The sequence below is a fragment of the Macaca thibetana genome, chromosome 6, assembly GCF_024542745.1.
Source record: "Macaca thibetana thibetana isolate TM-01 chromosome 6, ASM2454274v1, whole genome shotgun sequence".
Lineage (NCBI taxonomy): Eukaryota > Metazoa > Chordata > Mammalia > Primates > Cercopithecidae > Macaca > Macaca thibetana.
In genome coordinates, this window is record NC_065583.1 from 136,993,902 (window position 1) to 137,064,427 (window position 70,526).

Below are 70,526 nucleotides of genomic sequence, written 5' to 3' on the forward strand. Positions count from 1 at the left end.
AGGCCTGCCTTACAAGAGATCCTGAAGGAAGCACTAAACATGGAAAGGAACAACCGGTACCAGCCATTGCAAAAACATGCCAAAATGTAAAGACCATCGAGGCAAGGAAGAAACTGCATCAACTAACGAGCAAAATAACCAGTTAATATCATAATGGCAGGATCAAGTTCACACATAACAATATTAACCTTAAATGTAAATGGACTAAATGCTCCAATTAAAAGACACAGACTGGCAAACTGGATAAAGAGTCAAGACCCATCAGTCTGCTGTATTCAGGAGACCCATCTCACATGCAGAGACATACATAGGCTCAAAATAAAGGGATGGAGGAAGATTTACCAAGCAAATGGAGAACAAAAAAAAGCGGGGGTTGCAATACTAGTCTCTGATAAAACAGACTTTAAACCATCAAAGTTCAAAAGAGACAAAGAAGGCCATTACATAATGGTAAAGGGATCAATTCAACAGGAAGAGCTAACTATCCTAAATATATATGCACCCAATACAGGAGCACCCAGATTCATAAAGCAAGTCCTTAGAGACTTACAAAGAGACTTAGACTCCCATACAATAATAATGGGAGACTTCAACACTCCATTGTCAACATTAGACAGATCAACGAGACAGAAATTTAACAAGGATATCCAGGAATTGAACTCATCTCTGCAGCAAGCAGACCTAATAGACATCTATAGAACGCTCCACCCCAAATCAACAGAATATACATTCTTCTCAGCACCACATCGTACTTACTCCAAAATTGACCACGTAATTGGAAGTAAAGCACTCCTCAGCAAATGTACAAGAACAGAAATTATAACAAACTGTCTCTCAGACCACAGTGCAATCGAACTAGAACTCAGGACTAAGAAACTCAATCAAAACCGCTCAACTACATGGAAACTGAACAACCTGCTCCTAAATGACTACTGGGTACATAACGAAATGAAGGCAGAAATAAAGATGTTCTTTGAAACCAATGAGAACAAAGATACAACATACCAGAATCTCTGGGACACATTTAAAGCAGTGTGTAGAGGGAAATTTATAGCACTAAATGCCCACAAGAGAAAGCAGGAAAGATCTAAAATTGACACTCTAACATCGCAATTAAAAGAACTAGAGAAGCAAGAGCAAACACATTAGAAAGCTAGCAGAAGGCAAGAAATAACTAAGATCAGAGCAGAACTGAAGGAGATAGAAACACAAAAAACCCTCCAAAAAAATCAATGAATCCAGGAGTTGGTTTTTTGAAAATATCAACAAAATTGACAGACCACTAGCAAGACTAATAAAGAAGAAAAGAGAGAAGAATCAAATCAACACAATTAAAAATGATAAAGGGGATATCACCACCAACCCCACAGAAATACAAACTACCATCAGAGAATACTATAAACACCTCTATGCAAATAAACTGGAAAATCTAGAAGAAATGGATAATTTCCTGGACACTTACACTCTTCCAAGACTAAACCAGGAAGAAGTTGAATCCCTGAATAGACCAATAGCAGGCTCTGAAATTGAGGCAATAATTAATAGCCTACCAACCAAAAAAAGTGCAGGACCAGATGGATTCACAGCTGAATTCTACCAGAGGTACAAGGAGGAGTTGGTACCATTCCTTCTGAAACTATTCCAATCAATAGAAAAAGAGGGAATCCTCCCTAACTCATTTTATGAGGCCAACATCATCCTGATACCAAAGCCTGGCAGAGACACAACAAAAAAAGAGAATTTTAGACCAATATCCCTGATGAACATCGATGCAAATATCCTCAATAAAGTACTGGCAAACCGGATTCAGCAACACATCAAAAAGCTTATCCACCATGATCAAGTGGGATTCATCCCTGGGATGCAAGGCTGGTTCAACATTTGCAAATCAATAAACATAATCCAGCATATAAACAGAACCAAAGACAAGAACCACATGATTATCTCAATAGATGCAGAAAAGGCTTTTGACAAAATTCAACAGCCCTTCATGCTAAAAACGCTCAATAAATTCGGTATTGATGGAACGTACCTCAAAATAATAAGAGCTATCTATGACAAACCCACAGCCAATATCATACTGAATGGGCAAAAACTGGAAAAATTTCTTTTGAAAACTGGCACAAGACAGGGATGCCCTCTCTCACCACTCCTATTCAACATAGTGTTGGAAGTTCTGGCTAGGGCAATTAGGCAAGAGAAAGAAATCAAGGGTATTCAGTTAGGAAAAGAAGAAGTCAAACTGTCCCTGTTTGCAGATGACATGATTGTATATTTAGAAAACCCCATTGTCTCAGCCCAAAATCTCCTTAAGCTGATAAGCAACTTCAGCAAAGTCTCAGGATACAAAATTAATGTGCAAAAATCACAAGCATTCTTATACACCAGTAACAGACAAACAGAGAGCCAAATCAGGAATGAACTTCCATTCACAATTGCTTCAAAGAGAATAAAATACCTAGGAATCCAACTTATAAGGGATGTAAAGGACCTCTTCAAGGAGAACTACAAACCACTGCTCAGTGAAATAAAAGAGGACACAAAAAAATGGAAGAACATACCATGCTCATGGATAGGAAGAATCAATATCGTGAAAATGGCCATACTGCCCAAGGTAATTTATAGATTCAATGCCATCCCCATCAAGCTACCAACGAGTTTCTTCACAGAATTGGAAAAAACTGCTTTAAAGTTCATATGGAACCAAAAAAGAGCCCGCATCTCCAAGACAATCCTAAGTCAAAAGAACAAAGCTGGAGGCATCACGCTACCTGACTTCAAACTATACTACAAGGCTACAGTAACCAAAACAGCATGGTACTGGTACCAAAACAGAGATATAGACCAATGGAACAGAACAGAGTCCTCAGAAATAATACCACACATCTACAGCCATCTGATCTTTGACAAACCTGAGAGAAACAAGAAATGGGGAAAGGATTCCCTATTTAATAAATGGTGCTGGGAAAATTGGCTAGCCGTAAGTAGAAAGCTGAAACTGGATCCTTTCCTTACTCCTTATACGAAAATTAATTCAAGATGGATTAGAGACTTAAATGTTAGACCTAATACCATAAAAACCCTAGAGGAAAACCTAGGTAGTACCATTCAGGACATAGGCATGGGCAAAGACTTCATGTCTAAAACACCAAAAGCAACAGCAGCAAAAGCCAAAATTGACAAATGGGATCTCATTAAACTAAAGAGCTTCTGCACAGCAAAAGAAACTACCATCAGAGTGAACAGGCAACCTACAGAATGGGAGAAAATTTTTGCAATCTACTCATCTGACAAAGGGCTAATATCCAGAACCTACAAAGAACTCAAACAAATTTACAAGAAAAAAACCAACAACCCCATCAAAAAGTGGGCAAAGGATATGAACAGACATTTCTCAAAAGAAGACATTCATACAGCCAACAGACACATGAAAAAATGCTCATCGTCACTGGCCATCAGAGAAATGCAAATCAAAACCACAATGAGATACCATCTCACACCAGTTAGAATGGCGATCGTTAAAAAGTCAGGAAACAACAGGTGCTGGAGAGGATGTGGAGAAATAGGAACGCTTTTACACTGTTGGTGGGATTGTAAACTAGTTCAACCATTATGGAAAACAGTATGGCGATTCCTCAAGGATCTAGAACTAGAAGTACCATATGACCCAGCCATCCCATTACTGGGTATATACCCAAAGGATTATAAATTATGCTGCTATAAAGACACATGGACACGTATGTTTATTGCGGCACTATTCACAATAGCAAAGTCTTGGAATCAACCCAAATGTCCATCAGTGACAGATTGGATTAAGAAAATGTGGCACATATACACCATGGAATACTATGCAGCCATAAAAAAGGATGAGTTTGTGTCCTTTGTAGGGACATGGATGCAGCTGGAAACCATCATTCTTAGCAAACTATCACAAGAACAGAAAACCAAACACCGCATGTTCTCACTCATAGGTGGGAACTGAACAATGAGATCACTTGGACTCAGGAAGGGGAACATCACACACCGGGGCCTATCATGGGGAGGGGGGAGGGGGGAGGGGGGAGGGATTGCATTGGGAGTTATACCTGATGTAAATGATGAGTTAATGGGTGCAGCACACTAACAAGGCACAAGTATACATATGTAACAAACCTGCACGTTATGCACATGTACCCTACAACTTAAAGTATAATAATAATAAATTAATTAAAAAAAAAAAAAGAAAAACTCCCTATTAGGTACTATGTTCACTACCTGGTGTAATATACCCATGTAAAAATCCTGCATATGTACCCCCTGTATCTAAAATAAAGGTTGAAATTTAAAAAAATAAATAAATAAATAAATAAATAATAAATACTTAATCTAAATGGGTCCAGGTGCTGGGGTGATTATCTTTATCTTGTCTCCTGCTAAATCACAGAGGTTTCAGGAGTTCTTTCAGACACCCAATAAACTTGACTGTGAAAGCCTGGCAGGGTTCTTCAGACCCACAATAAAACTTGTTTAACCCTAATTGGGTCCTGTTAAGAATTTCGTCATTATTTTGTCATGCTTTAAGGCCCAGAAAAGGTCTAGACAAAACCCTTGATGGGCTTTAATTACATCCCAGCCTTTGTATAAGGGCACTAGCTTTTACCCCTTAGTCAGGACTGAAACAGTTGTTAGTGAGGCCTGGCCTGCCACAGTAACTCATGCCAAAGTTAACATCGATGTTCAAAGTCCAAAGTCTCATCTGAGAAAAGGGAAAGTCCTTCCACCCATGAGCCTGTAAAATCAAAAGCAAGTAGTTACTTCCAAGATACAATGGAAGTACAGGCAGGCAGTGACTAAATACTCGCATCCCAAAAGAAAGAAATCAGCCAAAATTGAAGTGTTGTTAGCCCCATACAAGTCCAAAACTCAGCAGAGCAGTCATTAAATCTCAAATCCCCAAAATAATCTTCTTTGACTTCACATCACATACCCAGGGCAAACTGGGGCAAGGGGGTGGGCTCACAAAGTCTTGGGAAGATCCACCCCTGTGACTTTATAAAATTCAACACCAAAGGTTGCTCTCATGGGCTGGCATTGAGTGCCTACAGCTTTTCCAGGGCAGAGTGCAAGTTGCCAATGGATCTACCATTCTGGGGTCTGGAGGATGGTGGCCCTCTTCTCACAGCTCGGCCAGGCAGTACCCCAGTGGGGACTCTGTGTGGAGGCTCCAATTGCACATTTCTCCTCTACACTACCCTAATAGTGGTTCTCAATGAGGGTTCCATCCCTCCAGCAGCTTCTGCCTGACTCTGCAGGTTTTTCTATACATTCTCTGAAATTTATACAGAGGCTCCTAATTCTCAGCTCTTGCACTATACACACCCACAGTCTTAACATCAGGTGGAAGCTGCCAAAGTTTATGACTTGCACCCTCTGAAGCAATGGCTTGAGCTGTACCTGGGCACCTTTTAGCCACAACTGGAGTTGGAGCAGCTAGAATGTAGGAAGCAGTGTCCCAAGGCTGTGTAAGGTGGTGAGGACCTGGACCTGGTCCATGAACCATTTTTCCCTCCTAGGCCTTCATCACCTGATGGGAGGAAATGCCACAAAGGTCTCTGACATGGCTTTAAAGCCTTTTTCTCATTGTTTTGGTTATGAGCATTTACTTTTTTAATTATGCAAATTTGTGCAGCCTGCTTGAATTTCTCCCCTGAAAATGGGCTTCTCATCTCTACAACATGACCAGTCTGAGAATTTTCCACACGTTTATGCTCTGCTTCCCTTTTAAATATAAGTTCCAATTTCAGGTAATTTATTTGCTCACACACATAAGCATAGGATGTTACAAGCCACCAGGCTACCTCTGGAATACTTTACTGCTTAGAAACTTTTTTAACCAGATACCTTAAACCATCACTGTCAAGTTCAAAGTTCCAGTTTTCTTGGAAAGGAACTCAATGCCTCCAAGTTCTCTGCTAATGCATAATAAAAGCTACCTTTGTCCAGCTCCCAATAAGTTTCTCATTTCTATCAAGACCTCCTCAGCCTGGCCTTCACTGTTTATATCACAATTAGCATTTGGTCACAACCATTCAACAAGTCTCTAGGAAGTTCCAAACTTTCCCTTGTCTTCCTATATTCTACTGAGTCCTCCACAATCTTCCCAACCTCTGCTTATTACCCAGCTCCAAAATAGCTTCCACATTTTTAGATATCTTTAGAGCAATGACCCACTCCTCAGTACCAATTTTTTTAACACAGAGTCACGCTTTGTCACCCAGGCTGGAGTGCAGTAGCATAGCTTGACTAACTTCAACCTCTGCCTCCCAGGTTCAAGTGATTCTCGTGCCTCAGCCATCTAAGTATCTGGGATTGCAGGTGTGCACTACTATGCACAGCTAATTTTTATATTTTTAGTAGAGACAAGGTTTCACTATGTTGGCCAGGCTGGTCTTGAACGTTCAACCTCAAGTGATACACCTACCTAGGCCTCCTAAAGTGTTAGGATTATAGGCATGGGCCACGAGGCCCCATCAAAAATTTTTTATATTAGAAAATTCTCATACTGCTATTAAGAAATATCTGAGACTGGGTAATTTTTAAAAGAGGTTTAATTGACTCACAGTTCTGCAGGCTGTACAGGAAGCATAGTTGTTTCTGCTTCTGAGGAAGCCTTAGGAAACTTACAATCACTATGGAAGATGAAGGGGAATCAGCCAATAATTACATGGGCAGAAAAAAAGGAAGGCAGGGGGAGGTGCCACACACTTTTAAACTACCAGATTTATTGAGAAGTTACTGACTATTGCAACACAGTACCCAGGTGAAAATCTCCTCTCATGATTCAGTCACCTCACACCAGATCCCACCTCCAACATTGGATTTACAATATGACATGAGATATGCATGGGGACAAGGTCCAAATTATATCATTCCACCCTTTGACTCCTCTAAATCTCATGTCCTTCTCACATGGCAAAATACAATTGTGTCTTCCCAACAGTCCTCCAAAGTCATAACTCATTTCAACATTAACACCAAATTTCAATGTCCAAAGTCTCATTTGAAACAAGACAGTCTCTTTCACCTATAAGCCGGTAAAATCAAAATCAAGTTTGTTACTCTCAAGACAATGGGATTACAAGGATTGGGTAAATACTCATCTTCCAAAACGGAAAAATCAGCCAAAACAAAAGCATTAATTGTGCCAAGAAAGTCTGAAACCCAACACTGCAGTAGTTAAATCTTAAAGCTCCAAAATAATCTCCTTTCACTTTATATCACATGTCCATGGCATAGTTGTGCAAGGGATGGGCTCCCAATGCCTTGAACAGCTCCAAAGCTGTGGTTTTGTGGGGTTCATCCCCCAAGGCTGCTCTCCTGGGCTGTCATTGAGTCCCTACAGCTTTTACAGGGGCAGGGTGCAAGATGCCAGTGGACCTACCATTCTAGGATCTGGAGGATGGTGGCCTTCCTCCCACAGCTCCACTAGGCAGTGCTTCCATTTCACAGTTCCCCTCAGCACTGCCTTAGTAGAGGTTCCTTGAGAGGGCTTCATCTTTACAACAAACTTCTGCCTGGATATCCAGACTTTTCCATACATCCTCTGAAATTTAAGCAGAGGCTTCCAAACCTCAACTCTTGCACTCTGTGCACCCAGTCTTAACATTTTGTGGAAAGTGCCAAAGCTTATTACTTGCACTCTCAGAAGCAGTGGTTTGAGCTGTACCTGGACACCTTTTAGTCACGGCTGAAGCTGGAGCAGCTGGGACAGAGGAGGCAGTGTTTGATGCTGCACAGGATGGTGAGGCCCTGGACCTCGCCAAAGAAACCATTCTTCCCTTCTAGGCCTCCTTGCCTGTGATGGCAGGGGCTTCCATGAAGTTCTGAGAAATGTCTTCAAGTCCTTTTCCCCACTGTTTTGACTACCGGCATTTTCCTCCTTTTTAATTACACATATTTCAGCAGCCTCCTTGAATTCCTTCCCTGAAAATCTTCTCTTCTCTGCGACATAGCTAAGCTGCATATTTTCCAAATTTTCACACAGCTTCCCTTCTAAACATAAGTTCCTTATAATTACCTTATAATATAAAGTTTATACTTTAAATTACCTTATAAGGTAACTTCTTTGCTCACACACGAACATAGGTTGTTATAAGCAGCCAGGCTATCTCTGGAACACTTTGCTGCTTAGATTTCTTCCACCACATACCTGAAGTCATCACTCTCAACTTCAAAGTTTCACAGTTTCCTAGACAAAGGGCTCAACACCTCCAAGTTATTTGCTAATGCATAACAAAAGTTACCTTTGGTCCAGTTCCCAGTAAGTTACTCATTTCTATCTGAGACCTCCTCAGCCAGTCCTTCACTGTCCCTATCACTATTAGCATTTTGGTCACAACCATTTAACAAGTCTCTAGGAATTTCCAAGCATTCCCTCATTTTTCTTTCTTTTTCTGAGTCTTCCACACTCTTTCAATCACTGCCCATTACCCAGTTCCAAAGTCATCTTTACCTTTTCAGGTACTTTTATAGCAATGTCACACTTCTCAGTACCAATTTTCTATATAAGTTCATTCTTACAATGCTATAAAGAAATACCTGAGGCCAGGAGGGCTGGCTAATTTCTGTAATCCCAGCACTTTGAGAGGCCAAGGCAGGTGGATCACTTGAGGTCAGGCGTTTGTAACCAGCCTGGGCAACATGGTGAAACCCTGTCTCTACTAAAAATACAAAAATTACCCAGGCGTGGTGGTGCATGCCTGTAATCTCAGCTACTGGGGAGGCTGAGGCAGGAGGATTGCTTGAATCCAGGAGGCAGAGATTGCAGTAAGCTGAGATCACACCACTGCACTGCAGCCTGGGTGACAGAGAGAGACTCTGTCTAAAAAAAAAAAAAAAAAAAAAAAAAAAAAAACCTGAGGCTGGATAATTTATAAAGAAAAAAGATATTCAATTGAGTCATGTTTCTGCAGGTTGTACAGGATGCATAGTGACTTCTGATTCTGGAGAGGCCACAGGAAACTTAACAATTATGGTGGAATTTGAAGGGGAAATAGGTAAGTCTTACGTGGTCAGAGTAGGAGAAAGGGTGAGGAATGTACCACACACTTTTAAACAACCAGATCTCATGAGAACTCACTCACTATTGTGAAACAGTATCTATCCAAGGGAAAATCTGTCCCCATGATCCAATCATCTCCAACTAGGTCCCACCTTCAACATTGGAAATTACAATTTGACATGAGATATGGGGCAGGGACATAGATCCAAACCAAATTAGTTATATTAGATAATAATTCTCTATAATTGCCATTGAAGTATATAGAACATATAGTTTCATTACTGTATTTGCATTTGAACATGATAAAATTTTACTTACAGTTTTAAACCTTCAAAAATATTGAATAAGGTTATTGTGAGGAAAAAAGATATTTAGTCAATTCCTTTCTTAAAGAACCAATTTTCATAATTTTTGTAATTTCTTAGTTTTCATATTTCCAGTACATCTTGGGATCTGTTAATGGAGTCATTTTCCACAAGTTTAATATTCCATTATACATTTGATAAAAAACAAAATATCAGCATAAGCAGTATATTCTAAATTTGTAAATTTTTGATAGATGTGAAGAATAGGCGACATGAAACTACATACATGGTTGATTGAATTTTTTTAATTGTGGAAAAAGAGTCACTGTTTCATTCATGTTCCCTGCCATAGGAGTGAATAATGTAATATAAGGTTTGGCTGTGTCCACACCTAAATCTCATCTTCAATTGTAATCCCCATTATCCACACCTGGTGGGAGGTAATTAAATCATGTGGGCAATTTCTCCCATGCTGTTATCCTGACAGTGAGTGAGTTCTCATGATATCTGATGGTTTTATAAGCATCTGGCATTTTCCCTATTGGCAGTCATTCTCTCACTGATGCTCTGTGAAGAGCTGGCTTCTGGCTTCTGCCATGATTGTAAGTTTCCTGAGGCCTCCCCAGCCTCCTGGAAATAAATTAAAACTCTTTCATTTATAAATTACCTATTCTCAGGTATTTCTTCATAGCAGTATGAGAACAAAATAAGTGATAGGCAGATATAGATATCTAATGATATACAGAATTCTATAGCAAATAATCTGAAACTTGTGTGTGTATTTTTACGGTAACAGTTTTTATAGTTGTGATTTTTTTTTCATATTTCTAATAGGAAGAAGTATAAAAATGGCTCTGGAGATTACCATTCCCTGGTGCCCACATCCTGTATTACACCCTCTGATATGGTTTGAATCTGCACCCTGCACAAATCTCATTCAAATGGTAATTCCTAGTGTTGGAGGTGGGGCCTGGTGGAAGGTGACTGGGTCATGGGAGCAATTTCTTGTGATTTACCACATTCCCCCTTGGTGCTGTATAGTGATAGTGAGTTCTCATGAGATCTGGTTATTCAAAAGTGTGTAGCTCCTCCCCACTCTCTCTTGCTCCTGATCTCACAGTGTGAAACGCCTTGCTCCCCTTTGCCTTGTACAAAGTGATTGTAAGTTTCCTGAGGCATCCCCAGAAGCTAAGAAGATGACAGAATCATGCTTTCTGTACAGCCTGCAGAACCATGAGCAAATTAAACCTCTTTTCTTTATAAATTACCCAGTCTCAGGAATTTCTTTATAGCAATGCAAAAACAGACTAATACAGAAAATTGGTCCCAAGGAGTAGGGCATTACAACTGAAATGTGGAAGTAATTTTGAGCCTGGGTAACAGTCAGAGGTTGAAAAATTGTGGAGGGCTTAGAAATAGATAGGAAGACAAGGGAACATTTGGGACTTGATATGGTTTGTCTCTGTGTCCCCACTTAAATCTCATTTTGATTTCTAATCCCCACATTTCAAGAGAGGGACCTGTAATCCCCACATGTCAAGGGAGGGAGGTATCCACATGACGTTGGATCTGCAGGTGCACAGAAGACAAAAATTGAGGTTAGGGAACCTCCACCTAGATTTCAGAAGATGTATGAAAACACCTGAATGTCCAGGCAGAAGCCTACTGCAGGGGTGGTTCCCTCATGGACAACCTCTGCTAGGGAAGTGCAGAAGGGAAATGTGGGCTGGAGCCCTCAAACAGCAGTCCCACAGGGGCACTGCTTAGTGGAGCTGTAAGAAGAGGGCCAGCATCCTCCAGACCCCAGTACTATAGATCAACCAACAGCTTGCACTGTACATGTGGAAAAACTCTAGACACTCATCACCAGCCCAAGAAAGCAGCCAGGAGGGAGGCTTTACCCTGCAAAGCTACAGGTGCATAGCTGCCCAGGACTGTGAGAGCCCTCCTCTTGTGTCAGCATGACCAGGATGTGAGACAGGGAGTCAAAGATTATTTAGAAGTTTTGAGATTTAATGATTGCCTTTCTGGGTTTTGAACTTGCATGGGGCCTGTAGCTCCTATGTTTTGGCCAATTTCTCCCATTTGGTATAAAAGTATTTATCCAATGCCTATACTCCCATTGTATCTTGGAAGTAACTAACTTGCTTTTGATTTTACAGGTTCATAGGTGGAAGGAACTTGCCTTGTCTCAGATGAGACTTTGCAGTTTGACTTCTGAGTTAATGCTGGAATGAGTTAAGACTTTGGGGAACTGTTGGGAAGGCAGGCTTGGTTTTGAAATGTATAAAGAACATGAGATTTGGGAGAGGCCAGGGCAGAATAATACAGTTTTGCTCTTTGGCCCAAATCAAATCTCATCTCAAATTGTAATCCCCATGTGTCAAGAGGAACTTGTAATTCCCATGTGTCAAGGGAGGGAGGTAATTGGATCATGGGGGCAGTTCCCCCATCCTGTTCTCATGATAGTGAATGAGTTCTCATGAGATCTGATGGTTTTATAAGCATCCAGTATTTCTCCTGCTTGCATTGCTCTCTTCTGCCATCAAGTGAAGAAGATCCTTGCTTCTTGTTAACCTTCCACCATCATAGTAAGTTTCCTGAGGCCTACCCAGCCATGTAGAACTGTGAGTTGATTAGATGTCTTTCCTTTATAAACTACCCAGTCTCAGGTATTTCTTTCTTTATTTTTTTTCTTTTCTTTTTTTTTTTTTTTTTTTTTTTTTTTTGAGACAGAGTCTCCCTCTGTCACCCAGGCTGGAGTGCAGTGGCATGATGTCGGATCACTGCAACCTCCACTCCCCAGTTCAAGTGATTCCTTTGCCTCAGCCTCTCAAGTAGCTGGGATTACAGGCATCCATCACCATTCACAGTTAATTTTTGATTTTTTTTTAGTAGAGATAGGGTTTCACCATGTTGGCCAAGCTGGTCTTGAACTTCTAACTTCAGGTTATCCACCCACCTCGGCCTCCCAAATTACAGGCATGAGCCACCATGCCCAGACCAGGTATTTCTTTACAGCAGTGAGAAATGGACTGATACAGGACTTCCTAGAGACTTGTTAAATTATTGTGACCAAAATTCAGGTAGTGATATGAACAATGAAGTCCAGGCTGAGGAGCTCTCAGATCAAAATGAGGAACTTATTGAAAAATGGAGTAAAGTTTACTTTTACTATGCTTTAGCAAAGAGCCTGGCTACATTGTGCCCCTGCTTTAGGGATCTGTGGAACTTTGAACTTGAGAGTGATGATTTAGTGTTACAGGCAGAAGAAATTTCTAAGGAACAAAGAACTCAGGATGTGACCTGGCTGCTTCTAGCAACCTATGTTCATATGCATGAGCAGATAAATTACCTAAAACTGGAACTTGTATTTAAAAGGGAAGCAGAGTATAAAAGTTTGAAAAATTTGCAGCCTGGCCATGTGGGAAAGAAGAAAAGCCCATTTTCTGGGGAGAAATTCAAGCAGACTACACAAGTTTACATAACTAAAATGAAGGCAAGTGCTCATACCAAGACAATGAGGAAAGGCCTCTAAGGCATTTCAGAGACATTTGCAGCAGTCCCTCACATCACAGACCCAGACTCCTAAGAGGACTAAATGATTTTGTGGGCCAGGCCCAGGGCCCCACTGCCCTGTGAAGCCTTGGGATTATTGGGATGCTGGTACCTGCATCCCAGCTGCTCCAGCTCCAGCTATGGCTAAAACAGGCCCAAGTACAGCTCAAGCCACTGCTTCAGAGCATGCAAGCATAATCTTTGGCAACTTCCATGTGGTGTTAAGCTTGCAGGTGTGCAGAGTGCAACAGTTGCTACTTAGGAGCTTCTGTGTAAATTTCAGAGAATGTATGGAAAAGCCCAGATGTCCAGGCAGAAGCCTGCTGAAAGGGTGGAGCTCTCATGGGAGGGAGTAGTGTAAACCACTACTAGGGTAAAGCAGAGGATAAATGTGGGATTGTATTTCCCACACAGAGTCCCCACTGGGGCACTGCATTGTGGAGCTGTGAGAAGAGGACCACTGTCCTCCAGGCCCCAGAATGGTAGATCGACCAGCATCTGGCACCCTGTACCTGGAAATGCCACAGGCCCTCAACACCAGCCTGTGAGAGTAGTCTTGTGGGCTGAATGCTGCAATGTCACATCCCTGGAGTGGCCCAAATCTTTGGGATCCTCTGGATGTATGATGTGGGGTTAAAGGATATTATTTTGGAACATTAAGATGTAATGACTGCCCTGCTGGGTTTCAGATTTTCATGGGGCCTGTAGCCCCTTTTTTTTTTGCAGATTTCTTCCGCGGGGGATAGGAGTATTTACCTAATGCCTATACCCCCATTGTATCTTGAAAGTAACTAAGGTTTTTTATTTTGCAGGGTCATAGGCAGAAGGGACTAGCCTTGTCTCAGATGAGACTTTGGACTTCAGTTAATGCTAGAATGAGTTAAGACTTTGGGGGACCATGAGGAAGTCAGGATTGTATTTTGCAGTGTGAGAAGGACATGATATTTGAAGGCACCAGGGATGGAGCGATATGGTTTGGATCTGTGATCTCTCCTAAATCTCATATTGAATTGTATTTTCTAATGTTGGAGGCCTAGTGGAAGATTATTGGATCATGGGGGTGGTTTGTCATGGTTTAACCCCATCTCTTTTGGTGCTATCATTGTGACAGTGAGTTCTCACGAGATCTGGTTGTTTAAAAGTGCGTAACACCTCCCCAGTCTCTCTCCTGCTCCTGCTTCCACTATATGAAGATGCCTTGCTTCCCCCTTGGCTTCTGCCATTATTGTAAGTTTCCTCAGACTTCCCCATAATTTATGCAGATGCCAGAATCTTGGTTCCCATATGTCCTGAAGAACTGTGAACCATTATCAATTGAACCTCTTTTCTTTATAAATTATTTAGTCTCAAATACTTCTGTGTAGTAATGTAGGAGTGGGCTTATACAGCCTTCACCTAAATGTAAGTAGAATCTGTGAATATAATGGGACATTACTCCTGTTATTATGTCACTTTATATGTCAAAAGAATTTTTCATATGAAATTAAGGTCATTAATCAGTTGAGTTTAAGTTAATAACAAGGGAGATTATCTTGGGTATGCCTGAACTAATCAGTTGAGTCCTTAATATAGATTGAAAGCAGCAGTAGACACTCTCCTGCTGGCTTTGAGGCAGCACCCTACCATGTTGTAGAGTGGACCATGTGGATGGAAACAGCTATCATCCTCTAGAGAGCTGAAGGCCTCGGTCCTACAACAGCAAATAACTAAGTTCTGCCAACAATCTAAGGGAGCTTGGAACTGAACATTTCCCTAATTAAACCTTTAAATAAGGATACAGCTGACCAAAATCTTGATTTCACCTGGTGAGATCCTGAACAGATGACCTAACTGAACCATTTCCAGACTCTAGACCCACATAAACTGAAATCTGAGTTTATAAACATGAGATAATAAATTTGCATTGCTTTAAGTTCCTAAGTTAGTGATAATTTATCACACAGAAGGAGAAAACTAGTACAGTCTTCTTTTGTTTTACCCATGAAGCCTCACTTAGAGCCTTAAGAAAGTATTAAAAGTTTTAGTTAAAACTCAAATAAGTAGATTCCTCCTTTCATTCACAACAGAGTACTTATTATAACCAGATTGTCCTTCCTACCATCGCTGCCTACAAAACTAGTCAGGTACCTAGGAGACAATTGTTTTCAAATGTCGGACAGCAAGTGGTGCAGAACTGTGATGCCTGAAAGGAGGGGAATACTTGAGGAGAGCCTCCCAATGGCTCTTATTTTCTCCCTGGAGGTTCTTTTTGAACTGCTGGGCAGAGAGGAGGAACCCAGGCAGGGTACAGCGAACTTGCAGAACTGGGAAATCAGATATCAAAGTCCAGGACTGCTGGGCAGAATACCAGTGAGAAAACTGCCATGCATGCATAAATATGTATGCAGGTCTCCTTAAAGTGTAAACCAAATCATGGATTGCAAAAGTGCAGGGTGGGATTTTTATCAAAAACAAATTATAAGCATAGTCAAAATATTCTATAGTTAATTTTTGACAGTTGTGAAGCTTAGGAGACATATGAGTCTGTACATGTATTGCTAATTGAAGTTTTCAAATTGTGGGGAAAGAGTCACAATTTCATTCATGTTCCCTGTCATAGTGAATAATATCGTTATCCAGTAAGAGACAGATATAGATATCTGTCTATATCTATAAAATATAGATATCTGTCTATATCTATAAACTCTATAGCAAATAATCTGAAACTTGTGTGTATGAATATTTCTACAATAACTGCCCTGGAAGATTTGAAATTCTATGAACCTCAGTGCTAAAAACAGGGAAGTTCCAATGAGCCACAGTGAAGAGACCTCACTCAACAGCCCAGTCACGTGATATCTGTCTGTTCTGAGGTTGGTGATACTGTTGAACTGGTTACATTCATTAAGTCCATTTATTGGTAGTTATTATTTTCCCTTTCATAATTACTGAGTGAAGTGATATTTTGAAATTATGAAATATCATCAAATTTGTATCCACTACCATTAGCATCCATGAATGATTCTTGCAAAGTTAGCTGTTAGGATGATGGTTGCAAAATGGTGATTTTTCTAAACCCATTATTCCTTCAATATTTATTAGATTAGCATTCAGCTGTAAGGAAGAACTTTCCCTTATCCCTTATCTATCTGTCTGTCAATTCATCTATTTACCTATCTATTTCATATCAGTAGCAAATCATGGATATTAAATTCACTGAATGAGGTATAATATATTACTATCATTTTTTTTTTCTTTCAATAGGTTTATGGGTGAACAGGTGTTGTTTGGTTACATCAATAGATTCTTTAGTGGTGATTTCCGAGATTTTGGTGGACTCATCACCCAAGCGATGTACACTGTACCCAATGTGTGAGCTTTTATTCCTCATATCCTTCCCAACCTTTCCCGAGTCCCCAAATTTCATTGTATCATTCTTATGCTTTTGTGTCCTTATAGCTGAGTTCCCACTTATGAGTGAGAACATACAATATTTGGTTTTCCATTCTTGAGTTACTTCACTTTGAATAATGGTCTCCAATTCCATCCAGGTTGCTGCAAATGCCATTATTTTGTTCCTTGTTATGGCTGAATAGTATTCTGCGGTGTGTATATATGTATCACATTTTCTTTATATACTTGTCAATTGATGGACATTTGGGCTGGTTTCATATTTTTGCAATTGTGAATTGTGCTGCTGTAAACATGTATGTGCAAGTATCTTTTTTGTATAATAACTTTTTCCTCGGGGTTCATACCCAGGAGAGGGATTGATTGCTGGATCAACTGTTAGATCCACTTTTAGTTCTTTAAGGAATCTCCACACTTTTTCCATGGTGGTTGTACTAGTTTATATTCCCACCAACAGTGTAAAAGTGTTCCCTTTTTGACTGGGTGTGGTGGCTCATGCCTGTAATCCCAGCACTTTGGGAGGGCTGAGGAGATCAGACCACGAGGTCAGGAGATCGAGACCATCCTAGACAACATGGTGAAACCCCGTCTCTACTAAAAATACAAAAATTAGCCGAGCATGTGACTGTAGTCCCAGCTACTCATGAGGCTGAGACAGGAGAATCGCTTGAACCCAGGAGGTGGAAGTGGCAGTGAGCCGAGATCGCGCCACTGCACTCCAACCTGGTGACAGAGAAAAAAAAAAAAAAAGAAGTGTTCCCTTTCACCACATCTATCACATTCATGCCAACATCTTTTATTTATTTATTTATTTATCTATTTACTTACTTTGAGATGGTGTCTTGCTCTGTCTCCCAGGCTGGAGTGCAGTGGTGCAATCTCAGCTCACTGCAACCTCTGCCTCCCAGGTTCAAGCGAGTCTCCTGCCTCAGCCTCCCAGGGAGCTGGGATTTCAGGCATGTACTACCATGCCCAGCTAATTTTTGTATTTTTAGTAGAAACAGGGTTTTGCAATGTTGGCCAGGCTGGTCTCGAACTCCTGACCTCAGGCAATCTGCCTGCCTTGGCCTCCAAAGTGCTGGGGTTACAGGAGTGAGCTACCATGCCTGGCCTTTTTTTTTTTTTTTTTTTTTTGATGATGGCCATTCTTGCAGAAGTGAGGTGGTATCACATTATGGTTTTGATTTACATTTCCCTGATCATTAGTGATATTGAGCATTTTTCCATGTTTATTGGCCATTTGTATTTCTTCTTTTGAGAATTTTCTATTTGTGTCCTTAGCCCACTTTGATGGTATTATTTGGTTTTTTTCTTGTTAATTCATTTGAGTTCCTTGTAGATTCTGGATATTAGCCCTTTGTCAGATGTATAGATTGCAAAGATTTTCTCCCACTCTGTGGGTTGTCTGTTTAATCTGATGATTGTTTCTTTTGCTGTGCAAAAGGTTTTTTGTTTAATTAGGTCCCATCTATTAATCTTTGCCTTTGTTGCATCTGCTTTTGGGTTCTTGGTCATGAAGTCTTTGCCTAAGCCAATGTCCAGGGGTTTTTCCAACATTATCTTCTAGAATTTTTATGGTTTCATGTCTTGATTTAAGTCCTTGATCCATCTTGAGTTGATTTTTGTATAAGGTAAGAGATAAGGATCCAGTTTCATTCTTCTTCCTGTGGCTTGCCAATTATCCCAGCACCAGTTGTTGAATAGGGCATCTTTTCCCCACATTTTGTTTTTCATTGTTTTGTTGACTACCAGTTGACTGTAAGTATTTGGATTCTGAGTTCTCTATTGTGTTCCATTGGTCTATATGTCTATTTTTACACCAGTGTCATGTTGTTTTGGGGACTGTGACCTTATAGTATAGTTTAAAGTCAGGTAATGTAATATCTCCAGATTTCTTCTTTTTGCTTAGTCGTGCTTTGGCTATGTGGGTTCTTTTTTGATTCCATATACATTTTAGAATTTTTTTTCTAGTTTGTGAAAAATGCTGGTGGTATTTTGATGGAAATTGCATTGAATTTGCAGATGGTTTTTGGCAGAATGGTCATTTTCACAATGATTCTACTCATCCATGAGCATGAAATGTGTTTCCATTTTTTTGTGTCATCTATGATTTCTTTCAGCAGTGTTGTCTGGTTTTCCTTGTAGAGGACTTTCACCTGCTTGGTTGAATATATTCCTAAGTACTTTTTTTTTTTTTTTTTGCAACTGTTAGAAAATGGATTGAGTTATTGATTTTATTCTCGGCTTGTTTGATATTGATATATAGCAGGGCTACTGATTTGTGTACTTGAATTTTGTATCCCGAAACTTTGCTGAATTCATTTACCAGTTCTAGGAGCTTTTTGGATGAGTCTTTAGGGTTTTCTACATATACGATTATGTCATCAGTAAATATGGACAATTTGACTTCCTTTTTACTGATTTGGATGCCCTTTATTTCTTTCTCTTGTCTCATTGCTCTGGCTAGGACTTCCAGTAATATGTTGCATAGAAGTGGTGAAAGTGAGCATCCTTGTCTTACTCCAGTACTCAGGGGGAATGCTTTCAATTTTTCCCTGTTTATTATAATGTCAAATGTGGGTTTGTCATAGATGGTTTTTATCAGCTTAAAGTATGTCCCTTCTATGCTGATTTTGCTGAGGGTTTAATCATAAAGAAGGCTGGATTTTGTCAAATGCTTTTTCTGCATCTACTGAGATGATCATGTGATTTTTGCTCTGTTTATGTAATGTATCACATTTATTGACTTGCAGATGTTAAACCATCCCTGCATCCCTGGTATGAATCCTACTTGATGATGGTGGATTATCTTTTTGATATGCTGTTATATTCAGTTAGCTAGTGTTTTGTTGAGGACTTTTGCCTCTCTATGTTCATCAGAGATACTGATATGTAGTTTTCTTTGCTATGTTCTGTCCTTTGGTATTAGGGTAATACCAGCTTCACAGAATGATTTAGGAAGGATTCCCTCTTTCTCTATCTTTTGGAATAGTGTCTATAAGATTGGTACCAATCCTTTGAATGTCTGATAAAATTCAGCTGTGAATCTGTCTGGTCCTGGCTTTTTTTCTTTTTTTTCTTTTTTTTTTTTTTTTTTGGTAATTTCTTAATCACCATTTCAATTTTACTGAGTGTTACTGGTATGTTCAGAATTGCTATATTTTTCTGGTTCACTCTAGGAGGGTTATATATTTTTAGAAACTTACCCACCTCCTCTAGGTTTTGTACTTTATGTGTGTAAAGCTGTTCATAGTAGCCTTGAATGATCTTTTGTATTTCTGTGGTATCTATTGTAATATCTGTTGTTTAGTGTTTGGGTGATCAGATCCAACACAAAGTCCTGGGGGTGACAAAGTCCGGCGGAGTCAAAGGATTGAGGAAAGACAGTTTGAGACAGAAATGTGGGCACTAGGGGGCCATCACAATCATGGATACAGAGAAGGCCCTGAGTTCTGGGAGCCCACGCTATTTATTGGTAATCCAACAAAGAAACAGGTGGTGAGAATGGGGGTCAAAAGGGCAGGAGCATGAGCTACATCTGTGACAGTTTAGCATTTATAAAGAACATGTTCTGCTACTTGAGATAATGTGAATACAATCGATCTAGGAGCCTAGGAGGGCTAGAAGCAAGGAGCCAGCAAGTCTAGACACATTCCAGAGGACATTATGTCAGACATGCATGCCCTGCCTCAGTTTTCTTTCCAACACTCAGCTTTTTCCCAACAGTTTTGTTTCTATTGAGCTTATTTGGTTATTTGCTCATCTTTTCTTGGTTAATCTTGCTAATGGTCTATCAATTGTATTTATCTTTTCAAAGAACCAGTTTTTTGCTTTATTTATCTTTTGTTTTTTTTTTTGTTTTGTTTTGTTTCAATTTCATTTAGTTCTGCTCTGATCTTGTTATTTTTCTTCTGCTGGGTTTGGGTTTGGTTTGTTTTTGTTTCTCTAGCTGCATGAGGTGTGACCTTAGGTTATCTATTTGTGCTTTTTCAGACTTTTTGAGGTAGGCATTTAATGCTATGAACTTTCCTCTTAATGCTTCCATTTAATGCTATGAACTTTCCACTGCCTTTGCTGTATCCCAAAGATTGTGATAGGTTGTGTCACTATTATCATTCAGTTCAAATAATTTTTTAACTTACATCTTGATTTCATTGTTGACCCAATGATCACTCAGAAGCAGGTTATTTAATTTCCATGTTTTTGCATGGTTTTGAGGGTTCCTTTTGGAGTGGACTTCCAGTTTTCTTCACTGTGGTCTGAGAGAGTACATGCTGTAATTTCAATTTTTTTAAATGTGTTGACTTGTTTTGTGGCCTATCAAATGGTCTGTCTTAGAGAATATTCCATGTGCTGATGAATATAATGTATATTCTGCAGTTGTTGGGTAGAACATTCTGTAAATATCTGTTAAGTTTATTTGTTCTAGGGTATACTTTAAGTCCATTGTTTCTTTGTTGACTTTCTGTCTTGATGACCTGTCTAATGCTGATTCAGTGGAGTATTGAAGTCCTCCACTATTATTTTGTTGCCATATATCTTATTTCTGTGATCTAATAGTAATTGTTTTATAAATTTGGGAGCGCCAGTGTTAGATGCATATATATTTAGGATTGTGATATTTTCCTTTCGGACTAGTCCTTTTATGATTATATAATGTGCCTATTTGTCTTTTTTTAACTGCTGTTGTTTTAAAGTCTGTTTTGTCTTATATAAGTATAGCTACTCCTGCTCACTTTTGGTGTCCATTTACATAGAATATCTTTTTCTACTCCTTCACCTTAAGTTTCTGTGAATCTTTATGTGTCAGGTGAGTTTCTTGAATCCAGCAGATATTTGGTTAGAGAATTCTTATCCATTCTGCCATTCTGTGTCTTTTGAATGAAGCATTTAGGCCACTTGCATTCAATGTTAGTATTGAGATGTGAGATACTATTCTGTTCATCACATTATTTGTTGCCTGTATGCCTTGGCTTCTTTTTATCATTGTGTTGTTTAAGAAGATTCTATTTTGGTATATTTCAAAGATTTGTTTCAATATTTAGAGCTTCTTTTAGAATACAAGGAACATAACCCCTTGAGACTTCTATGGCCCTGCCCACCACCGGATTCCTCCTATTTTACCACAGCTGATGTTCTCTTGAAAGTACCACCTCCTGATTGGAGGGCAACCAACATAAAACCAGTGTTTTTAACAAAAATACAACCAAGGACCCTCACAGAGTCCACTTCACTACCCTGCTGTCTCCACTGGAGCAGGTGCTGGTATCCACGACTGAGACACCTGAAGACAGATCACATTACAAGTCTCTGAAGACACTCCCCAGTACCAGTCTGGAGGCTGGTAGCTTTCTTCAGTGGCTAGATCCAGAAGAGAGATAACAATCACTGCAGTTTGGCTCTCAGGAAGCCCCATCCCTAGGGGAAAGGGGAGAGTACCATATCAAGGGAGCACCCTCTGGGACAAAAGAACCTGAACAGCAGCCTTGAGTCCTAGATCTTCCCTCTGACATAGTTTACCCAAATGAGAAAGAATCAGAAAAACAATTTTAGTATTATGACACAACGAGGTTCTTTTACACCCTCAAAAGATCACACTAGCTCATGGGCAATGTATCCAAACCAATATGAAATCTCTGAATTACCAGAAAAAGAACTCAGAAGGTTGACTATTAAGCCAATCAAGGAGACACCAGAGAAAAGTGAAACTGAACTCAAAGCAATCAAAAAATGATTCAGGATATGAATGGAAAAATCTCCAGTGAAATAGAGAGCATAAATAAAAGCAATCACAACTTCTGGAAATGAAGGGCACAGATAATTGCAAAATGCACTGGAAAGTCTCAGCAATAGAATCAAACAAGTAGAAGAAAGAACTTCAGACCTCGAAGACAAGACTTTCAAATTAACCCAATTCAACAAAGATAAAAGAAAAAGAACCTAAAAAGATGAACAAAGCCTACAAGAAGTTTTGGATTATGTTAAATGACTGAACCTAAGAATAATTGCTGTTCCCCAGGAAGAAGAGAAATCTAAAGGTTTGAAAAATATATTTGAGGGAATAATTGAGGAAAACATCCCCAGCCTTGCCAGAGATCTAGACATCCAAACACTAGAAGCTTAAAAAGCACCTGGGAAATATACCACAAAAAGATCATCACCTAGGCACATAGTCAACATGTTCTCTAAAGTCAAGATGATGGAAAGAATCTTAAGAGCTGTGAGGATAAAGCATCAGGTAACCTATAAAGGAAAGCCTGTCAGATTAATAGCAGATTTCTCAGCAGAAACCCTGAAGCTAATTGAAGGAATTGGGGTCCTATCTTTAGCCTCCTGAAACAAAACAATTTTCAACCAAGAATTCTGTATCCAGAGAAACTACACTTAATAAATGAAGAAAAGATAAAGTCTTTTTTAGACAAATACATGCTGAGAGAATTCGCCACTACTAAGCCAGCACTGCAAGAACTATCGTATTTATTCTAATGCTAAAATTGTCCCAGGTTTGAGTTGTTGTAGCCTCACAAAATGGGCCTGTGTGTTTTTTTGTTAGGTTTGTTTACATCCTCCTTCTGTTTTTAAGCACGTTCTTACTTTTTAGCCAGAGAAGAAGGTCTAGGCCCTGAAGTGTACAGGTACACAAATATATTTACATCTATTTATACATATTTATTAAAAACCATGAGTTCATACTAATAACTCAAGTTTCATTATTTCAGTTCAATACCACAGGGTTCCTGCCAGTTTTCTTCCTTTCTATATTGGGTCTTCTTTCTGACAGTGAGCGACCTGACTCCTGACATCTTCAATATATTTACACATTTGCTCAATCCTACAATCAGAACACAATGCCAAATTTTCTAACTCATGCCACTGGTAAAATCAAACCTACTTCCACTTAATGAGGTATGGAGAATAGTCAATTCATGGAGGCAGAAAGTAGAATGCAGACTACCAGGAGCTCGGGGGAAGAAATAAGGGGAGTTATTCTTTAATAGGTAAGGCGTTTCAGTTTGGGATGATGAAGCAGTTCTGAAGATAGATAGTGGTGATGGCTGCACAACAATAAGACTCTATGCAATGCCACCGAATTGTGCACTTTTCAATGGTTGAAGTAGTAAATTCTATGTAATCTGTATTTCATCATGATTTAAACACTACAACACTGGTTAGACTTCAAGATTTATTTGTACTTGTTTTTGTCTTTAGACTGGGGAGATAGAGAGAGAGAGAGAGAGAGATGATAGATAGATAGATTCAAAATCTATATATATCACTTATCTTCTTTTTAAGTATGGTTATCTTATTTATTGAAATATAGCCAATTTATTTTTATGTTGATTCCATTTAGTCTCCATCCTTTAATTTAGGTTTAAAACTGTGTAACATAATAGCATAATTCTAGATGTCAAACCTATCTAGAAAGGAAAAGTCATCTCCTCCCCAATCCCTTCCTTATTTCCACCCAGCCCCTGGAGATAGCCAGTCTCACTCTTTTCTAATTTATCCTTCCTTATTTCTTTTTGCAAAACTAAGCAGATACACAAAAGGTATTATAAATTCTTTCAAAGAATAAACGGTCTCCTAGAACCCACAACATTTCACTCTATAGAAAGCTTTCTAATTCATTTACATGGCTGTATAGTATTCCATTGTATGACTGTGCCATGGTTTCTTCAACTAATCTCCTACATATGGGCATTTAGGATGTTCCTAATATTTTTCAACGTATGGTAAATAATGCTGCAATAAGCAGATGTATTTGGATCTTGTTGGAGATAATCTTCAAGGAAAATTCCTAGATGTAAGAATCCTGGGTCAAAAGATAAATGCATATGTTGTGTAGTTTTGTTAAATATTGCCAAGTTCTCCTCCATAAGGTTCTACCATTTTGTTTCCCCACCAGCAATGCTGACAGAGCCTGTATCCTCACAGCCTCACCACAGAGTGTTACTAAATCTTTGTAATGTTTGCCGATCTAATGAGAAACAGTATCATAATGTAGTTTTAACTTGCCTTCCTCTGAAAGCGAGCAAAGGCAAGCATCTTTTCATGTGTTTAAGGGTCACTTACGTGACGCATGTGTGTACACAGACGTGTGTGTGTAAATTTTATGCTCTTAAATTTTGCCCATTTTTTTCAAGTTTCATCTCATTTGTTAGTCTATTGGGATATTTGAATAACACTAGTGTCGAGAATCCTCAAAGGAGAGTACAATTGCAGTTAGATAAACAGAGTGTCCAGAAAACAGATGGTCTCTGTGCTCAGTGAGCTTGGAAGCTGTGGAAAGCAGACTTGATTGGACCATCCAAACACCTACTTCAGCTCAATCATAAAGCACAGCAGAGTTCAGTGTCCAGCCTGAGGAAGCAAAAATCCAGTAAGATTCTGAAACGAGGTCTGGTAGGCTGCTTCCTTGTCAGAGTCACACCACAGCAAGATCACACCTCTCCCACCCTTACACACCCCTAAAACAGAACAGAAGAGAATTGAATAGAGCAGACCCACCAGTGTTTAGTTATTTTGTCTTGCTCAACACCAACAACTTTTATGGAGAAGTTAGCAGGGAGCCCGGGGAGCTCCCTGTGACCCTCACATTCCTGACTCCCCATCCCCCTCAGAGGAATGAGGCGACCACCAGTCACCCTTGCCTACCATCCTGGAGGAGGGAAGGCATCCATTCCAGCCCTGGGTGGCAAAGAAAGGAGGAGGCCTGCACTGAGCCAGGCCTGAGGCCCCGGGAGCCCCTAGTGATTCCAGCAGGCTCTGGGACCTGGCGGGTGCAGAGGTGGGCATTCCTGTGGACTCGGGGACTCACAAAGCTCTGGTGACTGCTCCAGCTGAGACATGGTGGCAAGGAGCCTGACTACTTGCCCATTTTTCACTTGGGATTTTCGCTGAAGCTTTTCCCTCAATTTTAAGACTTCTATATGGTAGGGTGGAGTATGGTGAGTTGCGATCTCCTTAATGCATGGATTTTGTTGTGGGGTGATTGGGGTTAGGAGGTTGCATTGTCCAACTTCCTACTTGTCTGTCCTCTGCAGAACCACAAATTCCCTCCTATTGCATATTTTTTCTTCATCATCCAGTATCCAAAGAATGGCCCCCTCTTTTCTTTCACCCTCTCCTCCCTTGGAAATGAAGACTTCTCCAGACTGTCACCAAAGGTCCCTAATGCTTTCGTGTCATTTTCCTGTCATCAAAGTTTTGATCTCCAAGGACTTTTTCTCAGAATTTTCATATGCAATGTAGACCGTCTCTTCCTGGGCATACATTTAACTCATCTGTAGGCCATCCATAGTCCTTTTCTCTTTCCCTACACTGCAGGACAGTTCTCTAGATGGCCTTGGGCTGATTCAGTTCTCCTATCATGTCTCTCTTGTAGATCTCAAGAATAATTGTAGAATAGTATACTGGGAATGAAACATCTTGAGACCGGGAGGAGCTGACTGGGACAGCCCAGGCTCTGTTCCCATGCCCCCACCTCTAGAACAGGATGTCCTTCACTCTTTAGCCCAGTATGTCACGTTGCCTTCAGGTATAAAACCCAGGCTGGGCTGCTTTCTGGGGTCTCTCATCTGCTGCGCAAGTGTGGCGCGCTAAATGGAGATTCCGTCAACAATGGGCAGCTTTCCTGAGCTGTGGGGAATCAGCTCCCAGTGAATCTAGGCCTCCTTGCTGCCTATCTGTAAGTAATAAACCCACTTCATGTCGCTTGCTAGAGGTGAAGGCTGGGTTCTGTCTCACTGGACTCAGATAAGTTACTAACCCGTGCACAGTGAACCTGTTTAACAAAGTTGGCACAGCAAGCATGGCTCGGTCTGACAGAAGCATGGCTTATTAGTGAAACAGGAGGGGTGATACCCCACCGTTTCTAACACATGGTGGAAAGGCCAATCTGGGTTGCAGGGTCTGAACATGCATCTGGAAGTTTTCTGAGGACAGAACAGTGAGAAGTGGAACAAAAGTCACCCACAAAGATGTGAAAGAGCTGGCTGCATGAACACAGGCAGCAGAAAGGGATGTGGAAACGTGACTGCAGCTCATAATCCTCTGGTTTGGGGGCACTTATGTAATCACTCATTACTGGGGCCAGCAACTTCCAGGAGTGGGAACTCAGCAGCAGCCTGAGGCACTTGAGAGGGAACAGGAAAGACAGTCTCAGATGATCCCTGAGGTCTCTGAGTGAGAACGCACACGAGATGTGGGACCTGACCAAGAGGGAGACTTTCTTTTCAAAAGGCAGATACGGAGAAAGTCCAGGGAAGTCTCACACAGCGTGGTTAGTGTGGTTGTTTGATAAAGGGATAATGCAGACCCAAATGTCTGGCTGGATGGTACAATTAGGGGTAAGGTTAAGGTCTCCAGGTGCCCACCCGACACCAGTGGTCCTATACTGCTGTCAAGCATAAAAGGAGGAAAGAGAGAAAAAATTAAACTGATGACATGAGGAAGTTTTAGGACAAACACAGTGACTGAAGGTGCTTATCTGCTTTGGATGAGGCTTTTTGTGCCATTTTGTGTGGCAACGACTGCGGTTCCTACCCTGAGTGCATTGTTACAGGCATTGACATGTTGGCTGCTCTGGTACAGAACATCACTGCTGCCTGAGAGGCTCTGCCCCTCACAGCCAAGAATTTAAGCCTTAACAATGGGACATATCCACTCCTGCCTGTCACCTAAGCTACCCAAGTCCCAGTGGGTTATTCAACAAAAGCCGTACTGCATAGTGAGTGCAGAATTCCACATTGCTTTGTTAATTCTGGATTCGATACAAAACATTCTATTGCAATGTAACAGCCCAATTTGACTGGTCAAAAAGGCCTCAGGGCATGAAGACTAACAGTGGACTGTTGCAGGCTGAATGCCAAGGCCACTTGGCATTTCTTGGTTTACAGATGGCTCTGGAAAACTACAAGCAGATGGGGTCTCTTGTGGTTTCCCAGATGTAATTTACAGATGGCTAGCCAGTGAATGGCCATGTCTTGACTTATATAGGACATAGATGTTCTGCCCAGGCCAACCTCACACAATGGTGATGGCCATGCCAGTCACCCCTGCTACCATATCTTAATACATACTTTTTGACCGACGGGCTGTTCACTATCAGGTCAGGAAAATGGCAACCGAGTGACTGAACTATTAAAGAACCTCTGCGTGGGAACAAAGAGTACAACCAGCTTGCTGCCTAAAAGGGAGAAATATCTGTCACTTGTGTGGATGCTGGGACTACCATGGCCACCCATGAAAAGAATTTATATCATCTTTTTGGATATACTGCAGGACTTCACTCTGACCAAGGAACAGTCTGATAGTGGGATAGCACCCCTATCCGAGTAGGGCAGTAAGGACACCAAACACTGCTCTCCAGGGCCAGGGAAGCACAGACCTGAGTGCGTGTCGGGAGACACTGGGCTTGGTGAGGGTAGAGGTGGATCAGGCAGCTGCTTGATTAGGCTGCACCTGTGAAATCCCAGTCACAATATTCTCAACCATTCTTTTTCCTTTCTCCCTTTAGAATGCACCTCCCAGGGGTGGATTGTGGTTTGGGCCTCCATAGTACCCCAGACAGGGCTTACGAAATCTAACCTGGAGCTAATGCTTCCGCTGTTAACTCCCCTATATGGAGTCTCATAGAGTAATGGATAGGACCAAGGAATACTACCGTGCACAGGTCCCTCTATCGGCTCCAGGGACATCTGATCTTTCCAGTCAGGTGAGTGGTGTTTTCAGACATGTCAAGTTTTTACAGGGTGTTTCCTCCCTTTCTGGACTGGAAAACAGAGGCTGACAGGTCTGGGTTAAGCAACAAGGGCAGTGGGTGCCAAAGAGATAGTAGCCTCTGGACTGGGTGCTGCACCAACTGAGACCAGCTCCTATCCAATAGGTAGGGAACACGAGATACTCCAGAAGGGGTGGGGGTGGGGCACCAACCTGTCATTCTATTTTCTCCACAAGGACATGGCAGCAGAGGCCTGGAAGCACAATGCCTTCTTTAGGTCCTCCCAAGCTGTGGTCACCATGGGTGATATGGGTTGGATCTGTGTCCCCACCAAATCTTATGTTGAAATGCAATCCCCAGTGTTGGAGGTGCCACCCAGTGGGAAGTGTTTGGGTGTTGGGGGAAGATCCCTCAAGGCTTGGTGCTGGCCTCACGATAGTTAGTGAGTTCTCACAAGATCTGGTTGTTGTCAAGTGTGGCACCTCCCTCCACCCTCTCACTCCTGCTTTTGCCATGTGAAGTGTCTGCTCCCGCTTCAACTTCTGCCCTGAGTGAAAATTTCCTGAGGCCTCCCCAGAAGCAGATGTTGATGCCATGTTTCCTGTGAAACCTGCAGAATCATAAGCCAATTGCATTTTTTTCTTGTAAGTTACCCAGTCTCAGGTATTCCTTCATAGTGATGCAGGAATGGCCTAATACAGTGGGTCAACTGATGAACTGTTGGATCAGCCACCCTGTACCTTATTCTGTTGCAGACCACAGTGGCCCTCTCATCCTGCCATGAAAAGGAACCAGAGGTGCCCTGTTTCAGCTTAATTGACCTAAGGTGGCAAAATGTCATGACCACAATTAGTAAAACCTTGGTGGGCTAACAATTTAACACACTACTTTCTTTTTTTCTTTTTCTTTTTTTTTTTTAGACAGAGTCTAAAATCATGCCACTGCACCCAGGCTAGAGTGCAGTGGCATGATCTCAACTCACTGCAACCTCTGCCTCCTGGGTTCAGGCAATTCTCCTGCATAAGCCTCCCAAGTAGCTGGGATTACAGGCGCCCACCTGTATTTTTAGTAGAGATAGGGTTTCGCCATATTGGCCAGGCTGGTTTTGAACTCCTGCCCTCTGGTGATCCACACACCTCAGCCTCCCAAAGCGCTGAGATTACAGGCATGAGCCACTGTGCCCAGTCTGACACACTACTTTTATTTGATTACACAAAAGATAAGTGTCCCAGTGGCAATGATGAAAACAAGGACTGCAATAATGCTAGCCCTTTCTGAAGGGACCTTATAAACAAGAGTGTAGGGGTGAAACTGAGCTCATGCAACTATGACTTAGCTGCAAATGGCTGTGCCTCCATACCCATGAGTAGGCCACTGAACAATAAAACGGGATAAAGGGTGCTATGTACACCTGAGAGCTACATATTTCTTTATGGGCAGTCTGAAGGTGACCCAAGAATGGGATGAGCAATGTCTGTGCCTGGAAATCTAGTGGATGGTAGGGTCCTGCATGCTGGGGGTGCCCCTATATACAACTCCTGGGAATGAGATTCATCACTGGGCCAGCAGACTAAAGCTGTACACCTGGCCAACTAGAGGTATATCAGAAGGTATAAGTGACTCTGGGTTTACATTATGAGATCTATAATAGCATGCATAGGAGTCAGCACTCCTAAATAAATGATCATAAGCCTGTCCCTGACCATGGCAGATGTTGCTTCCTTTCCTGCCACTGCTTTGGTAGCCCAGCAGACATCCTTCAACTCTCTTGGGAAGATTATTTTAGACAACAGAATCGCTCTAGACCACCTTTTAGCCCAACTGGGAAGAGTGTATGCAACTGCCAATAACTCCTGCTATACCTGGATAAACAACTCAGGTACTGCTGAAACGCAGATAGAGAAGATCTGATTGCAGACAGTGGGGCCACTGAAAGAATCTTCTCTGAGCCCTTTAGCAACTTCTAACCTCGATGCCAGGATCCCAGGCTAGGTTACTGCCCATGCAGGCCTGCTCATCCTCCTTGTGGTATAGTCCCCTCGGGCATGGTGAAAAGTATTGTAGCTACGGTTTGCAGGTCACAAGAATAATACAGAATGTGCTGGATCAGCTACATCTGGATATAGGGAGGGTCTGGCTGAAACAGACAGGGCTCTGTTCCAGTCCCCCCAAAACAGGAGGTCTTTCCGCACTGTAGCGCAGTATGTCATGCTGTCCCTGAGGTATAAAACCAGGGCGGGCTGCTTCCCTGTGTGCCTCAGCTGTGGTGCAAGTGGGGCACAGGCAGATGAGATGCTGTCCACCCTGGGGAAGTCCCTGAGCCTTGGGGGATCAGCTGGCAATGAATCCTGGACTTCTGTTGTCCCTTGCCGCCGATCTATAATAACAGGTGCACTTCATCTAACTCGTGTGTGGAGAGATGATCTGTCTCACTATACTCAGAAAAACTGGGAACCAGAACACAGAGAGCCTGCTTCACAAGCACAGTATTTACAGACTCATTAGTGCTCATAAAAGCTGGCAGCAGGATTTCGGGAGGGAGCTCCGCTGCAATCTGGAGTTTCATCTCTTGGGAAGTTATGGGTTCTGTGGGTGTTATGTGCTCTTCTTGTTTATCACACATGCAGCATTTCATTACATGCAGATTGTGGAGGCCCCAGAAGGGAAAAGTCCCCGTGGTGTGCTCCTTCCTCCATCCTGATACCAACCTACACATTTTCTAAACCTTAATGGCAGTCAAAAGGGAGGAGGTTAGCGAAGAGTGGGAAGGCTTCACATGGAAACAGTAAACATGAATGCTAAGATTAATTCTAGCACCTATTAGTAAGCTTAAAGCCTCCATTCTCCCATACATGTGGGGACATTTTCATATGGATACATACCTCCTACTCATTAGTACAAAATCCTTTGCACCAGCCAGTTACGGTGGCTCACGTCTGTAATCCCAGTACTTTGGGAGGTCGAGGCAAGCAGATCACCAGAGGTAGGAAGTTTGAGACCAGCCTGACCAACATGGAGAAACCCCGTCTCTACTAAAACCACAAAATTAGCTGGGGGTGATGGTGCATGCTTATAATCCCAGCTACTCGGGAGGCTGAGGCAGGAGAATAGCTTGAAACCCAGAGGCAGACGTTGCGGTGAGCCGAGATCATGCCTTTGCACTCTACTCCAGCCTGGACAAGAGCGAAACTCCATCTAAAAAAAAAAAAAAAAAAAAAAAAAAAAAAATCCTTTGCACTGAGGACTTCAGAGCCACACTGGCTGAAAAGAGTCAATTTGCAAATCATATTTTCTACAGAACACTAAATAGGGTGTCTTTTACTCTTCTTATATTACTTAAGGTTTAGTGCCCATTGGTTTGTGGTAATGGTCCCTCAAAGAACAACACACAGTCCTGTCCTTGGAACCACAGCTACAGTTGCATTCCCCCTTCTCATCTACATGGACCTGGGGCTCCATGATTGAAATCATCTGCTCTGGCTGCCTACCTCGGCATCCCTATCACACTTAGAAAGTCATTGAAGCCAATTCAGTGATTCCGTAAGTCCAGCCAGACACTGTAACCAGGAAACAGAAGTGTTTCTTTATCAGCCCGCCCATGATTGCTTGCTGCTTACTTGCATGAATATAGGTCAAGACTAAATAGCAAAACAATCTGGTTCAACAGGTCAAGCATTCTGGAGGATTTGGGGCCACTTTTCCCATTCTTCAGACCCTACAGGTTGGCTAACCCTCCACTCACTTCCCGCTGCCTTCATCCTGGCCAGTGCCAGTGCACAGACGTGCCTCATTCCCCGATAGCCTTGAGTAGCCAGATGACAGAATTCTGGGCAACTAGAACAGTAATCTCTTGGTCAAATGTTTAGTGAGGTCGCAAGGAGATAATTCTGTGAACTTTTACTTTTCAGGAAATCTGGAAACCTACAGTCTCCATGCCTGATCAGCAAAGGAGCTCTCTGTGGGCACCAGAGACAGGGACCCAATGTGGAGACCTGCAAGCGTGTGTCTGGCCCTGAACTCTCAAGCACAGGACAGGGTTCCTGAGCATTGAAGAGAATATGTGGGAGAACAGAACAGAAACGGAAAGAACATGCGAGATGTCTTTCTCGGTGTTATTCTATGACAGATGGTGACTGAAAGAGGCTGAGAAGATCTGGACAGGGAGTCTGGAATGGTCAGGCTGTGATTCAGAGAGGCGCATGAGAAGGAAGGTGGATTTTAAGGCTGGAAATCTGAGGGTCAGTGGTCCAAGTCACTTAGAGACAGAATCACAGCACAGCCCTTGCTGATGGCAAACAAAGGAGGACAAGAGGACTGAAAAGAATTCTGCTGACAGGCAGGAGCTAGTAAGGATGAGTTTGTAGCAAAATTAGCAAGTGGAGAGGATGATTTTTGGCGATTTTTCCTGTTCTTCAAGAAAACAGGAGATAACTAGAAGGACCGGAGAACAGGGTTGCCAGAACTAGTGGGAAGCCCCCGAGAAATGGTGACATCACCCACCAAACAGACTCCGCCAAGGCCACATCTGGCCTTATGTCTCCTTCACCTTTCTAGCCCCACACAGCCACCAGACAGCTATACCCAGCAGCTTCCCACAAAGCCATAGAGTGCCCAGAGTGAGCCCCAGCAGAAACACAAAAACATCAAGCAGGTACTGCTCATGCCAGGGCTGCTGGAAGACATAGGGCTTGAGGTGAGTCGCCCCCCCTGTCTGGAGGATGTGGTCAATCCAGCCCACAAGCCGCTGTGTGGGGCTGAGCGGGTGGGAGCGCAGGATGATGCTGGCAGCCACTGCTGCAGACTTGTACCTGTGGAGAGAGACAGAGAGCAGGCATTACTAATGTGACCTCACAAGAGTTAGAATGTGTGATCCGTTCTATATGATGCACGAAAGACTAAGTTTCAAGGAAATTTTGTTGGCTTTGCCGTAATTTATCTGGGTCCCCTTGAAATTTAATCATGACACCTACATGCAAAGATCTATGCACAATGCTGAAAGTCTCAAACTTCAAAAAAGTGACTAAGTCCACAAAGACTAGCGCCTACTCCAAGGAGGTTTATGATGTACCCTAGGAAAATTATATATGATGTAATTTTTATATATATACATGTAGCACCTCCATTGTGCCAGTCTCTAGATGGGGTGACAAATCTCACTGTAGGGAATGTCAGGCACAAGCTAAAGCCTACACATTCCTGCACCATCAGAACGTCATGTTGACCAGGGCTGACTTCCTGGGCTGCAGGCTGCATATTTGTACCACATACTTAGTAGCATCCTGTACTTGGTTTCACCATGTCGAAGTTCTCAAACTTTATAATAGGAGGCTCCACATTTTTATTTTACACCATGTCCTACAAATTGTGAAGCTGGCCCTAGTTATGTACAATGTCTGAGGACCATCCCAGCTCAGAATGGTCATTTTGGGTCTAGGTCATTGAAAAACCCAATGAAAGTTACAAACACATTTTTCAGAAAATGACCATCGGCAATACATGAAATTGCAAATATATACAACTGATCTGAAGTTAACCAACCCATGGAATTTAATGACTCTTCTAGGGCTAAGAACCACGAGCTATGTGGTTGTTTTAAGTCATCTAGCGAGAATTGCTGAGTGTCTCCTAATACATGTTAAGCCTTGAGGTCTGATTTTGGTTTGTGCCCTTGAAACTCCAATAAATTATTCAGTGCCTTTCACTTATTACATGAGGTGTATTTTTCTCTTCACATGAGATCACTGTGCTGGATATGTAGTTAGTTACCTTGGAGGTCACTGGGCCCCTTCTATTGCCTCACTTAACTAAAACTCATTAACCATTTACTTTGTGGCACACCATGTGCTAGGCACTAAGAAGACAGCAGAAAACAAGAGACACATGCTGCTGTCCTCATTAAGCTAACTCTCCAGTCTCTGGTTGGAAGGTGAGGGGGACAAATAATAAATGAAAACATAAGCCAGGCATGGTGGCTTATGTGATCCCAGCTACTTAGGAGGCTGAAGCGGGAGGATCATTTGAGCCCAGGAGTTTGAGACCAGCCTGGGCAACATAGACTCTGTAAATAAACACGTAAATAACTGAGGTAATTGCAGACCTTAAAAAGTGTTAAGAAGGAAATGATATAATGGAGGTGGGTGAGAGAAGAGGTTACTTAGGACTGTCGGAGGTGAACTCTAAGAAGAAATGGGTTGGAGATGAGACCGGAATGTGACGAAGGAGCCAGTATGTGAAGAGGCAGCACCACAAACAAAAGGCCAAGGGGGAGAAGAGTGTGGAGTATTTGGGGAACGGAAAGGCAATCTCCTGCCTCAATTGGAATCCCGCTGACCTGAATTCCAATTGACCTGAAATACAGCTCACAGAGACCCTGTGCACATAGTCCAGGTTCTCCAAAATGAAAAGGTAGGAAATGATTCTTAACATCTAACTTAAATGCTCTAGTCTTGCTCTCAGAGGACACAGGTCAGCTGTTGGCATCACGCACATATTATCCCATGTCCCAGAAAATACAGTTTTAATCTAAAGTAAAACAAAGCAAAACCAAGGAAACAGACTCCCACAGTACCCTTAGTGTTTTTGCCTTCGTTCATCATTACGACCACAACCCCAGAGAGCTGCATACCTCTTGTCTTCCATGATTTGTTTCATCTTAAGAGCCAATGTCTCTGCCTTGAGCTTCTTTAACTGAATAGAGACACCAAAGTTTTTGGCTTCTACTCGGACCATGTTTTCAGGCTGGTCTCCAAAGAGAGGGATCCCCACCATGGGCACACCATGCTGAATGGCCTCCATTATGCTATTCTGCCCGCCATGGGTGACAAACAGACGGATGCTGGGGTGAGCTGTTGTAAATAAGAAAGAGAGTGGGACACTTCAGGATGAAAAATTCAAGATATCAGGCAGAGATGAAGGGGATAAGAAAGTGCCAAGTGGATCTAGCGGTGTGTTGGAGACATTGTATCTAATGACTGTGCTTGGGACACATCCAAGGTTACAGTTCCAAGATACAAGATTCCAAGCATTGTTATCAAATGGAAACATCTTCCCTCAGCCAGAAACTCAGCTAAGGCTTAGAATTGAGTGACTTCTGTAGAGAAGAGTGTTAAGCAAGGGATCCATCTCTATCTGTCCATCCATTCTTCCTTCTCTCTGTCCTCCCTGTGCCTCTCTTTGCTCCTCTCATCTGTATTCTGTGTGTCTCTCTGTTTCTGCCTCCTCTGTCTGTCTATCATGAGCCCTCTTTTATCCACTGACAGCTAATTTCCCTTTTCTTGTATTTCTGACATATTTGTTGACAGCACAACTCATGTGTCACTCATAAAACTTGTATTGACTGTATGGTGTCCTCAATTATATGAGAAGCCCCTTGAAAGTAGACTGGATCTTTCACCTCTGTATTTCCAGTTCCTGTCTTTCCATGCCAGCATTACTTAGAGCTAACTAAAGTGATTGTTGATAATGACAAGCACATCTCAACCTGGGTCACTCAACTGCAATGTGCATCAGACTCCTTGTCTCTTCTTTGAAATGGGAGGCATATGCCCGGCCCCAGAATTTTAAAATATATATTTACAGAAGTAGGACCAGGAATCTACTTCTTAAATTGCCCAGATTCTTTTGAGCCATAATCTTGGTTATGAATCTCTGCTCTAGTCAGTGTCTATGGCAACACTTGGCATGGAGAAAACCTGTTGGGGGTGAGGGAGCTCTCTAGTCCCAGATGATTCAGTAGACCAAATCACCAACTGTGAAGTTGCTAAGCCTGGCACACAGGTATGTTGGCACATCCTAAAGACATCATCGGCATTAATCTTGTGATGGTAGAAATTGCTCAGACCCTTAGTAAATGAAGAGGATGTGTCCATATTTATGTGTGGATGTGTGTTTGTGTAAGTCCATGTGGCCAAACTGGTGCTCACAAAGTCACTAAAGCGAGTGGCAACTCTCCCAATCCCTGGTATATACATTCAGAGTTGATGGGTTGTCTTTAATTTTGTTTGGGTGACCTTGTCCAAGACCAAATGCAGTAGGGTTAAAGAGACTTGAGAGGAATATCACATAGGACTGCAGACAACAGGTCTGGGATAGAAAAGAATGAAGGAAAGATGGCTGCTTTGACATCTGATCCCATTGGAAGTATAGCCTTGTTTCCCAAGAACTCCAACTGGCTGCTACTTTTCTGTCCACTGAGCCTCACCTGTGCCATTCAACAGTGGGTACAAATGTCCAGCTAAAGGTCAGAGCCCAGATGAGCCCCAAAGACAGGTCAGTGGAAGGAGAAGAGCAGTCCTGGGCAGCCCTTACCCAGGAGGTCACTCTGAGGAAGCCAGTCCACAATTTTCACATTTGCAGCCAGCTGGACTTCTTTGGGCCAATGAGAACACTGGCACTTCCATATCACCCCTTGGGGTAGGTAGGCAAAGGCATTGTTCATCTCCTTGAAGATTTCCGGATTCTGACAGGTGTTCACCATGGAGCCCAAGGTCACGAGGACAAAACCAGAGTCCCCAAACTTGGCAATGAAGTTCTCCAAGTCCTAGAGAAAGATTACCAAGGTAAAGAGGTGACAAAATTATTGGTGAAAGCCTAGTTGACCAGAAAATGAAAGCCAGACTATTTAGTAACACAGTGCCCTGTCCTCACTGTCCCAAAGCTATTATTATAGCTCCTAGGATAGCGCAATACTAGCTGCACTGTGGTCACATCCTTTGTGTTGGTGAGAACATCTTTCTTCTTGAAGTGCTGACCCTACTATCAGGGCCTTTCTTGACCTTCCACCCATTATAGGCTCAGGGAGTCACAGGAGTTTTCCAAGGTCAGACTAGAGGTAATAGTATCTGGAAGAGTACTAGTAGGTGGCCAGGGTCCAACATGAGGAGTGGGATTTCTGGAGGCTGGAATGGAGAAGCTGGGAGAACACCTCCGTTGCAGGCAGAAATGGTGGCAGAATAGGGTAAGGCTCCTCTCCATCTACACAAAATGTACCATTTTAGTGTGTTTTCCTCTAATGTTTTATGATCGTCTTGGTCACTGATCTTTTTGTACATACTTCATCCTCTACCTCAGTAGTTCACCCACAGGACTGCAGATTATAACCACAGAGAAAGATTTTTTAAAAGCAGCAATGCTATAGGGAGGTGGAGCCAGATGGCAGAAGAGAACCCTGAAGTGATTGTGCCCCCCACAGGAATACCAAATTAACAGCTATCCACAAGAAAACACCTTCAAAAGAACAACAACAACAACAAAAATCAGGTGAGCAATCACCATTCCTGGTTTTAACATCATACCGAGGAAAGTGGCACTGAGAAGGTAGGAACGACAGTCTTCAATTACCATGTGGTGCAGAGAGAGAATCTGTGTGCTTAGGGGAGGCAGAGCACAGAGGCTATAGACTTTGCACTGGAGGTCAGTGCTCTGCAGTCACAGAGCAAAGCAACACAGGGAAGAATTCAGCTGGCACCCATGCAGGGAGCATTTAGACCAGCCCTTGCTAGAAGGGAATCATCCACCTCAGCAGTAGGGACCTGAGTGCTGGTTAGACCAACCACCGCAGGCTAAAGTGCTCTGGGGTTCTAAATAAACTTGAAAGGCAATCTAGGCCACAGGAACTAAAATTCCTGGAGTGCACATGACCTTGTGAGACATCAGCCAGGGCAGCCAAAGGAGTGCTTGTGTCGCCCCTCCCCCAACTCCAGGCAGGGCAGCCCACAGCTCCAGGAGAGACTCCTTCCTTGAGAAGAGGAGAGAGAAGAGTTAAAAAGTCTTTGTCTTGCAATTTGGGTACTAGTTTAGCTGCAGTAAAATTAAGCATCAAGGAGAATCCTAACATCTCCACATCTAGGCCTTAGCTCCTGGACAACATTGCTAGACATGCCCTGGGTCAGATGAGTACTTACTGCCCTGAAGGGAGAGACCTAAGCCTGGCAGGATTCACCACCTGCTAATTCAAAAGCCCTTGGGCCTAAAATAAACATCAGCAGTAGCCAGGCAGTACTTCTCACAGGCCTGGGGTGGGGTGGCCACAGGTGAGACTCCTGCTTTAGGAAGGGAGGGAAGAGAGTAAGTAGATCCCTGCAATTCCCAATTCCAGGACCCAGTTCCCAGACAGAATTCTTAGACCCAACCTGGGCCAGAAGGGAACCTGCTGCCCTAAAGGGAAAGGTATAGGCTTGGAAGAATTCACCACCTGTTGACTAAAGAGCTCTTGAGCCTTGAATAAACATCAGCAGTAACCAGGCAATAGTTATCATAGGTCTTGGACGAGGTTCAGTGCTGTGTTTGGTTTCAAGCATAATCCAGCACAATTTCAGTGGAGGTGGTCATGAGAGTGTTTGTGTCACCCCTCCCCCAACTCCAGGCAGCTTAGCACAGGGAGAGAGAGAACCTCTGTTGGTATATGGGAAAGTAAGAGAAGAGAATCAGAGACTCTGCCTGGTAATCCAAGGAATTCTCCTGGCTCTTACCTAAGACCACCAAGGTGGTATTTCTACAAGGCTGCAAGAGTCAGCATGTCTGGGCTTGGAGTGCCCCCTAATGCAGACACAGGTGCAGTGACACATAAAACTTACCAAGATTATTCCATGAAGAAATCCTGAACCTGAACAGACCAATAACAAGTAACGAGACTGAAGTTGTAATAAAAAGTCTCCTAGCAAAGAAAAGCCTAGGACCCAATGGCATCAATGCTGAATTTTACCAAACATTTAAAGAACTAATACCAATCCTACTCAAACTATTCTAAAAAACATAGAAGAGAAGTGAATAAAAGGCCTGTATTACCTTTACACCAAAACCAGACAAATACACATCGGAAAAAGGAAACTACAGGCTAATATCTCTGATGAACATTAAGGCAAAAATCCTTGACAAAATATAGCAAACCAAAATCAACAACACATTAAAAAGATCATTCATCATGACCAAGGGGGATTTATCCGAGGGATTCAAGGATTGTTCAACATATGCAAATCAATCAATGTGATTCATCATATCAACAGAATGAAGAAAAAAAAACATATGATCATATCAATTGATGCTGAAAAAGCATTCAATAAAATTCAAAGTCCCTTCATGATAAAAACCCTAAAAAAACTGAGTGTAGAAGAAACGTACCTCAACACAATAAAAGCCATATATGACACACCCAAAGTTAGTATCACACTGAATGGGGAAAAACTGAACACCATTCCTCTAACATGACAAGGATGCCCACTTTTACCACTGTTATTCAACATAGTATTGGAAGTTCTAGCTAGAGCAATCAGAAAAGAGAAAGAAACAAAGGGCAGTTAAATTGGAAAGGGAGAAGTTAAATTATGCTAGTTTGCAAATTATATAATCTTATATTTGGAAAAACCTAAAGACTCTACCAAAATAACTATTAGAACTGATCCACAAATTCAGTAAAGTTGCAGGACACAAAATCAATATATGTAAATCAGTGGCATTTCTATATGCCAACAGTGAATAATCTGAAAAAGAAATCAAGAAAGTAATTTCATTTACAATGCCCACAAACAAAATAAAATACCTAGCAATGAAGTTAAACAAAGAAGTAAAAGATCTCTCCAGTGAAAACTATAAAGCATCAATGCAATTATTTGAAGAAGACATTTTAAAAACTGGAAAGCTATTCCACGTTAATGCACTGGAAGAATCGATATTGTTAAAATGTGCATACCACCCAAAGCAATCCACAGATTCAATTCAGTCTCTATAAAAATACCAATCACATCCTTCACAGAAGGAGGAAAAATAATCCTAAAATGTATATGGAACCACAAAAGACCCAGAATAGCCAATGCCATCCCAAGCAAAAAGAACAAAACTGGAAGAATCACATTACCTGATTTCAAGCTATACTATAAGACTATAGTAACCAAAACTGTATGGTACTGGCATAAAAAAAGACACATAGACCAACAGAACAGAATAGACAACCCAGCAATAAATCCATACATCTGCGGTGAACTTATTTTTGACAAGGGTGCCAAGAACATAAGGACAGTCTCTTCAATGAATGGTGCTAAAAAAAACTAGATATGAATATGCAGAAGAATAAAACTAGACCCCTATATCTCATCATATACAAAAATCAAATCAAAATGGAATAAAAGACTTAAATCTAACACTTTGGGAGGCCGAGGCAGGTGGATTGCCTGAGGTCAGGAGTTCGAGACCAGCCCGGCCAACTTGGTGAAACCCCGTCTCTACTGAAAATACAAAAAGTTAGGTGGGCGCCTGTAATCCCAGCTGCTCGGGAGGCTGAGGCAGGATAATCGCTTGAATCCAGGAGGCAGAGGTTGCAGTGAGCCAAGATCGCACCATTGCACTCCAGCCTGGGCAACACGAGCAAAACTCAGTCTCAAAAAAAAAAAAAAGAAAAGAAAAGAAAAGAAAAAGACTGAAATCTAAGACCTCAAGCTATTAAACTACTAAAAGAAAACATTGGGGAAATGCTCCAGGATGTTGATCTGGGCGCACTTCTTTTTCTTGCGTAATACAGGCAACCAAGGGGAAAATGGACAAATGAGATCACATCAAGTTAGAAGTCTTCTATACAACAAAGGAAACTATCAATAAAGCAAAGAGATAACCCACGGAATGGGAAAAAATATGTGCAAATTCTTCTTCTGACAAAGGATTAATAACCAGAATACATAAAAGCTCAAACAACTCTGTGAGAAAAAAAAAAAAAATCTAATAACCTGATTAAAAAATAAAAGATCTGAATGGACATTTTTCAAAAGACATACAAATGACAAACAGGCATATAAAAGGTTTGCTCAACATCACTGATTACCACAGAAATGCAAATCAAACTACAATGAGATATTATCTCACCCCAGTTAAAATGGCTTTCATCCAAAAGACAGGCAATAACAAGGATGTGGAGAAAGAAAACTTGCACACTGTTTGTGGGAATTTAAATCAGTACAACCACTATGGAAAGCAGTTTAGAGGTTCATCAGAAAACTAAAACTAGAACTGCCATATGATTCAGCAATCTCACTGCTAGGTATATACCCAAAAGAAAAGAAGTCACTATACTGAAGAGATACCCACACTTCCGTGTTTATTGCTGCACTATTCGCTGTAGCCAAGATACAGAATTAATCTAAATGTCCAACATCAGATGAATGGATAAAGAAAATATAGTATATGTACATAATGGAGAACTCATCAGCCACAAAAAGAAAGGGATCCTGTCATTTGCAACAATATGGATGAAACTAGAGTATGTTATGTTAAGTGAACTAAGCCGGACACAGAAAGACAAACTGCATGTTCTCACTCATTTGTGGGAGCTAAAAATTAAAGCAATTAAACTCATGGAGATAGAGAGTAGAATGACTGTTACCAGAGCCTGGGATGGGGAAGTGGTATAGTTAATGGTACAAAAATATAGTTAGAATGTATAAGGTCCAGTGTTTGATAGCACAACAGGGTGACTACAGTCAACAATAATTTATAGTACATTTTCAAGTATTTAAAAGAATATAATTGGGATGTTTGTAACATAAAGAAGTGATCAATGCCTTGATGTGGTGGATTTAAAAAAAAATAAATAAAGCAGTAATGCTCTGTCCCAAAAGCAGGCCTGGGCAGCTTGTATCATAAAGTCCCCCAGGTAGTTCTTAACAAAGTTAGTGTTGTGAAAGGAAAATAAATCTCAGGATCCCCAAATCTAAGCCAAAGAGAAAAGTCAAGCTGGGAACTGCATCGGGCAAAATTGCCTCCCATTCCGTTCCTAAATAGGATAGCCACAGCTACAAAGATTTAAAAAAAAAAAAAAAAAAGCTGCATACCCCACTCACCATTTGCCCACAAGAAAATTCCTTGTGGACAAAGAGCAAACAGAACTCAAAAGCATCCGTCTGCTCGCCTGAGACAAATGTATTTTGGCTTGATTCCTCTGCCCTATTGTTTCACTAACCCAGACTAAGGTATAAGTGACTGTTTCTGTAAATTGTGCACTCAGTGAAAAGCTAATCAGAGACTCAAAAAAAATGCAATTGTTTGTCTCTTGTCTACCTATGACCTAGAATCCCCCTCTCCTGCTTTTCTGGACCAAACCAATGTTTACCTTAAACATATTGATTGGTGTCTCATGTCTCCCTAAAATGTATAAAACCAGCCTGTGCCCCAACCACCTTGGGCACATGTCGTCAGGACCTCCTGAAGCTGTCATGGATGCATCCTCAACCTTGGCAAATAAAGTTTCTCAATTGGTGAGACCAGTGTCATATATTTTGGGCTCACAGTATCCAATGTCTTAATTTTGTGTTTAGCACAATTTTGTCAATTCTTACTTCCAAATATTTCTTTGAACTCTGTCTGATTCTCTCTGCCCTACAAGTGCTCACTCCACCTCCCAACCCATCATTCTACTACGTGGTTCAGACTCTACTGGATTCCAGCCAGCATACCACTTACCATTCCTAAGGACTTCTTTAAAACAGCCTTGTCATCATTTTTATAATAACAAGGCAACATAAGACCATTATATAAAAATTGGAAAATGCAGAGAAGAAACATTATTTTTTTTTTAGTATATGTTGTTTCACAGTCATTACAACCCTTATTCCCATTGTTATCCTCTTAACAATGTCCTCTCCCTACTCCATGGTGGAGGCCTGATCCACCCACCTGCTAGCTAAGGTTTCTGGTAAATCCCCACAGTTTTACTCATGCAATTGAATATTCTACTCCACTAGTGTAGCCAGCGCCACCCAGGGAACCCAGCCTTATTGCCATCTCAATTACATCTCCACATATTGGGACTCCTGCTCCCCAACCTGGGGTGCTTTCCCTCTCAGCTCCATTCCTAAAACTTCCTGCCACCAATGCAAAGCCCATATCACCTATAGATCATTCCCCACCTCTTCCTGCTCACTCAATGCAAGTTAGAAGAGTGGACACTTGGGTGGCTGGAAAGCTCAGGCCCTCAGGGCCTCTGAAATACATGGTGGTGGGAAGGTCACCTACATCACCTGAGCTTCTATCCTCCTCCGTTTATAAAAATGAAGATGATCACACCTCCATACAGATGGAAGGATATTAAATATGATGACTTCTATAAAATGGGAACCCAGTGCTCAGAGGCAACAGGCAACCAACTCATCCTAGCTCTCCTCCCTTTGAAAAATTTCTGTAGCAGAGGTTCTGAGTTGTGAAACTGTGCTGTGCATTCAAATCACCTGGGCAGCACTTGCAAATTACAGTAGCAGGGGTCCACCCCAGAGAAATCAAGTCAGAAGATCTGGGTGGAGGCAGGAGCCAGGGCTCTACAGGCAGGGAACACTAGAGATACCACCGGCAGTTCTTGCTGTTGGTCCCATACAGACCCACCCTGCTTACTCCAAATCCATAGGGTTGTCATTTCACTGTAAGTATCTTATCTCCTTAACAATTCTTGCATGTAATGGGCACTAACTGCATGTTTATTGTACACATGATCATGCAAAATAAAAATGCAAACAAAAAATTGAAACTTTAATACATGGCTTATTTTATCAAGGCTAGGACTAGGGTGTGGCAAGAGAGGAGCCAGAGGAACCCATACAAAGATGCCCTTCATCTCAGGATGGTGCAAGGCCTAACATTATTACTTGCACAACCCTGAAACTCATCACTTCCTTTAAAAGCATGCCCTAGGTGCCTCCCTTGCCTATCCCTACTTCAGCCTCAGGATCCTACTGGCAGGTGGCAGCCATCAACTATGCACTGAAGGCCTCTGTGTGAATCCCAAACTGAATGCTGAGGGTCACTTACTTGTGGTACTGGTTTAATAGGTTTTTCCATCAAGCCTCCAACATAAACAGTGTTGGGAAGCAGAGGTCGAGCAAAATCAAAGGCAAAGTCAGAGTTAATGAACCACAACTCTGCTTTCAGTAGAAGATGAGACAAAACTGGCCTAGAGCCTTCTGGGAAATGCTCCTTGATGGCGTTGTCAAATGTAGACTGCATGTGCCATTGCCTCCTGCAGAAACTAAAGAACATCAGGAAATTCTTCACTCGGCCCCAGAAGTCCATGTGATCAGTCAGCAAGGAACGGAATACTGGAACATAAGACAAGGGGATTGGTAGCCCAAATTCCAAAGAGCCAAATGAGGTGGAAAGAATGGCCACAAATGGCTTACTGAGCTTCTCAGCAATCAAGAAAGGACAGTAGTCAAAAGTTTCAACTATCACCATGTCGAAGTTCTCATTCTTTAAGGAATCCATGATATCCTTTCTCCTTAAAAAATGATGGCACTGCAACGCCAAGTATTCTAGAACTTTTAATAAGTTTTCAAAATTTCCTCTGTAAGAAAAAAAATAATAAATATTCATGGGAAGTGTTAAATTTACAGTACATAAAAGTATCTTGAGATACAAAGAAAATATCCCAGGGAAGCAACAACCTTTCTAGCAGTCACCCACAAATTCAACCAGTTTCCCACAGATGCCCTCTGCCATAATTATCCTGGCTTAAATGTTTCTACTCCCTAGAGTTACCCTTCTTCCTTCCCCTTTTCTACCCTTATCCAAACCCCAACCACCATCAATGCCGACTCAAGGTCCTTCTACTCTGGGAGCCATCTCTCAGAGCAGCAGATCTCAGAGTTCTGTCTCCTTGATAAATTAGGGGACACTCTATTTAGCCCTCATTTACATACAGAGTGTTTATGAGTGATTTTCTTATTTATCCAACCAAATTGTGTAAGTAACTTGACGAAAGAGTTTATCAATATTGATTATATGTGCTATGTTTTAGCACTGTGTGCTTACATACGAGAGATTGCCTCAGTCAAGTTACTCTTTGATTATATTACAACCGAATATCTCAGCTGAAAATGAGAATTCCACCTTTTTATCCCTAGGAGTTAAGCAATGGAAAAAAATAAAAACAAAAGGAACCTGGTTTTTGAAACACATTGCTTTTTTCTTTATTATTCTTTCTTTCTTTATTATTTACTTTTATTTATTTTCATTTTACATATTTTTATATATTTATTTACATATTTGTTTACTTATTTACATTATAACTTTTAATTATTTATTATTATTATTTCTTTCCACCTCAATGCAGGCTGGGGTATTCAGGTAAGATAATGTCAAAGCTTTACTGACATATGCAAAGGGACGATTCTTTTGTAACATATTCCCAATAATGCCTGCATAGAATATGATCCTATTTTACAGAATTTGGGGGAAATAGATGAGGATGCCTAGGCCAGCTGCAATAAGTGCAAGAGCTCTAGATATCAGAGACCTACTGGCTGTATGGAAGACTAAGAGAATCAATTCCCTGACACACCTGTAACCCGTACACCACCGTACCATTGCCCTCCAGTTAGAGAAGGTCCCTCACTAGTGATATGCAGACTGACTGAAGTCATCCTCTGTTGTATATTTTTAAAGATTCATATAATAAAGGAAAAGTTGCCAAACATTTTTGAAAATTTCAGTAATGAACTGGGTGCAGTGGCTCACGCCTGTATCCCAGCAGTTTGGGAGGTCGAGGAGGGTGGATCACCCAAGGTTAGGAGTTTGGGACCAGCCTGGCGAACATGGTGAAACCCCGTCACTACTAATAATACAAAACTTAGCTGGGCATGGTGGCACACTCCTGTAATCCCAGCTACTTGGGAGGCTGAGGCAGGAGAATCGCTTGAACCCTGGAGGCAGAGGTTGCAGTGAGCCGAGATCGTGCCATTGCACTCCAGCCGGGGCGACAAGAGCAAAACTCCATCTCAAAAAAAAAAAAAAGCCAGTCATGTAGTAAAAATTTTTAGACTGTAGTTCATTAATCGTATTTAAAATTAAGCTAATAAATTAAAATATTTTAAGAATGCACTCTTAACCATACCTGTCCTTTAAAATATTAAACTGGATAAGAAGAGACAAGGCATATGCTTAAAATATATAACTAACTCTGCAAGATGATATAGGCTAAGTGTCAAATGAGTGGATTAGATCAGACGTATAGAGGAGAGAATGTGGTGTTCCAGCTCGGGGGAGGAGGGAGGCTTTATGGAAGAAGTCGGATTTAAGCACTATGTTGACTATTGAGTAGAATTTTCAAGGAAAGAAGAGTAGGTAAGGCCACTGCGATTAACAAAGATAGACATGGATTTCTGTGTTTCCTCTTTTATGTCTGAGATCAAAAAGTTATGTGTTTCTTCCCATCCAGATTAAGCAAAAGGAGTCAGTTTCATGTTTCATTTGTACCAGGTTGATTGCTTTTTTAAAGAACTTTGCATGACTGTATGTTCAGCTTCTACAAACCCAATGTTCATAAGCCTTCCCTTTATTTATGAATATATGCGAGAAGAAGGGAAGACAGTAAGTGGGAAAAGGTGACTCTAATTTTCCCACCAACAATGAAAAGTGGAGGAGTCTATCCCAATTTCTGTGTTGGGGATATTACAGACAATGATTGTAGGTGAAATGTTGCAAGGAAGTCCCAGAAGAAACAATTTCCCACTTTCTGCAGAAAAGCACTCATGCTTATAGTGTAAGAAAGACGGTATAAAGAAGAATGTCCAGGGACTTTACTGGATGATGTAGTATGTAGTACTCATCTACTCCCCTTATCATCTGCCTCTCCATCTATCAATCCATCCATCCATCCATTTGTCACTTTCTCTTATTAAAATAAAATCTCATTAAAATAAAATCCAAGTATCCATGCATCCATCCATTATTTGTATGACGAAAATAGTGACCCTTTGGTTCAAAGAATAAAAAAAAAAAAATTACCTGCCACCTAAAGTTTCTTCCAGAAAGAAATCAAAACTCTTCTTAAATTCTCTTTGATGATCTTCAGGTGCAAGCCAACTGATAACTTGATACGATTTTTCCTCCTTTTTAAAATCTAAGAAAACAGCAACAGGTTTTAAAAAAGTAAAATATGCTGCACAAAAGAGTAACATTAGCATAACAATACAGAAACTTACTTCAAAAATTATGTATGTATTTGAATGATTGCTTCTTTAAGTATTTTTAATGTATGCATTTATTTATTTTTGAGACAGAGTCTTGCTCTGTCATCTAGGCTGGAGTGCAATAGCACAATCCTAGCTCATTGCAGTCTCAGCTCCCTTACAAACCACTGGGATTACAGGTGTGAGCTATTGGTATAATTTGTATTTAAATACAGTACACATTTGTTTGATTCCAGAGTCTCTGTTCTTTCCGTTTTACAAAAACAATCATCTTTATTATTTAAAGTGATACATGCAAATAATTTTTAAATTCAGTCAAAAAGTACTAAAAGACTTCATTAAAAGAGTAGTCCCCTACATCCTGACTTGCCAGTTTGGCCCCTTCTTCATTACCCACGTGTAATAAGAAGTCTGACTCCATTTTCACTGTTTGCCTCTTGACAAATGTCAAGCCCCATTTCCCCTTCCCAACCCCATGCTTCATCTGAGCAAACTGGTAAGAAAACCCACACATACCTTCTCTCTTATCCCTGGTAGGAGTTTCAATCCATGAAAGTCAGGACAATGAAGGGAAATCCTCAGCTCATCCTACCTCTCCTCACAGTAAAAACTCAAGCCAGTCATCCCTCCCTGCTCTCTAAAGCCATTTTTCAGATTTGCCTGAGATCCTGTCCTGCTATTCTGAAAAAAAGAAAAAAAAAACCTCACCCTATGAGCCATAAACCTCTTATATCTTCTTAATACATGTGTGCCTTCATCACATCCAAATCAGATTTTGTGTGAGGATTGGGGTATATTAACACATAGTCCCACATATTAAGGTTCTCATACTCAACTTAATTGAAATGAAAGACTCTATCCAAGTATCTACTGGCAAATACTTTGCAGTCATAGACTTGGCTAGAATGTTCTCTTCCATGCTGATTTTTACAGGCTCTCAGCCACAGTGCATCTTTACCTTGGAAGAAACACAATGCATGGCTACCCACAGTGTACTTCAACAGCCCTACTACTGCCCACAATCTTTGCCAGCAAGAGCCACTGCTTCCAGCTTTCTCCAGGAGTACAGATATAACATTACACTGAGGGTGTCCTCCTCTGAGGAGATTCATTCACCACACTCATTTAAGACACAGAAACATTCAAAAAGGAGCTCATAAAGGGGATAAGCCATTGTCCCATGCAAAGTAGCAGACCCAGTCCCTCACTTAAACTCCAAAGGATCATTTGGTTAGTTGAAGGCCTCTCCATTCCCAATACTACCAAAAAAACAACTATTGAGCCTCTCTGTGCCCATAGTGTTACAAGCCCAACATCTTTTAGGCCTTTTTGCATTTTAAAGACAACATATTCCTTATTTATAAATTTTACTCAGGTCCATTCATGTTTATTACTTGAAAATCAGCCCACATTGCATAGGATCCCCTGTAACAGAAGGCTCCAGAATCTATCCAAGTTGCAGTACAGCAGGCTCTCTCATTAGTGCCCCCCAGGAACGCCTGCAATGTAAAGGCGTTAGCATCCTCCTTTCATGCCTCCTGGAGTTCTTCTGAGCACCTATCATGGCCGTTTCAGTTTCCTATTGCTGCTTTAACAAACTACAATAAACTTAGTGGCTTAAAATGACACAAGGTATTATCCTATAGTTCTGGAGATCAGAAGTCCAAAATGGATCTCATTAAAATAAAATCAAGGTGTGGGTGAGCTGCTTTTCTTCTGAAGGCTCTAGGGAACAATCCTTTTTCTTGCCCTTTCCAGCTTCTGAAGGCTACCCGCATCCCTGGCTCATGGCCCCCTTCCAACAGGCAATCACATCGCTCTAGTTTCTTCTTCCATCATTAATTCTTTAACTCTCCTACGATCTTCTCTCCTTTATAACAGGGGTGTCAAATCTTTTGGCTTCCCTGGGCCACACTGGAAGAAGAATTGTCTTGGGCCACACACAAAATACACTAATACTAACGATAGCTAATGAGCTAACAAAAAATTGCAAAAACAATCTCATAATGTTTTAAGAAAGTTTATGAATTTGTGTTGGGCCACATTCAGAGCTGTCCTAGGCCACATGCAGCTGGTGGGCCACCAGTTGGACAAATTTGCCTTATAAGAACTCTTGTAATTACATTGAACTCAGCTGGGTAATCCATGATAATCTCCCTGTCTCAAAATCCTTATATTAATCATATCTGCAAAGATCCTTTTGCCATGTAAAATAGCACACTCATAATTATAGGAATTTGAACACATATATCTTTGTGGGGCGGGGGGAGTAGCATTATTTGCCCACCGCAGTGTGTTCTCTAGATCCCAGACATTCATATACATCCCTCATGGAATGAAAATGTATTCATCCTGTCCCAACATCCACCAAAGTCTCAAACAATTATATCATCAATTCAAAGTGAAAAACCTCATCTAAAGCTCATCAGCTCAGAATTCCCAAATCACATCATCCAAATAATCTACAGCAAGCGTGGGTGAGAGTCTGGGTGTAATCCATTCAGTGAAACATTGCTCTCCTTCTGTGGTTCTATGAAACTAGGAAAAAATGACCTGCTTCCCAAAACCAAGAGTGGGACAGGCATAGGATACCAGTTATAGACATTATTCTAATGGGGGCAAAAAGGAAGTAAAAAAAAAAAAAAAATGAGGTGCCAGTCCCAAGACATTTAACTACAACTGGGCAAACAAAATTAGGTTTTAAGGACTGGGAATAATCCTGTGGTTTGGCTCAGCCTTCTGGGCTAGAAGCTCTGCCATCTGGGCTCATTGCTTCACCTTCAGAGTTATCCTCTGTTTTTCATGAAGCATTGCATGCGGTTACAGCTGAGTAGTTTGTCAGTTTAATTCCTACTTGCAGAATTTGGGGAGCTCAACAGCCCTCCTTCCTGTCATATTCTCCTCATACCTTTGAATCCAAATTGGCAGTGCTTCTGAAGGTATAAAATTCTTGGGTACTGGGGGGCTGAGGCAGGAGAATTGCTTAAACCCGGGAGGCGGAGCTTGCAGTGAGCTAAGATCACGCCGTGACACTCCAGCCGGGGCAACAACAGCGAGACTTAGTATCAAAAAAAAATATTCTTGGGTACCTTGTGACCCTCCTGGGTGTGTCATAGGAATTCACTCCGCTAGACAAGAAGCTGCTCCACAGACTTGTTTTGTTTTGTTTTGTTTTGTTTTGTTTTTGTTTTTGTTTTTTAGACAGAGTCTCGTTCTGTCACCCAGGCTGGAGTGCAGTGGCACAATCTCGGCTCACTGCAACCTCTGCCTCCCAGGTTCAAATAATTCACCTGCCTCGGCCCTCTTTGTAGCTGGGAATACAGGCACGAGCCACCATGCCTGGTTGATTTTTGTATTTTAGTAGAGACAGGGTTGCACCATGTTGGCCAGGTTGGTCTGGAACTCCTGACCTCAGGTGATCCGCCTGACCTCCCAATGTGCTGGGATTATAGGTATGAGTCACCATGCCCGGCCTAGGATCCACTGCCTTTTAGAACAGCAAGACCACCAACTAGTGTCTAGCTGTTCACCTCATCATCCTTTTAATATGTTGCCTCTGTAATGTGGACCATTAAAATCTTTCATCTGGCTGGCTGGCTTGTAGGAATACCCTGTCAATTATTTTACTCATTTACTTCTTTTCGTTTATCCTTAACTCAGTGTGCTTCCTCTGTACCTTGCTGATCTAAGTAGCAACAATATTTTACTTCTATTCCTTTTCCTTTTGATTTCAACCTGTTTCTTTTGAACAAGAATAAATATCTTTTCAGGGTCATTTTCTCATTCCTTTTCACCAGGTCTGTGAGATAGTCATGAGCCTCTATTTATGTTTATTTGCAGAAATTGATATTTTATTTTATTTGTAGACTAGTCATTATCTTGTCCTACCCATCTTTTCCTTTGTTTGATTCATTTCCTTTTCCTTTGTTTCATTTCCTTTCATATCCTAGGATTACAGGCATGAGCCACCATGCCCAGTCTGCACATATCTTTACAAGATAGTTTCATCCACATATCATTATGAGATAGTTTTATCTTGATTGGTGCCCTCTGCCATTATGGGTGAAGGAATCCATGAGACAGACACCTAATTGCAGGACAGTTCTCAGGGTGGCCTTGGGCTGACCCCGTTTTCCTTTCTGCTTGTCACTTGTAGTTATCAAGAATAACTGTAGAATGAGCTGGGAATGTAACACTCTGAGATAGAGAGGCACTGGGTGGAATAGCCCAGGCTTTGTTACAGTGTCCACTAGAAACAGGATGCCCTTCAACACTTAGCTTAGCACATCATGTTTCTCCAGGGTATAAAACCCAAGGTGGTCTGCACTTCGTGGTCCTTTATCTGCATTGCAAGTGGGGCATGCACAGTTGAGACTCCATTCATCCCAGGCAGCTTTCTGAGCCTTGGAGGACCAGCTCACAGTGAATTTTAGGTTTCAGTTGCTGTCTGCATGTAAGTAGTAAATCCACTTCATGGAATTTGTTGCGTTATGTGGGTGTTTTTTCTTAGCAGACTCAGGCAAGTTGGTAACCAGTGCACACCAAACCTGCTTCATGCTAATCTCTTCAATGAGCTTTCTGTGTGACTGAATACTCTGACCGTTTAATCCTTCAGAGGCAATAGCAAAAGGCTGTCCAGACATACAATTGGCTTTCTCTACAAGACAACAGGATACACTGCTTTCCTGACGTTTGAATTCCCTAATTTTTAAATATTTTCCATCCTAATAGACTGAGAATTTCCAAAACCATAAAGTCCTCGTTTTCTGCCTCATAGTTATTTTCTCAATTTATCTTTCCTCTCACATTTTACTATAGACAGTAAGAACACTTGAACATCTACATTTCTACAAAAAGTCTGTGTATGATGATTTATAGTCTCTAAGACAACACAGATTTTCTCTATCATATTCCTTCCTTCCTTCTGAGCAGAGTTCTTAGAATTCCCAGTCTACTCACAGTCTGTTCAAAGCAATCTAGGCTTTCCCTCTTATGCTCTTGAATAGTCTTCTAGTCACTGTGTATAATCCAATTGCGATTCCAGATATTGATGGATTGGAGCAGTAGTACATGTGAGTATTAGAAACCTTTGCTTCTTCAGTGCCTCTGATGTCATTTACTAAAGTTGCAAATAAATAAACAGTATGGGAAAGTGTTTCCAAATAAGGAGTTAATAATTGGCTCAAATGTTTCGATTCATTAAATGGGGCATCTGATCAGAAATAATAACCCAATCATGTGTTTCCTTGTTTGCAGACCTTCAGCCAAGCTCTATGGATGAAATGAAAAATGGGAATTCTGTTTCAAAACTTCAGAGACATCCATGATGAGGGAATTATTAAAAGAAACTCTAGACTCCTAATCCTATGAAAAAACAGAAAGGATCGACACATTCCTTGAATTGTTTATAGATTTTGCTGTGCTTATATTTGTTAAAGAGTAAAAGGTCTGTAGCTTTCAGTAGTTTCTCTCTCTCTCTCTCTTTTTTTTTTTTTCCTCAGACTGGGTCTTACTTTATTGGCCAGGCTGGAACGCAGTGGTGTGATAATAGCTCATTGCAGCTTCGGCCTCCAGGGCTCACACAATCCTCCTGCCTCAGCTTCCCACGTAGCTGGGACCACAGGAACATGCCACCATGCCCAGCTAATGTTTTATTTTTATTTTTAGTAGAGATGAAGTCTCCCTATGTTGCCCAGGCTGGTTTTAACTCCTGGGCTCAAGTGATCCTCCTGCCTCAGCCTCCCAAAGTGCTGGGATTACAAATGTGAGCCACGATACCTGGCCAGTAGTTTCTCAAAGTTTATTAGAAATGCCATCATTAATTTTTCATCTAAATTTTATTTTAAATCAACTGAATTTAGTTACAATTTTTGAAATTAAGAAATAATTGTCTTAAAATGAAAATACTACAACTATTTAATCAGATATCCAGTTTAGGCAGATACAAAGGCAGCGAAGAATATGAAAACAAATGTAAAAGATACTAAAATGGTTTTAAGCGGGGACTCAAAGATATTTGTATACCAGTGTTCATAGCAGCATTGTTTACAATAGTCAAAAAGTGGAAAAAACCTAAATGCCCATCAATGGATTAATGGATAAACAAAATGTGATATATCCATAAAATTGAATATCCAGCCATAAAAAAGAAGGTCTAACACACATTAAATATGAATGAACCTTGAAGATATTATGCTAAGTAAAGCAAGCCAGACACAAAAGGACAAATATTGTATTATTTCACTTATATGCTGTACCCGGAATAGTCAAATTAATAGAGAAATAAAATAGAATATGGTTATCAGGGGCTGAAGGTAGGGGAGTTGTTGGAGGCTGAAAGAGTGAGGGTCGAGATCAACTCAGTATACCACTGGAGACTATATGAGTAAACAGCAAACTGTTTCTCATAATCACAGAATGTTGGCAAACTCAAACTGTGTCTGCCACCCAGAAGGAATGCTGAGGGCAGTCATGCCCCAAGTACAGTGTTTCTTGTGATTAGGCAAATCTGAAGCCTGTTAGTAATAATATGAACCTGTGATCAATCAAGCAGCTGACCAATCGTTACCTCCTCCTCCACTCTTTCTACCCAATAAATACAGAGTGTTGTGGAAGCTCAGCAGCTGCCTTTGCTCACTAGAAGTGGAGCGCTCTTTTCTTCTTCCCCTGGCCCCCTTCTTTATAACAGTTTCTTTTGTCTTAGGTTTTCATTTCTATGGTTGTCCTCCTTCATTCAGTCTCGTAATGACAGTCTCAAGTAGTAAGAGTAATGTCTCTCGTAATGATAGTAACAAGTAGTAATTGTGGCAGTCCACCACAAGTGGCTCCTGAACAGGGATATTTTAAATAGGGACATTCAGGGACAAACAGAGACCTGAAGAGAGCTGCAGGGACAAATAGAAATAAGTAGGGATAAATAGAAATAAATAGAGATAGAGACAAATAGAGATAGGTAGGGAAAGACAGAGACTTGCAGGAACTAACAGGGACCACAGGGACAAATAGGGATAAAGACTAGCGGAGACTAGCAGAAACTTGCAGGAACAGATAGGGACACATAGGGTCCTGTAGGGACTCGAGCAAGGAAGGTCTGCTGGAGCAGAAAAAAACTAAAGCCCAGAAAAAATTAAAACCAATCAGATGAACAAAAAACCCCATTACAAGTCTGCTGGCAGCAACATAAGGTCAGTGCCCTAGAGGTACGAAGAACGGGAAGTTTTTGAATCAAAATAACATGGGGAAGAATTTGGTTATTTCTTTTCTCTTTTTTGTTTGGAGTTTGGTACGTACCATCTTTTTGTTATTATTTCAGGGTTTGAGAGAATTTTTTGCCCCACCTACAGCACCTATTGACGGTGGTGAACAGGAGAGGGAGGATGAAAATTGGCTTGTACCATCTTCTGTGGCTACAGAAAGGCTAACTTTAGCTTTGGCTTTCATGGATTGTAAACATGTGCTGGCACCTGTGAGATGTGCGGAGGACTTGGGAGGTTTTCTCGGAGCTTAAGATGTGGGAACTGAGCACGAGAAGGATAAGCCTCAGATTTGCTTTCTCTGTGTCTTCTGTTAATCAGAAAGAGCCTGTTGCTCCTTAGCAGTGGAAAGTTTTACCCCGCAGCAATCAACCAAAAGAGGCAGAAACTGCATTGCAGCTTGTGGAGCAGATGCTTCAGCAACAGCCTGCCTCCTGGCTACAGCTACAAAAACCTTTGCTTTTGTTTTGGTAGATTTACTAACGTGGGGACCAGGGTATGTTTGTGTTTTCACAAAGAATGAACAAACCATGTGGGTGCTCCCAAGGTGTGTGCGACCATGGAATGGGAGACTGGGGGGACCCATGGATTCCAAACACAGGCCTGGTTCCCCCAGTACAAGCCATGAGCCAGTTGAATCTGAATGTGAAGGTGGAACGAGGACTGACTGGAGTCACACTCACATGAACCCCATGACATGCAGACAGATCAAGAAAACCACACAGGAAGCTGAGAAACTGTTAGAGCATCAAGGTCAGGCAAAAACCCCTGATTCCATGTTTGTGGCCATGCTGGCCGTGGTTTCCTGTGCATCTGTAAGATCAGCTGGACCACCAACCGGCAATTGAGGGCTGCACAGCCTGTAATTGCCTTTCTCAATTAAAAACAAAAAGGGAGAAATGTGTGAGGACTGTGATCAACTCAGTATACCACTGGAGACTATGTGAGTAAACAGCAAACTGTTTCTCATAAATGCAGAATGTTGGCAAACTGACAAACTGCGTCTGCCACCCAGAAGGAATGCTGAGGGCAGTTACACCCCAGTTACAGTGTTTCTTGTGATTAGGCAAATCTTAAGCCTGTTAGTAATAATATGAACCTGTGATCAATCAAGCAGCGGACCAATCGTTACCTCCTCCTCCCTGTTCATTGTACCTGATAAATACGCCGAGACGGGTGGATCACGAGGTCAGGAGATCGAGACCATCCTGGTTAACACGGTGAAACCCCGTCTCTACTAAAAAATACAAAAAACTAGCCGGGTGAGTTGGCGGGTGCCTGTAGTCCCAGCTACTCGGGAGGCTGAGGCAGGAGAATGGCAAGCCCGGGAGGTGGAGCTTGCAGTGAGCTGAGATCCGGCCACTGCACTCCAGCCTGGGCGACAGAGCGAGACTCCGTCTCAAAAAAAAAAAAAAAAAAAAAAAAAAAAAGAAGGTTATGGAAGTTCAACAGCTGCCTTGGCTCACTAGAAGCAGGGAGCTCTTTTCTTCTTCCCCTGGCCACTTTCTTTATAACAATTTCTTTTAAGTTTTCATTTCTACCTTCGTCCTCCTTCGTTCAGTCTCGTAATGACGGTCTCAAGCAGTAACAGTAATAACTGTCATAGTGATGGTCTCAAGAAGAGTGGCTGTCAGTCACAGGGAGTCACTGTTTAATAAGTAGAGTTCCACTTCGTGATGATGACAAACTTCTGAAAACGGATGGTAATAATGGTTCTACAACAATGTGAATGTCCTTAAAGCCTCTAAACGGTACATTTGAAAATGGAGCCAGGTGCGGTGGCTCACTCCTGTAATCCTAGCACTTTGAAGGCCAAGGCAGGCAGATCACCTGAGGTCAGAAGTGTTCAAGACCAGCCTGGCGAACATGGCGAAACCCTGTCTCTACTAAAAATACAAAAAAATTAGCCAGGCGTGGTGCTGCACGCCTAATGGCGCCCGCCTGTGGTCCTAGTTACTTGGGAGGCTAAGGTACAAGAATCGCTTGAACCTAGGTGATGGAGGCTGCAGTGAGCCAAGATCACGTCACTGCCCTCCAACCTGGGAGACAGAGCGAGACTCTGACTCAATTTAAAAAAAAAATGGCTAAAATGGTAGATTATATGTTATATATATTTCACCACAATGAAATTTTAAAATTTAAATGAAAAAATGTAGATTAAAAAATGGTTTTGGCCAGGCTCAGTGGTTCACACCTATAATCCCAGCACTTTGGGAGGCCAAGGCAGCAGGATTACTTAAGGTCAGGAGTTCGAGACCAGCCTGGTCAACATGATGAAACCCCATATCTACTAAAAATACAAAAATTAGCCGGGCATGGTGGCACACGCCTGTAATCTCAGCCACTTAGGAGGCTGAGGCAGGAGAATTGCTTGAGCCCGAGAGATGGAAGTTGCAGTGAGCCAAGGTCATGCCATTGTACTGCGGCCTGGCCAACAGAGCGAGACTCTGTCTCAAAAAAAAAAAAAATGGTTTTAGAAATCTGAACAATAACGAGGACTGATGTTACCTTCAAAGGTTGAAAATATCTCAGAATTTTCTTCCGCAAAGATGCTTGCTTTTGAGTTTTTTTTCTTTTTTTAAATTATAGCTTCAGGGGGTGCACGTCCAGGTGTGTTGCCTGGGTGTATTACATGATGCTGGAGTTTGGGCTTTTCCTGGAGCAACACTTTCATATTGAGCAATTTGGAGCATAAAGTCCTAATCCACCCAACTCTGTTATCAAGCAAGTCTGTTAAGTTCTCAGGGTTTCTGTTTCCTTGTGGATCAACAGAGGAGTTCATAAGATGTATGAGCTTCATTTTGGCTAAAATTCTTTGGATTCAATGACTCCATTAAGAACATCTGAAATCACTATGCACAAACTTGTGGGCAGCCACTTATTTTTCAAGAATGCAAAACCATCTCAGCCATAGACTCCTAACTTAGCTACATAAATAAGGGGCTCCCTGCGAGAGCTTACTTACATTCCGATATCATAAAAAGAGGAAAAGTAATCTATAAAAAGAAAAGTGATTCTTACATGTAAGAAGTGTTAAATAAGGCTGAATATTTCTGTTCTATCTATATACAGAGAGTCTTTGAGATGGAGCCTCACTCTGTTGCCCAGGCTCTAGTGCAGTGGTGCATTCCCAGCACTGCAACCTCTGCCTTCTGGCTCAAGCAATCCTCCACCCTCAGCCTCCCAAGTAGCTGGAATTACAAGTGGGTGCCACCATGTCAAGTTAATTTTTGTATTTTTTGTAGAGACAGAGTGTCCCTGTGTTGCTCAGGCTGGTCTCAAGTGATCCACCTGTCTCAGCCTCCTAAAGTGCTGGGATTACAGGTGTGAGCCACCTTGCCCAACCCTGTTTAATATATTTTTTAAGCCATCTTATTAAGTAGTATTTGTTAAAATAATCCATAATAATGAGTGGATGGTTGCTTGGGATGGAGTAGAGGTCAAGTAAGGGGAAAAAAATATGGGAGTATGGAGTGTCAAGTCCTCGTAATTAGAGCCTAAGAAGCTTTTTGGCACTTTACATACATACACACACACACACACACACACACACACACACAGGCTTTTCATCCTTCCAATTGAATTAGAATTTTAAAAAAAATTTTGCTAAGCCTTTCTATGCAAACAATATTTTGCTCTTTGCTTGGAGTAGAAGAAATCAAGAAAAGTGAGAAAAGATACCTGGCATAAAAGGACCTCTTTTGTGGTTAAGCATGGTGATATTATGGCCGTGATCTTGAAGAATCTGAGAAACCCGGTCCATCAGTAGATAATGGCTTCCACCTAGGAACAATGCACAATTTCAGTTCTGGAATGATGAGAACACCGTGTCTAAAGTCGATAGTGATCAATCCAGGAGAGGAAAGGTAGGGGAACAGGAAGTGGATAGTGAGTGGAGGAAGATGAGTTTTGCCAGTCTCCTCATGTCCCTCTGGGTAAAACCCAGCCCACTCACCCAGAGCACGACCACCCAAATTTTTACCTGTGGCTCTGGTCCATGAGAGATTGCCTCTTGTGAATCACAGTATCCATGTCAGTGTAATGAGTTACTATGTGCTTAGGCCATGGGAATTCCTCATCCTGAGGTACATGTACATTTTAACTAAGGCCTTATGGAAACACAGAGTCCAAAAGAAATCACAGCATTGGTGGAAATACAGGTATGGTGTTGTACATATGAGTGTGAATAGTTCCTAAAAAACAATGAGAACTGTTTCTGGGATCCTGCTCTTTGGACATTTATGCTGCTGTAGGAGATAGAAACCTTAAGAGATCTGTCCAAGAAATCATCACTGGAAGGGAAGAAATGAGGGACTACTACTTAGAATCCAAATCTTTAAGATTCTAATGTATTTGGAAAGGATGTACTTAATTTAGGCCAAACAATGATCAAGTTCTAATTAAGACATTTGAGGACAAATGTGGGGCCCTTGGGGTGGGCCTGCTGGATCCTGGTTGCACGACAGACTAGGGAATCTCTGATTCCAGAAAAATCCTACCATCCTAAGGAAAGAGAAGCTTGATCCTCAAAAGAGGTACAAGTTCCATGAAATCAATGTCTTCTCAGTGTATGTTCTAATACACAGCCTTTGCTTGAATCTAAGGTTCTCAGCAGCGGAGAAAGGAAGATCAGAAGAGAAGGTAATGTAATGGTAAATACCAAAAGTTTGGTGGTGGAGGTGGAAGGGAGTAGAGAAGTAGTGTGCAGCTCTCTGCATGACTCAGTTTCCTTATACCCAGACTTGAATAGTCTAGAGCAACAAGCGATGTATAAAGTACAAATCTACAACAGATCTTGCTCAAATTTTAATCCATGTAAGAACAGGAAGCCAGGAAGAAGGGGTCCCCACAGAAAGAGCTGTTAGTGGTGGATCCTGGGGAGTCCGGTGGCTTTCTTGGGCAAAAATCGGGATTCTAGCACCTCAGAAACGACACCAACTCCTTCTTGGAGCCTGAAGAAGGAGGACGGTGTACTTTCAAGAAGTTAAGAAGCTCTGTTGCTTCACTGAGACTAACACTCAGAAAGGGGGTGGGGGGAGTCTTCAAATGGACTTGCACTGTTTCTTAAACAGTGATTTTTGAAAATCCCCAGTGAAAAGGGCTTCAGAGTGGAAGTTGTGGTGAGCGTGGTCTTGCAGTAAGAAAACCCTGAGTTAATTCCTCATGGGACATCAGGGAGGCCACATGTGCTCTTAAGGAAGGCATCCTCCCCATCCCTCAGTTGCCCTCTCAGGAAATCAAAATGGGCACTAAATTAGATGATCTGTGGTTCCCCCCAGTTCTAGGAGCCCTGATTTTCTGTGATAAAAGGAATCCATTAGAACCCACTGTGGGTTGAAATAAAATCTTGGGGAAGCTCGATCCTGGGATGATCCCTTTATGTTCATATATGCTTCTCTTTTATATCCTATTCCCTTTGGGGTAAAAGTAAAAGAAGTAAAACTGAGACCCAAAATGCTGAATTAACAGTTCCATGAATCCCTCAAAAACGGTCAGCGGCACAGGTAAAAGGAAGGAGACTCCAAAAGATCCGAATGACCTGGGTCCTCTCCTCAGACCTGGGCAGTTCTCCAGGTTTCCCGTGGAGGAAAACACTCCACTGGCCTTGCAGCCATGAAATACCTGCCTGCGCCACCCTGGCTCCGGACGCAGCTTCACAACATTTGCAGTGCTGCCCTCAGGAGCGCCTTTCCCTGGTCTCCAAGAGCCTGAAAACGCTCACCACCGTTTCTACTGGAAGCTACTGTGCACCCACACACACGCACCCTCTGGAGCTTAGGATGAGCCTCTGAAAGTCCCACTGCGCTCTGGAGAAGGCAGCCCAGGGTCTCAAACTCCGGGATGAGTCTCAAATTTCTGGCCCCGGCCCTGCGGGATGGGGAGCGCTTCCTGAAGAAGAGGGAGAAACGGAGAGTGTCTTTTCTCCAAAACTATCTTCCCCACCTCAGCAACAGAGGCCCCTCTCTGCCCCACAGCTGGATGGGCTTCTCCCTCCTCCAGCCGGGTCCGCAAGCCCAGCCTGGAAAATCGCCTGGATGACTCTGATCAAGCGCCGTTCGCTGGAGCCCTGGCAGTGCGGGTATCCGGGACGCGCCTGTCTGGGAATTCTCTGGCCAAGCACTCACCTACTGTAGATACTGTCAGGATTTTGGCAGCCTCTGAGAGCAAGACCCCAGAGAGAAGGAAGCCCACTAGAAGCAGCACCCGCTGCCCAGCCATGCTCACTTCCACAGAAGCCGCGGATCTCAGCCTGGGCTGCGCGCCCTGCGCCGGGCTAAGGGACCCTGTGCACCTCAGTGCGCCAAAGGCACTGGGTGTGGGAAGAGGTGGAAGTGAGGATCCTGCCAGTCTTCTCTTCTGTGCATCCCCTCTTGCCCTCTGCCCCTCCTCCCTCGTGCTCCATTGGGTAATCTATCCTTGCTCTACCAAACTACCAGCAGTCAGTAGGAGGGGTTGGTGAGTCCATCCTTAACCCTGCTCTGTCCGTGTGATCACAGCCCTCCTGCCTGGAAAATCCTTACTGTGAGCCAGGAATGGCAGGGACCTCAGTAAATCGCGCTGATGAACGCTCTATCTCCATGAGACCCATCTCTCTTTTGCCGAGGCTGTGTGAATCTACCTACTCTAGTTCCCTTCTGACTGCCTCTACTACCTCATACTGCCAGCCCCGTGATCTGTTTCCTGAGAGACTTACTTAAAATCTTGAGCTGACGTTCCAAGCCCAACACCTCCCTGGAAGGGGATCCTCAAGGGAAATCAATCTACCATCCCTGGAGTCTACCTCTTAGTGTCTCTTTAGAAGGTAAGAGAGGCTAAAGTCCTACCTCTGGAAGTCCAGGTCTGTCCCTGGAGGACTGAAATTCAAAAGCTGACACTATCATTCCGAATGAGTATCCTGAAATAGGACTGGTGAATCTTTCCGTAATTTCCAAGAGCACACGCTGAAGACAGGTTGTAATTCTGCCTCCGTGCAATGTCAGCCCCAGTGAGGGCAGGGATCACTAGGTCCGGTAGCCCCCTTTACACTCTCTATCCTCAAACTCTAAGACTTCCTTTAGGAAAGGCTTTCAGTGCACCTCTAAACAAGCAGAGGAATCCTTGGTTGCAATGGGTCCTTGAATTCTGCTTGTACTGTTCCTGCCTTCTTCAGTCTATAGGTGTTATTTCTTCTCATTGGAATTTAAAGCATTACATGCCTATGCATTTGTGCATCCCTCACCTAGCCATACCTACTGTGGAGGAAGAGAGAAGAGAGGAGAGAGAGAGAGAAGTGTGGGAAGGGCCAGGTTTACCAGACATCACAAGGCTCCAGTTCGTCTTATTCTTGTACTTTTCATAATGCATTAGCAAAATAAAGGATTTGTTATCAAACTCCAAGATTTTTATTTATTCAACAATTATATTGATAGTATTTATTTATTTATTTATTTTTAATTTTTTATTTATTTATTTATTTATTTTTTTTTTGAGACAAAGTCTCACTTGTCACCCAGGCTAGAGTCCAGTGGTGCAATCTCAGCTTACTGCAACCTCTGCCTCTCAAGTTCAAGCAATTGTCCTGTCTCAGCCTCCTGAGTAGCTGGGATTACAGGCGCCTACCACCACACTCAGCTGATTTTTGTATTTTTTAGTAGAGATGGGGTTTCACCATGTTGGCCAGGCTGGTCTTGAACTCCTGACCTCACAAGATCCACCCGCCTTGGCCTCCCAAAGTGCTGGGATTACAGGCATGAGCCACCACGCCTGGCTGATAGCTATTTATTATGCCAGGCATTGTTCTGCCAGGCAAACTGATACTAAACACACTGAGAAATAAAATATATAGTACATTAATGGCAAATGTTACTAAGAAAAATCAAATGGAAAGAGATATGAAGAGTCAGGTATCAAATTCGTTAACGTTTTAAATAGCATGATTCCAATGGACTCTAAAATATTATAGGAGTATCAGAGATATTTGAACCCAAATTTTGATTGTATTAAGTAGTTATTGTTGCTTTGCAGAAGAGTTCTATGTAATTGTGGTTATAAACATCTTATAAAGAAATTCTGGCCAGGTGCAGTGGTTCATGCCTGTAACCCCAGCACTTTGGTAGGCGAGGCGGGCAGAACATGAGGTCAGGAGTTCAAGGCCAGCCTGGCCAACATAGCGAAAAACCGTCTCTACTAAAACTGCAAAAATTAGCCCGGCATGGCGGTGCATGCCTGTGGCCCCAGCTACCCGGGAGGCTGAGGTGGGATAATTGCTTGAACCCGGGAGTTGGAGGTTGCAGTGAGCCAAGATCGCGCCACTGCACTCCAGCTCAGGAAACAGAGCGAGACTTTGTCAAAAAAGAAGGAAGGGAGGGAAGGAAAGGAAGGGAGGGAAGGAAAAGAAGGGAAGGAAGGGAAAGAAGGGAAAGAAGGGAAAGAAGGGAAGGAAGGAAGGAAGGAAGGAAGGAAGGAAGGAAGGAAGGAAGGAAGGAAGGAAGGAAGGAAGGAAGGAAATTGGCTCTTAAGGTACATTCTGAAGCATTTACAGATTCAGTCTTATGATTTCTTAGATTTGCTTCAAAATAATAGGTTGTGGGGGTAAACAAGGTTAAATGTGGGTGGCAGCATAAGAAAAGAGAATTTGCCAGGAGTTAATAATCATTGAAGCTGAATCCTGGGCATAAAGAAGCTCTACTTTTGTGAATGTTTGAAATTTTTCATTAAGATGTTTTTATAGTTCTTCCACTATAATTCTATTTTTCCTTGGTGTTAGAGCAATTTTTCCTCTATACCCATAAGGCTACTCATTAAATGCATATATATGAACAATTGTAGTTTCAGGTATTATACCTTCCAGGGAAACAGTCGGTCCTCATTTTATAATGAGGACCTATTTTGTCTCTGGTAATACTTTTCACCTAAAGTCTATTTTGTTTGCCATTACTACTAACCATTCAGATTTTATTTTCCACTATGTAAAAAGATCTATCTTTTCCTATCCTTTCATGTTCAACCCTCCTGTGTCCTCATATTTTAAGTGTGTCTCTTGAAACAGCAATCAGCTTGAAATTTTTATTCAAGTCTGTCAATCTTGTATTTCAGTCTGAATGCAGGTGTTTAAATCTACCAGGTTGCTATTTCTCCCATTTATTCTGTTACATTTTCTCTACTTTTTGGCTTTCTTTGAAGACTTGATTATTTTAGACTACTAGTTCACTTCAATTAACTTGGAGCGGGGGGTGCTGCTCCATCTCACTGGACTCAGACAAACTGATAACCCATTCACAGTGAACCTGCTTCCTATGTACAATATTTCCAGACTCATTAGGTCTCCATAAAGGCTTGCAGCAGAAGTTGAGGAGATAGCTTTGCTACAATCTGGTGTCTTCTTTTCTACTTATGGGAAGCTGTGGGTTCTGTGGGTGTTATGTGATCTTCTTATGTTTATCTTACATGCACCATTTAATTACATGCAGATTGTGGAGGCCCCAGAAGGGGAAACTCCCTATGGTGTACTCTCTTTACTCCATCCTGATACCAACGTATGCATTTTCTAAACCTTAATGCCAGTCAAAAGCAAAGAGTGGTACAGGCGCCACAAAGGAACAGTACACATGAATACCCAGATTAATTCTAGCACCTATTAGTAAAGCCTAAAGTCTCCATTCTCCTGTACATGTGGAGACATTTTGATGTGGATACGTACCTCCTACTCATTAGTACAAAATCCTTTGCCTAGAGAACTTCAGAACCATACAGACTGAAAAGAGAGTCCATTTGCAAATTACATTTTCTACAGAACCCAAATAAAGTGGATTTCACCCTTTGTATACGACTTAAGGTTTAGTGCCAACTGGTTTGCAGCAACGCACAGTCCTGTCTGTGCTGTCCTTGGAACCACAGCTACAACTGCATTCCACCTTCTCATCTACATGGATCTGGGGATCCATGATTGAAATCATCTGCTCTGGCTGATTGACTTGTGGTCCCCATCACACTTAGAAAGTCATTGAAGGCTGGGCGCAGTGGCTCACACCTGTAATCCCAACACTTTGGGAGGCCGAGTTGGGCAGGTCACCTGAGGTCAGGAGTTGGAGACCAGTCTGACCAACATGATGAAACCCTGTCTCTACTAAAAATACAAAAAAATTAGCCAGACGTGGTGGTGGGTACTTGTAATCCCAGCTACTCAGGAGAATGAGGCAGGAGAATCGCTTGAACCTGGGAGGTGGAGGTTACAGTGAGCCAAGATCGTGCCACTTGCACTCCAGCCTGGGCAACAGAGTGAGACTCCATCTCAATTAAAAAAAAAAAAAAGGAAAGTCATTGAAGCAAACTCAGTGGTTCCTCAGATCCAGCCAGAGACTGTAACCAGGAAACAGAAGTGTTTCTTTATCAGCCTGCCCATGATTGCTTGCTGCTTAAGTGCATGAATATAGGCCAAGACTAAATAACAAAACATTCTGGTTCAACAGGTCAAGCATTCTGGAGGATTTGGGGCCACTTTTCCCATTCTTCAGGCCCTAGAGGTTGGCTAACCCTCCACCCACTTCCCGCTGCATTCATCCTGACCAGCTGCCAGTGCAGACTTGCCCCATTCCCTGATAGCCGTGAGTAGCCAGATGACAGAATTCTGGGCAACTAGGACAGAAATCTCTTGGCCAATCGTTTAGTGAGGTTGTGGATAGATGATGTTGTAAACTTTTATTTTTCAGGAAATCTGGAAACCTACAGTCTCCATGCCTGATCAGCAAAGAAGGAGCTCTCTGTGGGCACCAGAGACAGGGACCCAATGTGGAGGCCTGCAAGCGTGTGTCTGGCCCTGAACTCTCAAGCATAGGGCAGGGTTCCTGCGCATCGAAGAGAATATGCAGGAGAACAGAACAGAAACGGAAAGAACATGCGAGGTGTCTTTCTCGGTGTTATTCTGTGACAGATGGTGACTGAAAGAGGCTGAGAAGATCTGGACAGGGAGTCTGGAATGGTCAGGCTGTGATTCAGAGAGGCGTGTGATAAGGAAGGTGGATTTTAAGGCTGGAAATCTGAGGGTCAATGGTCCAAGTCACTTAGAGACAGAATCACAGCACAGCCCTCGCTGATGGCAAACAAAGGAGGACAAGAGGACTGGAAAGAATTCTGCTAACAGGCAGGAGCTAGTAAGGATGAATTTGTAGCAGAATTAGCAAGTGGAGAGGATGTGGAGAACAGGTTTGCCAGAACTGGTGGGAAGCCCCCAAGAAAATGTAACACTGCCCAACAAACACACCCCGCCAAGGCTGTACATGGTCTCACATCACCTTCACCTTTCTGGCCCCAGGCAGCCACCCAGCTGCCATGCCACGCCCAGCAGCTCCCCACAAAGCTACATAGTGCCCAGAGTGAGCCCCAGGAGGAACACAAAGACATTGGGCAGGTTCTGCTCATTTCAGGGCTGCAGGAAGGCATAAGGTTTGAGGTGTGCTGCCCCCTGTCCCCACCCCATCTGGAGGATATAGTTGATTCAGCCCACCAGCTGCTGGTGGGCTCAGGGTTTGGGAGCACCCGATGACGCTGGTGGCCAGGGCTGCAGACTTGTACCTGTTGGCAGAAACAGAAGGGTGGAAGCAGCATTCAATGACAGCTCTCAGCAGCTTAGGCTTGACACAGAAGGCTGGTTTTCAGACAGTTGTAGCCTGGCCCTGAAATTTACTAGCTGGGTGCCTACAAACCATTCAATTTTCTAAAGATTCCTATGTTCACGAAATTGAACTTAATGCTGAAAGGTAAGGATGTGCATGAGTCAGTCCCCGCCTTCATGGAACTTATGATCTACTAGTCCAAGAGACACCTACATGGTTGTTATGCATGCTCTTGCTAAGGAAGCACCGCTGTTTTTAGTTCTGTCAGTGGATAGAGCTAGGACATATATACAAGCAGATGTGCATATAGATATTCCATACATAAATCTCTACATCTCTATCTCCATGTCTTTACTATTGTGAATAATGCTAAAATGAACGTGCAAGAACTTGTGTCTTTTTGGTAGAATGATTCATTTCATTTGGGGTATGTACCCAGTAATGGGATGGCTGGGTTGAACAGTAGTTCTATTTTTAGTTCTTCGAGAAATCTCCAAACTGCTTCCCACAGAAGCTGTAGTAATTCGCATTACCACCAACAGTATATAAGTGTTCCCATTTCTCTATAGCCTTGCCAACATCTATTATGTTTAGAGCTTTTAGTAAATAGCCATTCTCACTGGTGTGAGATGGTGTTTCATTGTAGTTTTGATTCAGATTTCCCTGATGATTAGTGATGTAGAGCATGTTTGCTGGCTTCTTGTATGTCTTCTTATGAGAAGGATCTGTTCATGTCCTTTCCCACTTTTTAATTGGGTTGTTTTGATCTTGTTGAGTTCCCTATAGCTTCTGAATATTAGCCCTTTGTCAAAAGCATAGTTAGCAAATATTTTCTCTCAATCCATAGGTTGTCTGTTTACTCCGTTGATCGTTTCTTTTGCCGTGCAGAAACTCTTTGGTTTAATTAGGTCCCACTTGTCAATTTTTGTTATTGTTACAGTTGCTTTTGAGGACTTAGTCATAAATTCTTTTGCTTTGTTCATTAGAAAGTGTTTTTTCTTTATTTTTGTCTGACTCAGTTGATTCAAAGGATCTATCTTTGAGCTCTTCAATTAGTTCCTCTGTTCCAAATAGTCTGTTGTTAAGGCTTCCAAATATGTTTTGAAATTTCTGTAGTGGTTTTCTGTATTCCAGAAGTTCAGTTTGGTTCTTTCTTCTAGCTATGATGTCTTTCATATATTGGGTCCGTTTTCTGGCTTCCATGGATTGAATTTCAACCTTCTTTTGGATCTCGTTGAACTTTCTTATCATCCAGATTCTGAATTCTGTGTCTATCTTTTCAGACATTTCAATCTGGTTAGGATTCATTGCTAGGGAGCTAGTGCAATTCTTTGGAGGTAATGAAACACTCTGACTTTTTGAATTGCCAGAGTTCTTGCACTGGTTCCTTATTATCTGAGGGACCTGGGATTTCATTTTCTTTTTGAATTTGGATGGGCCTTTTAACTTTCATATTATTTTTTCCCTTGAGGGTTTGACTGCGGTTAATGTTGTGTTTAGCTGGTTGGCTTCTTTGCTGAGTGCTTTCAGAGGGCGGAGGCTCTGAATGAGTTCCTAGGTTGTAGGTTCCTGCCTTGGGTTTCAGAGGCATTGCATTGTTTGGAGGTGTAATTCAAGCTGCAATCCAGTAGATGGCACTTAATGTAAGGCCCACAGATAGGCTCTGCCTCAGCCAGGTGCCCCTTCTGTTTTGCAGTATGTATGCAACAGTGCCCTGCAGAAGAGAGGCAGGGGCAAGAATTGATATATTTTCTGAGTCTGCTCCCAGGCCTTGGTGACATATCCTTCAACTACTGGCACTGCGCCCACATTTCCTTTGCGTCAAGGGGGCCTTTGGAATTTCCTCATACCTTATACCTTAGTGCTAGTCCCAGCTGAGGGTTAAGTCACCAGGAGACTCACAACACCCCGGTGATATACCAGTCCCCTGTAAGAGTCAGAGTGGGCTATGGAATGTGTCTGGCTGGTGATGCAATGGGTCAAGGGTGGAGACTAGGTCCCTAGGCAGGACAAACTGCTTTCCACAGGGACTGAAGTAATTTACATCCTCAACAACAGTGTGTAAGCTTCCCATTTCTCCATAGCCTGATCAACATCTGTTATTTTTAGACTTTTTAGTAATAGCCATTCTGACTGGTGTAAGATAGTATCTCATTGTAGTTTTCATTTGCATTTCTCTGATAATCAATGATGAGAATTTTTTCATATGCTTGTTGGCTGTTTGTATGTTTTCTTTTGAGAAGGTCTGTTCATGTCATTTGCCCAATTTTTAATGAGGTTATTTGTTTTTTTCTTGTTGATTTGTTTAAATTCTTTGTAGATTGTGAACATTAGCCCTTGGTCAGATGAATCATTTACAAATATTTTCTTCCATTCTGTAGGTTGTTTGTTTACTCTGTTGATAGTTTTTGTTGTTGTTGTTTTGTTTTGAGTTTTTTGCTGTGCAGAAGTGCTTTAGTTTAATTAGGTCACATTTGTCAATTTCTATTTATATTGCATTTGATTTTGAGGACATGGCCATAAATTCTTTGCCTAGGCCAATGTCCAGAAGTTTTATCTAGGTTTTTATCTAGGATTTTTATAGTCATAGGTCTTATATTGAACATTTTATCCATCTTTAGTTAATTTTTATACAAAGTGAGAAGTAGGTGCCCAGTTTCATTCTTCTGCAAGCAGCTAGCCAATTTTCCAGCACCATTTATTGAATAGGGTGTTCTTCTCCCTTGTTTTTTTCCACTTGTCAAAGATCAGTTGGCTGTAAGTGTGTGGCTTTATTTCTAGATTCTCTGTTCTGTTTCATTTGTCTGTGTGTCTATTTTTGTACCAGTCCCATGCTGTTTTGGTTTCTATAGACCTGCAGGACAGTTTGAAATTAGGTAATGTGATCCCTGGCTTTGCTGTTGTTTTGCTTATGATGGCTTTGGCTGTTTGGGTTCCTTTTTTTTTTTTTTTTTTTTTTTTTTTTTTGGTTCCATATGAATTTTAGAACAGTTTTTTTCTAATGCTGTGAGAAATGATGTTGGTAATTTGATAGGCATAGTGTTGAATCTGTAAACTGCTTTGGGCACTGTGGACATTTTAACAATATTGATTCTTCTAATCCATGAGCATGGAATGTTTTTCCATTTGTTTTGTGTTGTCTATGATTTTTTTTCAGCAGTGTTTTGTAGTTCTTCTTGTAGAGATCTTTCATCTCCTTGTTTAGATGTATTCGTAGGTATTTTGTGGGGTTCTGTTGGTGATTGTGAATAGAATTGCCTTTTTTTTTTTTTTTTGAGACTTATGCTGGAGTACAGTGGCACAATCTCAGCTCACTGCAACCTCCACCTCTCAGGTTCAAGTGATTCTCCTGCGTCAGCCTCCTGAGTAGCTGGGATTACAGGTGCTCACCACCATGCCCAACTAATTTTTGTATTTTAGTAGAGACAGGGTTTCACCATGTTGGCCAGGCTGGTCTTGAACTCCTGACCTCAAGTGATCTGCCCCACTCGGCCTTGCAAAGTGCTGGGATTACAGGTGTGAACCACTGTGACCGGCCTAGGACTGCATTTTTTTAATTTTTAAATTTTAACTTTTGTGGGTACATAATAGGTGTATATATTTATGGGATACATGAGGTATTTTGGTACAGGCATGCAGTGCATAATAATCAGGATTGCATTTTTGGTTTGGCTCTCAACTTGAACACTGTTGATGTGTAAAAATGTTAATGATTTTTATACATTGATTTTGTATCCTGAAACTTTACTGGTTATTTATCTAGTCTAGGAGCCTATTGGAATAAGCTTTAGAGTTTTCTAGGTATAGAATCATATCATCATTGAAGAGAGACAATTTTACTTGCTTTTTCTAAATTTGGATGTCTTTTATTTTTTTTCCCTTCCCTGATGGCTCAGCCTAGGACTTCCAGGGCTATGTTGAATAGAAATGGTAAGAATGGATATCCTTTCCTTTTTCCAGTTCTTAGGAGGAATGCTTCCAACTTTTGTTCATTCAGTATGATGTTGGGTGTGGGTTTATCATAGATGCTTCTTATGTATGCTTCTTTAATGCCTAGTTTGTTGAGTGTTTTTATCATGAAGGGATGTTGGATTTATCAAAAGCGTTCTTATATATATTGAAATAACCAAATGGTATTTGTTTTTCATTCTGTTTATGTGATGAATTTCATTGATTAATTTGCACATCTTGAAGCATCATTGCTTCTCAGGAATAAATGCCACTTGATCATAGTGAGTTATCTTTTTGATGTGCTGCTGGATTTGGTTTGCTGGTATTTTGTTTAGGATTTTTGCATCTATGTTTACCAGCAATATTGGCCTATAGTTTCCTTTTTTTGTTGTGTCCTTGCAAGATTTTGTTTCAGGATGACACTGGTTTCTTAGAATGAGTTATGGAGGAATCCCTCCTCCTCCACTTTCTGGAATAATTTCAGTGAGATTGGCACAAGCTCTTCTTTGTATGTCTGCTAGAATTCAGCTATGAATCCATCTGCTCCAGGAGTTTTTTTGTTCTTTTTGTTTTTGTTAAAAAACAAAACAAAATTAAAAAAAAAAAAGAGAAAAAAACAGTCTCACTCTGTCACCCAGGCTGCAGTGAAGTGGAGTGGTCACAGCTCATTGCAGCCTTGGCTCCCTGGGCTCAAGAAATCTTCCCACCTCAGCCTTCCAAGTAGCTGGGACTACTGGCAAACACCACCATGCCTGGCTAATTTTTGTTGTGTTTGTAG

At 41.8% G+C, this 70,526-nt stretch overlaps 1 protein-coding gene and 1 pseudogene across 2 annotated transcripts; one reads left to right on the plus strand and one right to left on the minus strand.

Annotated features, from left to right (window-relative positions):
- Window positions 1–31,881: 31,881 nt before the first annotated feature.
- On the minus strand, window positions 31,882–60,500 carry UGT3A2 (UDP glycosyltransferase family 3 member A2). Of its 2 annotated transcripts, XM_050794516.1 has the most exons (7): window positions 60,332–60,500; window positions 57,888–57,989; window positions 46,769–46,883; window positions 43,796–44,327; window positions 36,323–36,554; window positions 34,641–34,860; window positions 31,882–32,823 (listed from the first exon to the last, which is right to left on the minus strand). In XM_050794516.1, the coding sequence occupies exons 1-7, from the start codon at window positions 60,423–60,425 to the stop codon at window positions 32,547–32,549; spliced, it is 1,572 nt and encodes a 523-aa protein (XP_050650473.1). In that variant the 5' UTR covers window positions 60,426–60,500; the 3' UTR covers window positions 31,882–32,546. The 2 variants fall into 2 exon arrangements, with proteins under 2 accessions (XP_050650473.1, XP_050650474.1); XM_050794517.1 differs by lacking the exon at window positions 57,888–57,989 and having other exon boundaries at window positions 60,332–60,480.
- Window positions 54,726–55,054, plus strand: LOC126957093 (periphilin-1-like; annotated as a pseudogene).
- Window positions 60,501–70,526: the final 10,026 nt, after the last annotated feature.

What these genes read in the sequence shown, in the direction of transcription:
- UGT3A2 (XM_050794516.1), bottom strand. Translation starts at nt 60,425, where the DNA reads ATGGCTGGGCAGCGGGTGCTGCTTCTAGTGGGCTTCCTTCTCTCTGGG. An exon ending in CTATTAAACCAGTACCACAA is followed by an intron (nt 36,555 to 43,795) that starts GTAAGTGACCCT and finishes ATCTTTCTCTAG; the next exon opens with GACTTGGAGAACTTCATTGC. An exon ending in TCCTCAGAGTGACCTCCTGG is followed by an intron (nt 34,861 to 36,322) that starts GTAAGGGCTGCC and finishes TATTTACAACAG; the next exon opens with CTCACCCCAGCATCCGTCTG.